The sequence below is a fragment of the Hemicordylus capensis genome, chromosome 3 (genome assembly GCF_027244095.1).
Source record: "Hemicordylus capensis ecotype Gifberg chromosome 3, rHemCap1.1.pri, whole genome shotgun sequence".
Lineage (NCBI taxonomy): Eukaryota > Metazoa > Chordata > Lepidosauria > Squamata > Cordylidae > Hemicordylus > Hemicordylus capensis.
The window spans coordinates 223,163,019-223,235,107 of record NC_069659.1 but is presented as its reverse complement, the minus strand read 5'-3'; the positions used below and the strand labels follow the sequence as shown (position 1 = coordinate 223,235,107).

General features: G+C 44.9%; 1 long non-coding RNA gene across 1 annotated transcript; it reads right to left on the bottom strand.

The window, feature by feature from the left end:
• Window positions 1–25,873: 25,873 nt before the first annotated feature.
• LOC128352526 (uncharacterized) lies at window positions 25,874–48,407 on the bottom strand. Its single transcript, XR_008320468.1, has 3 exons — window positions 48,163–48,407; window positions 27,072–27,177; window positions 25,874–26,044 (listed from the first exon to the last, which is right to left on the bottom strand). It is a non-coding gene; the product is annotated as an uncharacterized LOC128352526 (long non-coding RNA).
• Between the last annotated feature and the right edge of the window lie 23,682 nt (window positions 48,408–72,089).

Sequence of the window (72,089 nt, the reverse complement as noted above, 5' to 3'; positions counted from 1 at the left end):
CTAGTTACAGGGGAGCAACAGCAAGAGACAGGGCATGCCATTACCTCTTGATTGTAGGCTTCTCAGAGGCATTATCCTGGACTAGATAGACCTTGGGCCTGATCCAGCAGGGCTGTTCTTATGTTCTTCTCATGTATATGAATGGTTGCAGTTTACTGGCTTACCATCAGGTGTCGCTCTTTATCCTCTTAGAGGATTTTTACTTTGCAATCAAAACATCATAGAAATATATGCAAGAAATCACATTGCCAGACTCCCTGTCCTGTGGATTCTGGACACTAAGAGATTAACCCATATCACCTAGATTATGGATGCTACAAGTAAAAAGGAGGTGAGGCCCCAAAATATTCTACTGTTGGTTTCAGTACAAAAAAAAAGTTCAATTCTAAAAAATCTCCTTATATATCTAAATGAGCTGGAAATGTTCCAGCTCTACAGAGGAATGTCACTGACAGCTTCCTAAAGTTATGTTAACAATAATGGGGTGCTTAAAATCCCATTGAGTTGGGAGATGTGTGGCAGTCAGGAGCGGGGCCTTTTCAGCAATAGCCCCAAGCAGGTTCTGGCGGATGTGTGTCAATACACCTCTTTGCCAGTATTCAGAAAACAGTGTAAGGCATACTGTTTGTTTGTTTTAAAGGAAAGCATTTGTTATTTGATATCATATATATCTGTTAGTGTAGTTTGCTTTCGATTTGGTGTTGTTTTCCTGGGATTTATTTTCTCAAATGCTTCAACTGTTCTTTAAGTGTTGCATTTTGTTATGTTTTTCAATTATATTGCAAATTGCCTTGAATGGTGGGAGAGACACCATTGAAACGTTTCAAATATCATGCATAATGAAACTAGCCTCATTATTTGAAGCACAGAGGACTACATCTATTGCCAAATGAGCATACCTATGAATATATGAAGGTGCTTTATATTAAATGCCTTATACTAAATCAAACCACTGATCCATCTTATCCAGTTTTGTCTGCTCTGATTAGTAATGGCTCTTCAAGGTCTTAGGCAGAGGGCTGGGAAATACTTCTGCCCATTGATAAACTGAAAAGGGGAGGGATACCTGTCAGATTTTGATTAAAATCTTAGGCCCTCTGCCTAAGACCTTGAAGAGCCATTGCCAATCAGAGCAGACAAAACTGGATACGATGGTTGGTGTCAGTACCTGGACACCATTTCAAAATGTGTTGCTTGATTGTTTATTTCACTTGAACTTCTGGGAAATGTCACCTAGATCTGATCTGCCTGACTTGGAATGAGTTGGTTTCTTGCATATGGTTGTAAGACATAAACATGGGAAGCTGCCTTATGTTGAGTCAGACCACTGGTCCATCTAGCTTAGTACCATCTGCACTGTCTGGCAGTGACTCTCCAGGGTTTCAGGCAGGAGTTGCCTGATGGAGATCTGGACCAAGTTGTCACATGAAGTGGCCAAAGCCACTTAACTCAGAGAAGACTTCATATCTGGGTATTAGCCATTTGAATTAGCTAAATGATTAGGGCCATCAACTTCATTGCTCGCTATTTAGTCACTTCCTCTACAATAGAGACACTTTTATAATGAAGATTACATGGTAGGTGATATGCACAGAATTATTGGTTATGATTGGAATTGCCAGCAAACTCCAGTTAAGCCATGTTTTAAATGCTGCATTTGAGGGGCCTGAGGTTTTCAGATTCATTTCAGACATCACATAAGCATCTAAGCCACTGTCTACTTCTGAGGATGTCACTCAAGAAATGAGTCGCCTCTGGTCACCTTCATACATAACAGCAAACCACCGGTCCAGCAGACATGAGGTGTGCACAACACGTTTGCCCGGTTCAGTTCAAGTCTGGACCACACTCAAACTGAAGCAGGGATGTTTGGTCCCCCCCTACACACACCCCCGGCCGAACATACCCTGGATTGGCTTGAATTTGAGCCAGTTCTGGTGCTCTATTTTTTTTTTTTAAAGTTTTAACCAGATTTTCCACAGGGTCTAGGTTGGCAGCAATGGCGGCTGTGGGGGGGGGAGTGTATCTGCCATTTTGGGGCCATTCTGGCCCTTGCTCCGTTGGCGGTGGCCATTTTGGAGGCTGCCATACATGCCCAATGAGCCTCTGCATGGCCTGGGTCATGGCCCAGTCATGCAGAGGCCCATTGGGCATGAGCAGAGGCCTCCAAAATAGCTGTCCTCACCAGAGAAAGGGCTGGAACAGCCCCAAATGGGCCAAACCAGCCCTTTTTAGAGCGGGACGAGGCTGGCAGGGGAGGGGGAGATGGCAGAGACCCCCCATACAGCAGCTGCCACTGACCTGGACCCAGTGGCGAGTCTGGTTAAAAATTTTCCCTGGTACTTAGAACCCCCAAACCAGCTCTGAGATGGCTTGTGGGGGTTTGGCTCAAGGCCAAGCCAAACCAAGCCAGCCTGGTTTGATGGCAAACCGGCTCAACCTTGAGCCAGTTCACACATCCCTACAACAGACCCACCATTTGCCTCCATCCCCTCACCGCACACTCCCAGATGATCCAATATGCAGTCTGGGAGACTGCAAAGGGGGAATCATTGGCTGCACATGTGGCATGAAGGACAGCCACAGCAGCCAATTCATGAGGAGACAGGGAGAAGTTTTGTGCCCTCAACCCCAGTTAGGACATGACAGCAGAATGCAGACAACACGAAGCTGCATCCAAACCTGGGGTCTCAGTGGTGAAACTCATTATCGACCAGGGCACTGGCGGGGAGGTGTGGGCACCGCCGTGGGTGTGTGTGAGAGAGGCACCTTTAAGCACAAATTAATAGCTGCTTAGGAGCAGCAGGGAAATGACTTGACTAGCAAGCCAAAGCCTGCCAGTTCAAATCCCCGTTGGTATGTTTCCCAGGGCTTGAGATTGAACCTTGGGGGATCAAAAAGGCCCACTCCAAACAAATGGTGAATTCCCAAAGCACCCAAGGCTCTTTTCTGAGCTCAAAAGAATCCACCCCACTTGCCCTCCTGCCCAGCTCTTCAAACCTGCCCCCCACCTGAAATTTAGAACTGAATGTAAGTGCCAACTTTTATTCAGGTATATTTCTATTTTTAAAAATTGTATCACACCTATCAGACTCATGGTCTCACCAGGGGATATGGCTATCTTGAAGAGAGGTATCATGTAATAATATATTACCATTATTCTTCTCTTGTTAAAATGAAAATAATTTGAATTGGCACTTTAACTTGAAACATAGAATTGTGTTGGGACAATTCACCAAACTTCATTTTGGTATCTTGATGTTCAAGGGAGATGTTATACAACAAAAAACAGAATGTAAAAAATGTGAATTAAATCTCACAACCAGGTTTATATATTGCTTTCATGAACCTGAGGTTTATGTATGTCTGTATTTTATGGAAGTTTATGCCTCCTTCAACAAAATATCCAGGGTGGTTTTCAAAATGCTTGCAAGGAAAGTCCTATGGAAATTTGTTCTCCAAATGCAAAGAAAGATGCCAGGTGTTTCTCCTACACAGCTAACCAGTGTGGGAGCTTTATTTCATCTTGTTTTTAAATCAGCCTTTTGATAATATTTGACTTTATTGCGTGATCTATCATTAATTTTTACAAGGCCATGATGAGAATTCCATCCTTATATTAAAGTGTTTTGAGATTTGACCTGAGAAAAAATAGATACACCCTATTCCAAAGAAACATCTGCTGTTTATGAAGGATTATATATTTTATTTCTTAACATCTGCCTAAGTAGGTTATGTTATGAAAAATGCAACCAGCTTTGTTTACATTTTGAATGCAAACTAGTTGCTTCCGCACTATTCCCTGCAGTTTGAAAATGTCTAATTTACTAATCAGCATATGTTACATACTGTTGTGTAAACTGAGGGGTTAAATTAGTATACATAATATGTGTACTATAAACACAGTAATCAAAATGTGCAAATTAGGATGCCTACATATCATATTTAATTAGGACAGTACTGATCACCCAGTATGATAGTCAGAAAATGTGTAGCTGTCACAAGCCAGGTAGGTTGAGATTGGTTGCTCCTGTATCTTGTGGGAATGAGTTCCTTGGGGATCAGGCTGGCATCTGTCAATCATAAATTAAGGGGGAGACCTGGAAAGGTATAGCAAAAGTAATCAGAGAGCCAGTAGTGGTCAGCCTGAGAGGTAAGGCTGGAACAAGCACAGAAGCAGCAAAGGTGAAGGTCTGGATGGGAACAAGGTTTGGTAGGAAAGAAACACGGTGCTGAAAGGAAGTCTGAAAGGAAGGTTTTGTTGTTGTGTATTGCACACACAGAGGATGTAGGCATGAAGAGGGGCTAGAGAAGAGCACATGCTTTGCATGCAGAAGGCCCCGTGTCTACTCCCTGGCATCTCCAGACAGGGCTTGGAAAGATCCCTGTCAGAAATGACTGTCATCATTTGCAAGAAAAACAGGTGGAGCAAGAGAACAGGCTTCGGGGGCTATTTGAGCCAACAAAGCTCTGGTGGCAGCTGTGAGCAGGGCTTATGTTAATCTCAGGAGGACCCAGATTTTAGGCAGGATCATATCTGTCTAATGGCAGTGTAAATTTCTGAGGTGCTTAAACAGGTATTGCAGCAACAGTGGCCCCATCCGTATCATGCAAATTGTGCCATATGTTTGCAAGGCCTTCACTTTGCCGGGAAAAATGACTAGTATGAGGAGGTCAGAGTTACTTCACAGGATTCTTCACTATTTGGCAAACCTGCCATGCCTGCAGGTCACGTAATCTCCTAGTAGGCAGATCTAATGCTTGGAGAACTACGCATGTTTAAACTGCACACCTAATATATCTTGTTTATTCCAGCCCTTTTATTCACTATTTTTATGTAAATGTGCCAGACATGTGCATCAGTCAGGTACACTATTCAAGGAGCTGTGACTGACTGTTCTAATCTCTGTTCAATGTATACTTCCTGACAAACCTAAGCAGGAGAATGCATAATGTGTAAAATGGCCCTTAGACCTTATATATCTAAACATACTGGCTGACATCTTAACTAACGACATGCCTGTGCTCTATAAGATGCAGTGGTGCTGTGAACAAATTTCAGGGTGTGTGTTTGGTGGTGGGATTTTGATGACCTTCCTTTACCTTTGCCATCTGCAAATATGTCCCTGAGTGCTGTGCGACCCGAAGGGACATAGTTTTCAGGCAGAGGCGTAACTATAGGGGGGGCAGGGGGGGCACGTGCCCCGGGCGCCATCTTTTCTGGTCACGTGGGGGGCGCCGCCATGACCAAATTTTTTTTAATTTTTTAAAATGTTTTGTTAATACAAATGTTTCCTGCTCAGTGCAGCAGCGCTGCAGCAGTCAAGGGAGCACGTCGGTGCCCCCTTCCCCACGAGCAGTCCCTTCCGTGCTGCCCGCGCCCCCCCCCATTGCTTTGCTGGTGCCTGGCGGCCAGTCAGTGGCCTGGCTTGGTGGCGGCGGCGGGCGCTTGTGAGGAAAAACCTAAGTATAATGTAGTATGTTGGGGGGGCAGCGGGGGGGGGGGCGGCGGGGGGGGCGCCATTTCATTGCTTGCCCCGGGCGCCGTTTTCCCTAGTTACGCCTCTGTTTTCAGGTGACACAGAGGGTTTCTGGGGGCAGGGGAGATTGCTGGAACTCTCTCCTCCTGTGTGAGCGTTGGTGCTGAATTAATCAATCCTGTCCGCAGAACCAGTGCTTTGTTAGTTAGGATGTTGGCCACAGAAGTGAGAGTGCTATGTACTAAATTCCGGGCTGCCTCCACATTGAACGTCTGGGCAAGATGCCCTTCACTCATGCCATCACTAGATGTGCTGCTACTGCCTCCAGTGGCAGGATAACTACTCTCCCTCTCATCTGTACAAAGGCAGTAGGGAGGCGGCAGCAGATCTGCTTGCCACCATCAGTCACTTGCCCACCAATGGCTGCTTGAAGTCGCATCCCCTGCTACCCACAGGCAGAGGGCAGCAGTTGCTAATGGTCACCATCACCCCTGAGCAAGCAAGAGAGTGGTGCAAGTAACCAGCAATCTGTCAGCTCTCTCTGAGTGGCGGTGGCTAAAGCTCTAGTACCTGATTGCCTGCCTGCTTGGGTGGGTGAGCAATCATGGACAAACAGCAGCAGCCATATCTGTGACTGCTGCCCAGAATGAGAGGACAATAGCCATCCACTTGTCCAGGCAAAGATAATGGCCCCCAGTCTGCTCACTGCCCACAGAAAGAGGGCAGACAGTGATAGCAGCAACTGGTGCTGTGATAGGCAGGGCCGCAGGGCCAGGTTAAGCTAGTGTGGGGCCTGTAGCATATGTTATAAAGGGGCCCTAAATAAAAAAAAATGCACATAAAGATTAAAACATAAATTATTTACTTGCATAGTAAAGTAATTCAATTTTTTCATTTGCTATATTTTGGAGGATGGGAGACCAAGCCACAAACTCACACTTACTACAACAACAGTGAACATTTATATACCGTTTTCCAATCAAAATTCTCAAAGTGGTTTACATAGAAAAATAAAGAGTGGATAGATGATTCTCTGTCTCCAGAGGGCTCACACTCTAAAAAGAAAAATGTGGTAGGTACCAGCAACAGCCCCTGGACAAAAGGCACATTTAGCAGAAAAGGGTTATTTTATCTAACATGGACCAAATAAAACAGGTAAAGTTTTAACTTTAATTCCCAGTTGGAAGCCGGGTGTGTGGAGCCCTCGAAAACATGGGGCCCATAGCAAATGCTACATTTGCTACTACGTTAATCCACCATAGGGCAGGGGTCAGCAGTATGACCTCCCAAAGTGCTGGGGTCTCAACAGTTGCCCAAGGATGATGACATCTGATGTCATCAATTGAATTTGTAATGTATTACCACTCTGACCATAGAGACAGAGTAGCCATCCCTCACCTGACTGTGTTTCCTGGGACAGACAACCACATCTGAGATCTTTGCTGGTAGGCGTACTGAATAATGACATTTTGAAAGATTGATTCCTTTAATGCTTGAGATGCTGTGTGGCGATGAAGAAAATGTGTGCCAGTATGGCAATTAAATGTGTTTCTGGGAAACATGCATTGGGAAGTTAATAGCTCCACAGCTCTTTGAGGGGGACTTGTCACCAGGCCCCAGAGAACAAGCTTGCTCAGTCGACATCTTTTGCCATCATATTATGAATCTCTATCTCTTTGTGCAGATTTGTACACCTATTTTCCACTTGGTAGATATGTCTTAGATACAGCCTTTGCCAACATTACTATGAAGGGCTAAGAAGATGCATTCTTTGGGTGCATTCTTTGGGGTGGTAATCAAAGCTTAGGGGACTAATTTTAACACAGTCACAATTTCTATTGATCTTAAGTTTTCACTCCATTTGCTTGCTAGAAAAATAGTGCGAAGCCAAATAATTGGTTTATATCAGTATATTTTTCCTTGACTAGCTTTAAAAGTCAAAGCGATACAAAAAAAGTGTCTTTAAAAAAAAAACAATAGCAGGGAACTCTTTTCCGGAGATTCTAGGGCTGGTTTTGATAATGAGAGCCTCAGATTAGACTTTCTCCAGCTCCTTATTTCAGCTGGGAAGTAAGAACAGCAGCAGGTAGCAAAACTGCAAACATATCTGAAGGACGATGTACTAAAAGCGCAGTTTTCTCACTGCAAGCATTCACACATGCAAGTGTAGTGCTTTCACAAGACCTGGGTGACTGTGAAGCAGGGTGAGACTCATCTCTCTCTGCTACTCATGCTTAGATCCAAAAGTTGATCCCCTGGCTCAGAGGGAAAATGAGAATGGAGTTCAAAGCACTTTTTTTTAGGTGATTGAATTTGACAAGTAGATGAGCCCCCTCTATTTTCTTTTAGTGGAACTTATGGACCCATTACACTAGACAGGGGACCGGGTCTCACGATCAGTGAGACCCAGTTTAGGGCGCTGAGCGGGCAGGAAGCCCTGGGTGGCCGGATCGGCCGCCCACACAATGGCCGGCTCCGAACTGGAGCTGGCGGGGGCTGGGGAGTTCAGGGGCCGTGCGGCCCCCAGAAGCCCCAGCATGCCCTGCGCGAGTGCACAGGGCATACTGGGGAGACCCCCGAGCCGGGAGGCTGCTTTTAAGCCTCCCAGCCGGGGGTCTACTTATGAGTAGCCGTGCTGCGGAGCTGCACCGCGGCTACTCACGAGCAGATAGCCTGGGTTTGCAGAGCGCTCGCTCCGCATACCCGGGCGAAGGGGTGGGCTACAGGAGCGGGTTAGCCGCTCCAGAACCACCGGGCTTGGCTGCGAGCCCGGTAGTTCTTACGATCACAAAAATCGGGCTAGGATTTTCCTAGCCCGATTTTTGTGATTGTAAGAATAGCCCCAGGGTGTTATTTTTGTAATCATCTTGATAATCATGTAAATAATATATAAGGGGGGGAAGTAATGGTTTGACTTGCAATGATAGTATTACTACAGTTATTAAAAGATAAATGCAACAAATACCTTCAAACGATATGCTGTTTGTGCCATTGAATCATGAATAGATCCAAGAGTGGGCCTTTAAAACTGCCTAACAATCATGCTTCCTCCATTATTTCTCCTCTCCTGAATTGACAAACATGATGAAGTTGGGAGAGTGATAGCAGAGAAAGGGTAAACGATAGAGGAAAGCTTTGCATGAGGGATTCTGGGCACAACCCCTAGAAACTGGAAAGAACAGCAGCAAGAATCTAATAGGTTCTTGCAAAACACTCCTACGCAGCCTATTACTTGCAGCCCAAATAGTGCTGGCAGCTAAGCAGAAATAAGCTCAAGCTCCTACATACAGGAACTGGAAGGATCAAATCTGGGAGTTAATCATTATGTCCGAAGCATGAGTTGTGGTGAATCGGATAGCATTTATGAGCTATGTTTTCCACTGCTTAAGCACTTAGAATCTCCTGAAGGGAAAGAATTAAAGCCCAAACCAGTAAATGGTGAAGCTTTATTTATTTTTGTTCACTTATATGTTGTTTTCCTTAGTGTAAGGAAAAATGATGAATGATACTTTATCATTTATACTCTGATACTTTTACATGACTGACATGCGCTATGCAATGTTACATTTGGAACAGTAAACAAAAAAAAGTGGAGAGTGAAGAATACTGGCAAGAAAAATGGGGAAGAATAGCGGCAGGGAATGGGGCTCAGGGAAAGTCATATGGAAGTGAGCACAGATCTCAGGAAACACAGGAAAGAGAACAGGAGGTCATTCACACAATCAAAAACTGTTCTACCGGGTTTGGGAGCTATGTGTGCTCCCAATTTTTCAGTTGTGTGGAAGCAAGGTAAGAGGAAAACCTAGGTAGAAGTGATTGTGTGGAAGCAAGGTCGGACGAAAACCTGGGTAGCTTTTCCTCCTACCTTGCTTACACATAATCACTTCTACCCAGTTTTCCCTCCTAACTTGCTTCCACACAACTGAAAATTGGGAGCACACACAGCTCCCAAACCCAGGTAGAACAGTTTTTGATTGTGTGAATGACCTCCAAGTCATGCAGCTCAATGCCATAGGAGTGGAGGTGGAGAAAAGTGGCGGGGCCAAAGGAATCATAGCAAAGAAAACACAGTGGGGAGAAATGACCTATGTAAGTATTAGAGACATGAGATCATGGCCATTTCTATAATTAGAAGAGACAAAGAGAGGAGGAACCCTCGATAGATCGTACGAAAGATGAAGTAATGATATTTTAGAATGAGATCCAAATTAGTAACAAGATACCTGTTTATGCATTCTTTCTTTAGGGCTGTGCTAAGGTGGCTGAATACATAATGCATGGGTTCTCACACTTGGTTCCTCAGATATTATTGGACTACAACTCCCATAATTCTCACCACAATGGCCTTTGTAGTCCAAGAACACCTGGAGATCCAAATTTGAGAACCCCTGCTGAAATGAGTTTGTAGTCATGATGCTGGCTGGCCTTCTCTTTCATTAAGCAGATCACTGGCAAATGATTTAGAAAGTTGTTTCTTAAAGTAAGCAGATGGTTGAACCTTCACCCCAGAGGAGGAAACCATAATAGTCTTCTATTCTATTAATAGCAAGGATCTTGAACCTGGTGGGAGGGGCTGGTGTGAGAGTATAAGGTAACTCACCCTCCCCACTACTCCCAGTCGGGTATGTGTTTCAAGGAACATAACATCTGTGTGTGAGAGAAACAGACTATGTTTTGGAGAGTTTTGAATGGAGAAGCTGGGCAGAGAGCTGAAGCAGGCTGGGGTGCAAGGTTTGCCTTCTGGAAATGGATGTAACCTGTTGGCTGACCTGAAGGAATGCTCTGTTATTTCAACTCCATCTAATGTTCTGCTAGTAGACTTGTAAATAAACCAAAAATTTCAAAGACACCATAAGCCTCCAGTGATGACTCCTCCAGAGGAAGCCAGAATCCAAGTTATGCCACACCCCTGGAACTTCTCATTGCTTGGAGAAGTGGGGTGCATAACAATATTCTAGAAAGTGAAGTACAAGAGAGGTAGCCATCAGGAGATCTGATCTTGTGGTAGCAAGCAGGCATTGTCTGCATTGCTAAGTAGGGTCTGCCCTGGTTTGCATTTGAATAGGAGATGAAAGGTGTAAGCACTGTAAGATTTTCCCCTTAGGGAATACGGCTGCTCTGGGAAGAGCAGCTGCATGCTTGTATTCAGAAGGTTCTAAGTTCCCTCCCTGGCATCTCCCAATATAGCTGAGAAAGACTCCTGCCTGTAATCTTGGAGAATCCACTGCCAGTCTGTGTTGACAATACTGGCCTAGATGGACCAATGGTCTGACTCAGTATATGGCAGCTTCCTACGTACCATGATAAAGTGGGTGGATCTTGGGCAAGAAGAATTCAGTTCAAATACCTGATCAGCTATGAAGCCTATCAAGTAGCCTTGATTAAGATATGAGCACTCAGCCTACAGGTTTGTTCTAAGGATAAAACTAGGGTTAGCACTGAATTTATCCTAAAGGAAAATATACAGTTTTCATATGGCATTGTATAGTTATACCCAGTTTAGTGAGATTATTGAACTACTTCTAGAAAGGCAAATATTTATTTATTTATTTATTTATTTTATGCACTTATATACCACGCTATATAAAATCTCAGGGTGGTTTACAACTTTAACAAACAGCAGCTAAAACCTACAAATCATATAAAACAGATTTAAATTGCCATAAATAAAACTTTAAAACCCTAAAACATTATAAACTAAATGCCTGGTGAAACAGGTGTGTGTGTCTTCCAAAGTCATTTAAAAACAACCAGAGACGGGGAGATTCTAACTTCACCTGAGAGTGTGTTCCAGAACCTCGGGGCGACTCTAGGGAAGGCCTGGTTTTGGGTCACCACCAAGAGAGCCAGTGGCAACAGCAACCGGCACTCCAGCTATGAACTGAATAGGTGGCAGTGTTCGTGAAGAATACATGTTGTCTGGAAATAAGGATTCACTGTTGAGGCTCCTTGCCTACCTTTTAAAAAGTTTTTTTTAAAGTTTCCAAAATAGCATTGAATTATGTGGAACTCAGAATTGCTGTTGTCTGAGGAAGGCACAGGAAATGCCACTGGTACATTAAATTTAGCCATTTGGCAAATGCCCTGTTCCTCTGTTAAAGCAAATCACCACCCCACTCTTCAGGTTAGCTGAGTTCTCAGCTTCCGTTTGATCATTCCTGTTTACCTTGTTTCTCCCCCGCTCCTCCCTCTCTCTCTCTCTCTGCTTGCTCAGCTGCCACTGCCTGCGGCAACAATAAGAATAGCAGGTGTTCTTGGAATGCTCACAGCTGAGCCCCTCACGTTGCCAAGCATAGATACTAGGACATATTCCATACTGCTCCTAGTGGCATCTGGAGGAAACACTCTTTTTAAATTATCATATACGTTTTCAGTTTCCCTTTATAACACTTCATAGTGTTATAAAGCATACAAGTACAATTTCAAGTAACAGCAAAAATGTTCAGAACAAAAAGATAAAACAGCCCATTACAATATTTTAAATTACTCTGCAATATCCTTAATCTGGACTCTTCCAGTCTCATAGCTCTATGCTAGCAATTTAGAATTAGGTGTGATTGTTCAGCCTTTGCTGAGCTTGGCATCAGGCCACAGTTGTGGCTCCAGTTCCAGCATGGCCAAATGAGCCTCATAGGAGCTGGAGGCAGAAGATCTGTTCAAGGTTATCAGTGCTGGATTAGGCGGTGGAGGCTCGACGATGTGGTTGATAGGACCAAAGATGTGGTTGAGGCTGATAGGGATGTGCAGAAGCTGGTTCAGTATCTCCTCTGGGAAGCAATGAACCCGCCCGGATACCAGCGTTCAAGCCGGCTCAACCTTGGCAGGGAGCGGCTCCCTTAAGGAGCCAGTTAGGAGCTCCTTACCTGCTCCTCTCAGCTCCTCCGCTGTTCCAGGCATGGCCCCTGGCCCCAAATCGGCTGTCCGGGGCAGCGGTGCTGTTCCTGCAGCCTCTGCAGGGTGTTGGCACATGTGCGTGCCTATAGCAATAGCACTTACATTTATATACCGCTCTATAGCTGGAAGCATTCTGGGTACTCATTTTACCGACCTCGGAAGGATGGAAGGCTGAGTCAACCTTGAGCCCCTGGTCAGGATCGAACTTGTAACCTTCTGGTTACAGGGCGGCAGTTTTACCACTGCGCCACCACTACAGCCCCGGGCAGCTGGTTGGGGACCAGGAAAGGGGTAGGGTGGGGAGGAGCAGGTAAGGAGCTCCTTACCGGCTCCTTAAGGGAACCACTCCCCATCCTACCAGCCCATGCACGGTAGGATGGGATGTTCATGCACATCTCCACAGGCTGATGATCAAGTACTGTGTTAGGCCAGGCCAGGCTGTGTTGCTACTTGGTCAGACAAATTGCTCAGACTGAAGCATCAAACCTGGAGAAATTGCTATATAAAATTGGTCTCCTCAGGTTACCTGGTGTGAAGATCTGCAATAACAGCTCCAGCCATTATGGGGGGGGGGCGCTACATCATGGCATAGATCAAATTGATAATGCCCTTTGCTTGGGAGCTGCTGTGGTGGCACACAAGGGCGGAGCCAGCATTGGGTGAACGGGTTCTAAGAACCCAGGCTGCCACCAATCAGGGGCCACAAGTGCGGCTCCATACATGCCCCCCGCGTCTGACGTCAGACGTGGGGGCGTTATTTCGGTCCCACACGGGGCCACGGGGTCCCATTTGGAGCCAGGATCAGCCCGTGCTGTGTTGGCAGCATGGCCAGAGTGATTCGTTCTGCCTTAAAGGCAGGGAGAGCCGCTCTTGGTCTCACTTCCAACGCAGTGGGGCCGATCGATCTCCCTCCCAAACAGGGCCACACAGTCCTGTTTAGGAGAGAGATTGGACCACGCTGCATTGGCAGTGCGGCCAGAATGGCTCTCCCTGCCTCTAAGGCAGGTCGCTCCAGCCCACGCTGCCCAATGCAGCGCAGGCTGATCTCCCTTCTAAACGGGACCCCGCAGACCTGTTTGGGAGGGAGAGCACATCTGTGTCTGATGTCAGATGCGGGGGCGTGGCTAGCTAGGGGCAGGCCAGGGGGGCCGCCACCAGCCTCTCTATGCTCCTAGTGGCATAGGAAAGGGCATCAGAGTCTTGGCTCAAATCCCCTGGAGCCGTTGAGAGATGTGATAAGCATCTTTAGTGCAGATTAAGAACGACAGCTCAAGACATAAACAGAGAGGCAAAATGATGGGTCTTATTGCTAAGTGTCTTATTAGCTTCGGTTGGAACTTGAAAAGGAGTCTACATTAGAATGTAACCTTGCTAACCTGGAGATTAGCAGGGCTCACTGTTTTGTTCCCTCAGTGTGGGAGCTTCTCCGTTTCAAGGAGCTTCCACACATGGTACAAACATTGATAGACTGATCGAATTTTACTAGACTTACCCTCACCCTGCAAACTCCATTTTTTGCTGCCGAGAGAAGGAGGCTCTTCTCATGCACACGCTAACCCAGGCTGGGCAACCGCTGAGATTGGGCCTGATCCTGGAGGGGCAGTGCCACCAAGCCCCACTTTTAAACCCAGCTCTTAGTTGGGGTTAAGGGCTCAAGTGAACCTTTAACCTGGGCTCCAGGATTGTGTGTTCACTGGGGCTATGTTCAGAGTGCCCATCTCCTGGAGGAATCACCCAATGCACTGTGCATGTCACACATTACTTTGTGGAATATCTGGAGGCCAGGAAGTGTCATCCTGCCCTCTGGACTTCTGCACTGCAGCATGCAGTGCTGATAATCTGGGAGTGTGGTCCATGCTCCCACAACAGAGCAGTGTTCGTCTGGGGGAAGGTGAGTTTAACTAGCCTACAGCCACACCTCTCCGCCACCCTGCCTGTTCGATCATGTGAATGATAATAAATCCATATGTTTAAAGCATATTATGGCCATTGACTGAACTGAGTACACTTTGCCATATTTCAGATTGGATAGTGATGATGATCAGTGTTGTTTCTTAAAAATCTGCTCTAAGTTGGATGGAGACATTTCAGGGAGGGGAGGTACAACATGGTAGTCGGTCTAGGTCATAGCAGAGTTGGAGTGGGCCCTGGGACAAAAAGTGAAGATGGGCCTCTGCCCCCCACAATGACATCGTCTTCACAGAAGTGCACTGTGGGAGGGGGCAGAGGGGAGCAAAGAGCAAGCTGTCACCAGCTCTCTCCCTCAAGGGCCCAGGGACATTTGTTCTCCCACTTGTTCAGTTGTAGCTGGTCCTAGTCAGGTAGGTTGAGGAAGTCAGGTTGCTGCTGTCTCATCTACCCAGATGAACATGTAATTTAGTTTCATTGTACACTAGATATGTATATAGTCGACCCAAGACTGTGTGATTCGCTTGAAATGTTTCATTCAGAGCCATAGAATAAGGGGGGAAAGAATCCTATAAATTGTCCAGATTTCATTAATCAGTTTACTCTAATTGACAGGTAGTGGTATAATGGTTAATAAATCTTGCAGCAGAGGAGAGAGGGAATAATGATTGAGCCAAATGGAATAAATTAGCTGCCACAGGAGTTGCTCTTCTAGCAGCAGGTTTTGGTTACATGATCACATACTTATTATCTAGGTTATGCTTCTCACAGCTGCAAACACTACAGGATAGAATGATAAAGACCTTCCAATTATGTTCTTGGCTTACAGTGCAAGGATTCTGTTCCGAATTGGCTTTTTTTTTTTTTTGCATGTTTGTTGGGCAAAATGCATTATAGGACAATAGTTATAATTTTGCTAATGGCAGGGAAGTTATCAAAGAGAAATGGCACCAAGACAGAAGCAGCATCTGGAATGAAAATTGTCCTAATCGTGCACACATTTTAAAGATACCCCTTGCTGTTTTCTCTGTTCATATTTGAACAACCTTTCAGGAGAGGAGTTGAGAAAACTGTTTTTTTGTTTGCTTTTTTTTTAGAACTGATGCTGAATTTCTCATCCTTAGTGTTCAAAGGACTGTTGCATATGATGGACTCTGAAGCTATACGTGTATAGCACTACTAACTGTGAGCATCAGCTTGTATGAGATCTGTGAAATATTTGGCTGGTGGGGGGGGAGTGATTTAATATCATGCATGGCAGTTTCAAGAGCTTTAGCCAGGACTGTACAACTATGGCCTTCCAACTGTTGTTGGACTACAATTTCCATCATCCCTAGCCACAGTGGCCAATAGCCAGGGATGATAGGAGTCTTAGTCCAACATCTGCAGGAAGACCGAAGTTGTGCAGCCCTGGCCTTGGTAAGTCTTCTCAATTAATCCTCCAGCCTGCCCCAAACAATTTTTTACAAGTCCCAAACAATTTTTTACAATTTTTTACTTTTAAGTAAAGTTGTGCCATCGAGTTGGTGTCAGCTCCTGGTGACCACAAAGCCATATGGTTTTCTTTGGTAGAATACAGGAGGGGTTTACCATTGCCTCCTCCTGCGCAGTAGGAGATACCTTTCAGCATCTCCCTGTATTGCTGCTGCCCGATATAGGTGTTTCCCATAACATACCAGCGGGGATTCAAACCAGCAACCTCTTGCTCCCTAGGCAAGTTACTTCCCCACTGCACCATTAGGTGGCTTTTTTTTTTTTAACAACGAAGAAGCAAATTAAGTAAGCAGTTGAATGTATAAGGCTCTAGGACCCAGCAGGCAGCTCATCCTCCCTGGGAAGAAAATTGAAGTTGGATATGCCTCACCTGCCCCTTCAAGGTACTGACTGCCACTGCCTAGAAGTTAAGTGTTAAACAGGTTTAGCTTACATGTGCTTGGGGAGTGAAAGTATACCTGGTTTTTCTGCACCTGTGTTCTTCCATGGTTTGGCAACAGTGATAAGAGAGGGTCTCTGGCATCCCAAACCACAACTCACCTGTCACCAAGGCTGACTATCCTCATAAGGAAATAAGTGGAAAATTAAACAACTATGCAGAAAGTTTGTTAATCCCTTTTGCAATCCAATCTTTTCTTACTTTTTTCTTTAAATTGGCAGTACAAACTCATGGCAAGTGCTGAACCTTTCCCTCTTCATAATAGAAAGGATACCACTTATTTGCTCAGCAAATGTAACCCCAAATACAGCGAATACTATCATAGCTCTGTTGGAGCCTAGTGGGATGCCAGGAGAACTTCCTTTGGAAACTCCACTCATTCCCTATATGCCTTATCTGCATAGCTCCGCCTCTCTAGCTCAATAGCTTCGGGTATCTTGGGGACATTTTTTGGGGGGTGGGGTTCCCTCTGCTGTTCCAACATCCCCACAGTGGTGCCAAAAGTTACAGAGGGGAGAATAGAGGCAGCAGGAAGTGTGATTGTTCACCAGTATTGGCAGGAGGATTGCATTTTTGACTGACTGTTTCTCTAATATAACTATTTGATGTTTTCCAACAAAGAAACAACATTGAAAGAGTCAGGGTACTTTATTTAAAGCAAGCAACACAAGGATGCCAGCTGATTCTGTTTGGTGTTCCAGAAGACACAGCAAGCATCCTGCCTGCTACAGATTGATTTGCTGTCCAGTGAAAAGACAGGTGACCTGGCTATAGCTATCAAGGGGGAAAGAGTGCTAGAGAAAACGATCAACCAAGATTAAAAGAGGAATAAATGCATGCCAAAAAAAAAAAACATGCCTCACTTCTGTTTCCTCACCTTGCTCTTCCCATAGCTCAGATAATAGGCCAAGAGACTTTTTCTTGCATCTTCCCTTCCCTTCTACATTGCCTCCCACTTATCGCCTGCTCTTTCATCGCCCCAAAGGATTGCCCTCTGCAGAATTGTGGAGTTTCTCTGAATCTAACAGTTGCCATTCATCTGTGCTTGGTTGGTCCTGTAAATTGCTACAATGGAGGTATTCAATCCAAAACAAGTGAGTGGCTTCAGTGATGCTGTTCCAGATTCTGCTCCATTCCCTATAATTTACATGTCATGCCAGGACAGTGTACTCAGTGGGGTTTTGCAGAGCAGACAGATTTGTAAGGAAAATGCTGTCTGTCTATAGCTATAGTTAAACATGGCCTACAGCAGGCCGACTTTCCCCAAACATCATGTTGATTGGCTGCCCTGCCTGCCATAATAATTCCCCACTGGATTCTGCGGTGTTCTGGAATAAGAAGTTACCAAGTGGTGAAAACCAAAGGGCACGCACTGTTTCTACTATGAAATACATGGGTTTTCTTCACTCTGTAATACATGCTCATCACAGGGAATGCTGGGTCTGTTCTGATCTACTGCTGGATCTACTGCTGTAGATTTAGACAAGAACAAAAGGTTGCATGGATACTGAATGGCAGAGCATTTGCTTTGCATGCAGAAGGTCCTGGGTTCAAACCCTGGCATCTCCAGGTGGGATTGGGAGATGGACTAAGGGTCTGCCTCAGTATAATAGCAATAGCAATAGCAATAGCAATAGCACTTACATTTATATACCGCTTTATAGCCAGAGCTCTCTAAGCCGTTTACAATGATTTAGCATATTGCCCCCAACATTCTGGGTACTCATTTTACCAACCTCGGAAGGATGGAAGGCTGAGTCAACCTTGAGCCCCTGGTCAGGATCAAACTTGTAACCTTCTGGTTACAGGGTGGCAGTTTTACCACTGCGCCACCAGGGAGCCACTACGGCCACCAGGCAGTTTTACCACTGCGCCACCACCATAAGGCAGTTTCCTATGTTTTAATCCTGCCTTTTCCACAGTAACAGATGTTGCCTGCATGCAGGAAACTAGCTTGCTGAATGTGCCAGTGGGGGTTGAGCTCATCATGATATTTGAGAGAGAGAGAAGGGTGGGAGGAGGAGAAGCTGGGCAGGATAATATCCTTCCTCCCTCCCTGCTCTCCTACATACCAATCTGCTGCCTCTTCTTTGCATATGATCCACAGTTGGGTCCTCATCATTCTGGAACCATTGTCGTAAACTTTGGAACCCAGTAATTCCACATCACCCAATTGAGACATAGTGCTGCGCAGTCACCAAACCATGGCTAGGCAAGTGGGTGGGGTGGGTGTGTATCATACACTTGTGTGCTCCTGCCCGTCCCTTCCCTGCTGCTTAAAGGTAAAGTGTGCCTTCGAGCTGGTGTCAACTCCTGGTGACCACAGAGCCCTGTGGTTGTCTTTGGTAGAATACAGGCGGGGTTTACCATTGCCATCTCCCGTGCAGTATGAGATGATGCCTTTCAGCATCTTCCTTTATCGCTGCTGCTCGATATAGGTGTTTCCCATAGTCTGGGAAACATACCAGCAGGAAGGCAGCATTACAGCTGTACTGGCAAAACAGATATAACCTTGTGAATGTAGCCTCCTGTTGGAGCACAAGGACAGATGGGAGTTTTTTGGACCTTTGGGGCTACCATAGTGTGGATCTGAGGAGAGAGTTATTCTGAGGGCAGTGCTGGACTGAGGAAGGAACAGGGAAAGAAAAGAAAGCAGTCAAATCCTGGACTGAGAGGATCAGAGTGAGAGAGACAAGACAAGCAGGAAGACAACATCAGTTCTCTTCTGGAGGAGAGTGGAACTATGGACAGGTCTGATCCCAACTAAATCACTGAGGGCTGTCCACTGTGTGTTTCATTGAGGGATTTATTGTAAACTATATACATGCTGGAAACATTTTTTTCATTTCTTCCCCACCCACCCACACCCCTGCTTTTATTAAAAAAATAAACCTTTTTATATACATATTTTAAAAGGCTCTAACTAGATTCCTACACTTACCCCGATAGAGTTACAGTGGGACTAAACCACATGAACCTGGGGGGTTGCTGTATTATTCCTCACCCCTCCATACCTAATCAAGCTCGGGCCCTACCATCTCATTAACAGCTGGAGAGGGGCTGAGTGGGAAGGGAAGGGTTACACAGGCCACATTCGTACATAACATGGAACCTCAGTTTAATGGGCCAGAGGGCAAGCGTTATGCCTGAATGAGTGGAAATGAGGATTGGCGCAGCGATGAAATTGAGGTTCTGGTTTTGTAACTCCAGTCAGAACCCTTGGGTTGTAGTGAGTTTTGTTGCTGCAACCTGAGGTTGGATGCAGCCTGTGTTGCGTCTTAATGTGGAATTGCAGGCTGCGTCCCCTTCAACTGAAGCGGAGGGAAGAAGCAATTCCCTCAACTCTGGCCATGAGTGGCTGTGTGGGCTGTCCTTCAGTCAAGAAAGAATCCTGAACAACCAGCTCCCCCTCCACTCTGTAGTTTCCCTGACTGCAGAGAGGCAGCTCTCTGTTATGTCTGAATTCAGACGGGAGAGCGGGAGGAGGGGGGAGCGGTATCTCAGGTCCTTTGGACCCGTGGTTATGTGTTACATGCAAATGCGGTCACAGAGTTAGCTTTTAAGCCAGAGATTGGAATGGGGTTAGAAGCTGGTTTCAAAAGCTGATTTAAAAGCAAACTATGTTAGTGGTAACTATGGTTACATCAGAGCAGATGTAACATTAAATCATATTCACGCTAAGCAGGGAAGAAAATGGGAAATGCATCAGAGAGAGTGGAGGGGGAGGAGCACCTGAGCAATCAGGTTGGTTAATGAGCTGGGTCTCACAATGAGTGAGACCCAGTTCGGAAAGGTAAGCTAAGCCTGCTCTCCCCGCAGACGATCAGGGCGGGAGCCCTGGGCAGCCGGATCGTCCGCCCACACGACCGCCGGCTCCATGATGTAGCTGGCGGGGGCTGGGGAGTTTGGGGGCCGCGCGGCCCCTGCAAGCTCCAGTATGCCCTGCGTGAGCACGCAGGGCATACTGGGGAGACCCCCAAGCTGGGAGGCTGCTTTTCAGCCTCCCGCCGGGGTTCTACTCATGAGTAGCTGCGGTGCGGAGCTGCACCACGGCTACTCACGATTTTTAAAACTGGGTTTGCGGAGCGCTCGCTCCGCAAACCTGGTTTAAGGGGAGGGTTACTTTGGCGGGTTAACTGCCTGGAGGCCACCAGGCTCGCTTGCAAGCCCAGTGGTTCCCACGGTCAGGAGAAATCAGGCTAGGTTCCCCTAGCCCGATTTCCCCAGATCGTGGGAATAGCCTCAATGTCTGTCCAAAGCTGTAACCACTTCACTAAAAAATAGTTGAGATAGACACCATGGGGCTATTCTCATGATCAGCCAAAATTGGGCTAGGAGAGCCTAGCCTGATTTTGGCTGATCATGTAAACCACCAGGCTCGCAGGCAAGCCCGGTGGCTTACAAGCAGCTAGCCCGCTTTTTTAGCACTCTCCTTAGCGCTCCACAAACCCGGAGTGAGCGCTCTGCAAGCCCCGTCTTTCCGATCGTGAGTAGCCATGGCGCAGCTCTGGCCATGGCTACTCATGAGTAGATCCCCGGAGGGGAAGCGAAAAGCCACCTCCCAGCTCTGGTGGTCTCCCCAGTATGCAGCCCCTGAGCTCCCCAGCCCCTGCTGGCTCCATCATGGAGCCGGCAATCGTGTGGGCGGCCGATTTGGCCGCCCAGAGCTCCCGCCGAGATCATCTGCGGGGAGAGGACTTAGCCTGCTCTCCCCACAAAAGCGGCAAAAGTGAGTCTCACTGATCAAGAGACCCGCCTCATTGACTTATTTCTTTTCTAACACTGACATTAAGAGAGATTCATCAGGACTCATATCCTCATACTGCTTAGTCTTTTTCTCCCCCTCCCCACCTTTGACTTATGGTTCACCCAATCCTAATGATATTGCACAGGTACCAATGTGTTTTTCATTCTATCCTGTCTCTGACCACCAAGAGTCATTTTAAATAACGATGGCTCACATGGCTCCGGTAAGACACCGTAGCTCAGTCTAGGGTGAATCTCCATGGGGAAAGAAGCCCAAAGATGAGGGGCAGCCACTAGCCCTCTTCAGCCATTCTCCCTGCTCCATGCATTCAGTGAAAACATGAGTGGGGGAAAGGAGTGTGTTGGTCAGTCACACCATAAGAACATAGGAAGCTGCCTTATACCGAGTCAGACCATTGGCCCATCTAGCTTCCCTCAGCCCTATCTTTGAGATATCAGGGAGGGAACTAGGGATCTTCTGCATGCAAGCATGCAGATGCTCTTCCCAGAGTGGCCCCATCCCCTAGTGCTCACATACATTCTCCCATTCAAATACAAACCAGGGTAGACCCTGCTTAGCAAATGGGGCAATTAATGCTTGCTACTATATGACCAACTCTCCTTCCCAAGACCAGTTCTCCTCCTCATCCCCTTATTGATGTGCCAGCTAGAAACAATCCCTGGGAATCTGTGGATTTTTGCTGAGTTTGCATACAAGTGCTGAACGCATGGATGCCCAAGGGTGAACAAGGCTAGCCCAAATGATACTGTATGCCCCCCTGCATGCATCCCAGGAACATAGGAAGCTACCTGCCTTATACTGAGTCAGACCCTTGGTCCATCTAGCTCAGTATAGTGTATAGTGGCTTGCTTCCCCAAAGTTTCAGGCAGGAGTTTTTCCCAGCCCTGCCTGGAGATGCCAGGGATTGAACCTGGGACCTTCTGCATGCATCACAGATGCTCTACCACTGAGCTAGGGCCCCAGGCATTATACCAGAATAGTACTACAAAATGCAGTCCTGATGTAGTGCCTAGATTTCCCCCTACCATGTCAGTAGACTTTATTGTACCCTGTAAGCAGGGTTTGTGCTTTGTACAGCAGCTAGTAACTTTAAGAGCCTTTTAAATAGAAGTCGATAATAATGATGCTGACAGTGGTAGATACCTGGAAGGAGAAATTATCCTCTAACAAGTCCTGGAAATTGAATCTGTTTCCATACCCTTTGTTTAACCGGCTCACATGGTCAGTAGCATTGGTTGATGCCAGATCTATGTAACCTTTCTTCAGCAGAGAGAGAAGCAGCTTCTGGTGTGTGTATGTAAATTTGATTGGTTAAACAGCTCACAGGAAAGGATTTACCCCTCCTCCGATATAGCTCTCCAACTAAATTTGGAGCCACCTACAGATCTGTTGAAGTAAAAGCAAAACCTGCCAAAGCTAGAAAATATCCTCACTTTACTCTCAGGCTCAGATCCCAACACATAAATGGGACTTGCATTTTGCCAACATACTTAGTGATGCTCAAAGAATTAGCCCTAAAGAAACAAAGCGTAAGATTTCTAGAATTAGAAAGCACCCTTGTTTTGGCATTCGGCAATAGAAATGATATTCTAGAAGGGATAGGTTGTGAGAATGTGAGTTCCTGAAGATATTCAAGCTTTCCACAGGTGGATCATATCTTAAAAGCAATGATTCACATTGTTTGCCCCAACTAATAAGGGTCAATTGTTCAGAGAAGAGCCAGTTTTCTAGGGTCATACATAACTTTGTTCAATATGTGATTAACATCTCATGTATCCTAGCTTTAAAAGAAGAACATTCAACTTGGTTCACAGTGCTGCAGCTGATGGGCCATGGGGAGGCACAAGTCAGCTCTTAGGGATGTATTTTGTATTATTACCAAGGGAGTTCAAATCAATCAGCCTCCAAAATTCAGCTCTGTATATGATTTGGGTAGTAACTAACCTAATAAATATGATTGACAGGTTACCAAATTACCTCCTCTACCATCAGGTGTTTGTTTGTTTTTTAACTGCTTAGATTCTTTAAAAGGTGATTATACTAAGAGCTCTCATATGCCAGTTCCAAGAAAGGCATTGGTTAAACAGGAAGTCTAGATATTTAAAATGGCTCACCTGTGCAACATTTAGGCTGCCCATGATCCATTTGTTTGTTTTTTTAATTTAATGTTTTTAAACATTTTATAACAATTTATATTTTGCAACAACATGCCCAAATTGCCCCCCACCCCCATACCCCACCCGCAAGAAAGAAGAGGAAGGGGAAAGAAAGAAGGAAAAAAACAGAAGAGGAAAAAAGGAAGAGAAGAAGGGAGAATCACCATTGCACTAGAAGATGTGGATAGGTCAGAAAGATTCTTATTCTAAGAAAAGATTAAGAAAGTTATCCCAAATTTCAGACCATTTCTCCAATATGTTTCTACTAGGTCTCTTATGGAACAATATCACCTTAACTTTACTGTAATTAATAACAAGGTGTTCATTCTGGCAAAGTTTCAGACTCATCCAAAAAACATTGCAGCCTTACCTGGGTAGCTGACAGGAGTACCTTAACATTGACATTCAGGCCAGGTTCAGACATGAGACAGAACCTGAGGCTCCACCAGCCCAAGGTATGGAGGGAGCCTAAAGATGGGGCTGCAGACAATGAGGCGAGTCTCACGACCCGCCTCAAGAGGGTTAGCGAGGAAAGTGGGCTTAGCCTCCAGATTAGCCTCCATCACAGAGGCTCCATCACAGAGCTAGCAGGGGTTGCAGGGATCGGGGGCCGCGTGACCCCCAGAAGACCCCCAGAAGTGTGCGGGGCATGCTGGAGAGACCCCCCCCAGCCTGGGAGGCTGCTTTTAGCCTCCCGACAGGGGTGTCCTTGTATGTTGCTGCGGCACAGAGCTGCTCCACAGCAACACACAATCATAGAGCCCAGGTTAGAGGAGTGCTCACTCCTCTAACCTGGGCTTAGGGGAGGGCTCCGTAAGCGTGTTACCCGCTTGAGAGCAACCGGGCTCACCTGTGAGCCCAGTGGTTCCCACGGTCTCCAGAAAGCGGGCTAGGCTCCCTTAGCCCTCTTTTTGGCGATTGTGAGAATTACCTCAATTTCATATTTTGGTTTGTTGGAAGTAGCCAGAGGTATACCCATTGGTCCGGCCCCGCAGTGAGGCCTTGGATGAGATCATAGCCTGCCTTCCGCTGCCCTTCGATTAGCAAGCCTTCCTAATGTCATTCACTTCATAGCCAAAGATCCAGATCACAAAGGGTGTGGTCTTAACAAACCAGAGGTTCATGAAGAGCATAGGTTCACGAATAGCACACGCCTCGGGGTGAACAGCACTTGGGTTGGCAAGGCAACTTCAAATCTTGGTTACACATCTCGGTTTGAGGTCCTGAATGAACTTTAGGTTGCTTCCTTGACATTGCTTCAGTCACAGACAACTCAGTTACCATCTTTGCAAGTAGGTTCCACATTAAGTGTGAATGTGGAAAACAAAGACCTGGCTTTTAAATTGTTCTACAAAATTATTTATGTAATACTTTAAATTACCCTTGACCCAAGAGCCTTTTTCCAATGAGTATGCAATTAATGAAAGCCATATAGATCTAATCTATGTCTCCCTTTTTAATCTAGGAAAAAAATCACTGCAAAATGCTGGTTTAAAGTTAGCAGTCATGGGATAACGGAACAAGTTCATGTGTGGATTGGTAACTGGTTGAAGGACAGGAAACAGAGGGTAGGAATAAATTGACTAGTGGTGTGCACAAAACTAGAAAACCCTGTTTGGTTTGAGTAGAACCACACTCGAACTGAACTGGGTCTGGTCTGGTTCTGTGCACACTAGGGCTGGGCTCTGTCCAGCTCGAATCCGAACCAATTCAGGCCCGGCTCAGGGGGGAGGGGGAATGTTTAAAAAAATAATGAAAAAAAATGGACTAACCCTATTGCGGGGTTTTGGGGATGCTGCCATGGCTGTGGGGGCTCTTGGGATCCCCCCTCCCTCCACCAGCCTCCCCTTGATCTAAACAGCCTGTTTCGGGCTTCTGTGCACTGGTGGTGGCCATTTTGGAGGCCACTGTGCATGCACACTAGCCATTTGTGATAGGGAATGGGGAGGCCAGTGGGGATGGGGGAACCTCAGGAGACCTCCCCCCTTGCAGGCACAGAAGCACTCCCAACACCCTGCAGTGGTGGTAAGTCCTCCATTTAAAAAAAATTAACCCTGAACCAGCCCCGGCCTGCCCTGGCATATTCAAGCCAAGCCAATTCAAGTGCGAGTTGGCTCGACCTCGAGCCAACTTGCACATCCCTAAAATTGATAATGGAGAAACAGGATGCTGGACTAGATGGGCTTTGGGCCTGATCCAGCAGGGCTGTTCTTATGTTCTAAGCCTGAGGGGTGTGTGTGTGAGAGGGTACCTTACCTGCCATGGCTGTGGTGGTGGCACCTTCCAAGTGGTGGTGGGGATGACTTCATGGCAGCAGCTGCCCCTCTTATCCCTGCCAGCACTGCCCGCCGCATCTCAGGCCAGCGGGCGGACTGGTTCCAGCCTCCACGAACCAAACCACCACTGATTCAAACCGATCAGTTTGAATTGCCACCAGTTCGAATTGGTTTGAACCGAACTACTGCCGGTTCTAATGAACCAGTTTGTGGACTGGGTAGTTCAGTTTGAATTCGAACCAAACCACCACTGCTGGTTCCATGCACTCCCCTACTCCTCTAGCTCATATGCTACCATGCCCCAGAACTCTGTTTCATTTCTTTCTGTATTGGGCAGTTCTCAACTGGATCACAAGTCTTCATAACTTGAGTTGAAATTTGATTTATTTTCTTGTTGTTTGTAAGCTCTACAGTCTTCAGTAAGATTCTCATTAGTTTTGGGAGTATTGTGGTCTCTCGTAAATCTTAAAACATGTTCAGCCTTATCTTGACCTATGATCTGCTTCAGACCACATAATTGGTGAGCATGTTGTGATGGATTGCTCACAGGTCATACCTTGCCACAGGAAGTTACTCTTCCCCACAATATGCCAACATCTTCAGGATTTTTATGACTCCAACAATTGGTTCTATAAATAAACATTCAGTTAACACACAGAGACCATTGCATAACATAAGACTTATTCACATATTAGGTTCAACACTCATACATCAGCGTACAGTGTACACTGGTACAGCTCTGAACACAGGTACAATTATTCCCATGTTACATTGAATAAAGATACAGCAGTACACACCTTATCTGTACCCAGGTTCACAAAATGCACAAAGGCATAGCCATTCATACAAAAACTTTTAAGTGTATACAAATATCTGAATATACAGTATATACAGAGTATACAGACATCTGTATACAGGAGCTATTCACATGACTGGATGGTTGAGGGAGTGGGCGGGCAGGGGGAAGTCTGCACAGTCCTTACCTTCCTCCCAGATGAGTGAGCAATCCCTGCTGGGTGTGCTGACCACCCTCCCACATGTCCCGCTCTCCAGAGGCTGAAATGAAGCATCCCAGCCTCCGGGTATCCCATAATCCACCATGCACCAAGTGTGGTGCATTGGGGGATTCCCACACGAGATGGGCACTCTAGGTGTTCATCTCTGTGTCTCCTTGGGCTGAATGTAGCTCAAGGAGACACAGAATCCCAGAGCCTGGGACAACGGTGTGCTGGTGTCTTTAACCCAGGCTAAAAGTTGGGCTAAAAAGCTGGGCTAGGCAGTGCTGCCCTGCCAGGATTGGGCCTTGTCCTAATGGTTTTCACACGCAGCTTAACCTAGGCTGGGTTTTCCTAGCCTGGATTAGGCTGAGCATGAGAACAACCTCATAATGTAAGTCAAGTGACTCAGCTCTATATGTAAACACTGTACACAGATAGTATGCATGCCAAACATTTTCATGTGAATAGGGCTGCAGAAATACAGTATTCTATGTGGATGGGTAGCTTGGGTTCACAGAATCATTTACAATATTTAATTAATTTGATTCCCGCAACACACATTAAATAGTCACATGACATAGTTTTGAATTACTGCCTTTGGAGTATAAAAGTCAATTCAATGATCTGGTTAGGATCCTGCCTGAGAACAGACACATACCATCACAGGAAATTAAGTTGCTCAGATGATTTTCCCCCACAGGGACCTAGAAAATGCCTCTCATTTTTCTAATAATGCTTGAGAATGGAATGATGAATGAATACTCCTGAAAAAGAAAGGGTAGACTCAACACGGCACAGCAATGCATACTTTTGGAGCAATTTGAAAATGAAGATTAAAGGTCAAGCTTTCTAGCAGGAAAATTGGATTCAAAGTGGAATATTCAGACCTGCAGACGACTGTGAATTCATTAAGCCTTTAAGAATTTAACAAAAACTTTCAGAATAAATGCTGTTAAGGAACTCTAGAAACACAACATACACAATAATTCAGAGAGAGGGAGGGAGGGAGAGAGAGAGAGAGAGGCTGCATTAGAAAATAACATCTTGTGGTTAATTTTTCAAGTCATGAATTGCATTGCAGATGTCCGTCCAACCATGCTCTGGCAACCTCTTCTTTTCAGGGCAGGGGATCTCCTCCCTCTTCCTGGTCTGTGAAGCCACATCCCAGCAAGCTCTGTAGCACTTGCATTGCCAGACTGTGTGCAAGACGTCAGCACGTCTCCAGAGTGGCAGCCATTAGCCACAATCTTCAAGGGATCATGCCAAGCATGAGCATACCTTTCCGGAATGGTCCACCTGCCCTCAGCAGGGAAAGGGCATTTAAATCCCTCTAAATGCCATGCTGTTCAGGCCCTTCTTCTGACAGAGATTGCACCACCACCCTTGTAAAAGCCCTGAAACACAACAGTCTCACACAAGAACAATTCCTGGTGGGGGGTGGATCTTGGGTTGGGGACACTATTTTCCTGTAGCTTTTCCTGTTACTTAGGAAAGGAAGGGAACACGATGACTTCCTAGAAGGGGATGTGTATGGGGGGGAAGGATCCTGGGGTCTGGCCTGCTGTGATGAAGGATGCTCTTGCGATGGCTTACCCCAGTCTATGCACTCTCATGAGAGGGCAAGTCTTTTGGGAAGGACCTTAGGCTCAACAACCTTCAGTCTTCCATTGGACTACATGCTCATGAATTAAGCTAATGCAAAAAAGGCCCATCCTCTCCAGTTAATGAGGCCATTCACACAATTGTAAACTGTATTCTACCCAGGTTTGGGAGCTGTGTGTACTCCCAATTTTTGATTGTGTGGAAGCAAGGTTAGAGGGAAACCTGGGTAGAAGTGATTGTGTGGAAGCAAGGTAGGAGAAAAAGCTACCCAGGTTTTCCTCTAACCTTGCTGACACACAATAACTTCTACCTAGGTTTCCCTCTAAACTTGCTTCCACACAATCAAAAATTGGGAGTACACACAGCCCCCAAACCTGGGTAGAATACAGTTTTTGATTGTGTGAATGGCCTCCTTGATAGAACCTTTGCACCCCCCCCCCCTCCAGGGAAGCCTTTCATGCACCCAAAGAAGATTTTGATGCTTCATGTGTAGCAGGGTGGGCAGACAGGGGAAACACCAGGACTGGGAAACACCAGGATCTTTACTCTCATTCAAATTTCTCAGGTTCAGACCAGAGTTGTAGCGTATGCAGATCTGCCGCCTCAGGGAATTCCAGGAGAGGGGAACTCTGATTTCTGCGACCCCAGGAGAGTGGGGTTACCATTCTGGGCAAAACCAAAGATGTTCAAATGGGCAGATGGACAGGCAGGGGGTGCTTTGACAGCTTCTTCACGGCAGTCACCAAGACAGGAAGAGCTGTTGCTGGGGTACCCATCCACATGGCTTGCTTGTGTAGAGCAACAAGACCAGGTGGCATATGCAATTCAGACATGTCTCCATGGTAGGGATGTGTAAACAGGTTCAATATCGAATGTGTTCGACATCAAACCGGTTCATTTTGACTGTTCACCTCCTCTTCGGTCAGACCCTGGGCCGAACCCCCCCTCCCCTGCGGGGGTTTCATGTTTAAAATTGTTTATTTTTATTTTTAACACTTACCCCCTCTGGGGCAGCTGTCCAAGGCAGCAGTGTGTGGGGGGGTCCACAGGGGTTTCTACTCCCCCCACCAGCCTCTCTTTAAGAAATTGCTCTTCAGCCACTCTTTGGCCTTTCCCCCGGGTATGGCTGCCATTTTGGAGGCTGTTGCGCCTGCACAATGGGCCTCTGCATGGTCTGATTTCTTACATAGGGGTGAGTGGCAGGGGGAGTGGGAACCTCCACAGACACCACTTCACCACCACCTTGGACAAATCCAGAGGGGTAAGTGTAAAAGTAAATTTAAATTAAAAAATACTCACAACCCCCACTCCACCCTGAACTGAACCGGGTGGGGTTCGAGGGGGTGCACAGTCTGGTTCAGGTCCAGTGCGGACTCAAACTTGACCAGACCAGCCAGTTTCATGCGCACTCCTGCTCCATGGTCTGACCCTCTCATGAGACAGTGGTCTGTGGGAGAAGGGATTTATTATTTATTTATTTAACATATTTTTATACTGCCCCAAACTTATGTCTCTGGGAGGTTTACAACAAGATTAAAAAGTAAAACATTAATTAAAAACAAAAACAAAAGTATTTAAAAGCAAGAAATTTAAAACACAATCAATTAAAAGCCTGGGATGTTGTCACACATTATTAGTGATTGTAATATTAATATTAGTGATTCTGCCAAACATCCCCTCCCCACAGATGATTTTTCTCATGTGAAGGCATAACCCCATGGCCTTACACTCTCATTAGTGAGTATTCCACTCAAGACAAGCACCAGTCATCATCACATCTGTTGAATCGCTCCTTTCACTTGGGCAATGCTGATCCTGTTGCCCGGCCCTTCTCATGAGTAAGCCTAGGGACTGCACATGTTCCCCCTTCCACAACATCTTTGTACAAAAAATAGACCTTAGATATTCAAGAATTCATAGTTGAGGCTGGCTTTTAAACCCAACTCTGGGTATCACCACCCTGCCATATGTTTCCATCCCAGTGCTCTAATGGGGTTGCCCTGCTTATGTTGCCACCTTGAGCACATGTGCTTGTGAACATACATCTTTATCACTTCATTTTCAAAGAGCAAAACACGTATTGCCCATCTTGCCATCCTATCCCCTTTCTCTCCTGATTGCTAGTGGGGTGGGGGAGCAAGGGACCAGGTGGGAAGAGGGCATCCCCCTGTGTGACTTTGATTTTTGACAGATTGATGGGACGTGGCAGTGTCCCTTTTGCTCAGCAACTGTTCTGTTGGATCGAAGACAGCAGGGGGAGGGAATGCTGAAGTGCTTGGAGAGGCAGCCAGTGAGAAGCGTCGCAGGCATGGAGTGGGCACAATCCTGGATGGGTCTTCACTGCTGTCTCTATGATTATGTTTCCTGAAAGTAAACGAAACCATGGTTATGGCGCTGTCCATGTTTGGACATAACGCTGCCACTGAAAGACGCCAGGTTACGGCAGCGAAACTCAAACTGGAGTTTGGAGGGGGAAACCTCAGGTCACTTTTGCCATGAAATTGCCATTGCATGCATTCCAATATAATGGAGTTCCAACCTCTGCCCTGTTTAACTGTGGTTTTGCATTATGTGTGAATGCGACTGATGTATGTTTTCATATTCTAACAAATTCCGGCATAACAGTTATTAGATTTCCTGAGACATGATACTTTAAAAAAAAAAATCAGAATCATTAACAGTATTCAATATATCTACATTTGATATTTTTCAATTTGTGATTAGTAGTTTAATATGAGAACTCTTTCCATTGAAAACCTTATTTGTGGGGTGTTACAAAATGTTTGTCTCTGGTATAATATCTATGATAGCCCACTCACCCATGCAAGTTGTCACTTCATGTTGCAGTCATGGGTGAGTGGGCTATCATAGATATTGGAGGAAAAGTAAACATGGTATAGGACAGCTTCACAATTTCATATGATATATCTACATTCGCCGAAAGGCTTCATCAGAGGCAATTTTCCATAAATAAAGACGAGTGAAAAACCCATGGCTGTGCAAACGGATTCATCAAGGCATGTTAAAGCCTGAAAATACACCGGTGGCTGATAAGAACATAAGAACATAACAACAGCCCTGCTGGATCAGGCCCAAGGCCCATCTAGTCCAGCATCCTGTTTCACACAGTGGCCGACCAGATGCCGCTGGAAGCCACAGACAGGAGTTGAGGGCGTGCCCTCTCTCCTGCCATTACTCCCCTGCAACTGGTTCTCAGAGGCATCCTGCCTTTGAGGCTGGAGGTTGCCCACAGTCCTCCGACTAGTAGCCATTGATAGACCTCTCCTCCATGAAGTCATCCAAACCCCTCTTAAAGCCATCCAGGTTGTTGGCTGTCACCACATCCTGTGGCAGAGAGTTCCACAAGTGGATCACGCATTGTGTGAAAAAGTACTTCCGTTTGTTGGTCCTAGACCACCTGGCAATCAATTTCATGGAGTGACCCCTGGTTCTAGTGTTGTGTGAGGGAAAAGAATTTCTCTCTCTCCACTTTCTCCACACCATGCATGATTTTATAGACCTCTATCATGTCTCCCCACAGTCGTCTTTTTTCTAAACTAAAAAGCCCCAGGTGTTGTAGCCTTGCCTCATAAGAAAGGTGCTCTAGGCCCCTGATGATCTTGGTTGCCCTCTTCTGTACCTTCTCCAGTTCAACAATGTCCTTTTTGAGATGTGGTGACCAGAATTGTACGCAGTGCTCCAAGTGTGGTCGCACCACAGTTTTGTATAAGGGCATTATAATGTTAGCCGTTTTATTTTCAATCCCCTTTCTAATGATCCCCAGCATTGAATTTGCCTTTTTCACAGCTGCCGCACATTGAGTAGACACTTTCAACGAGCTGTCCACCACAACCCCAAGATCCCTCTCCTGGTCCGTCACCGACAGCTCGGATCCCATCAGCATATACTTGAATTTGGGGTTTTTCGTCCCAATGTGCATCACTTTACACTTGCTAACATTGAACCGCATTTGCCATTTTGTCACCCACTCCCCCAGTTTGGAGAGATCCTTTTGGAGCTCCTCACAATCCGTTTTGGATTTCACTACCTGGAAGAGTTTGGTATCATCTGCAAATTTGGCCACATCGCTGCTTACCCCTGCTTCTAGATCATTTATGAATAAATTAAAAAGCATCGGTCCCAGTACAGATCCCTGGGGGACCCCACTTCTTACTTCCCTCCATTCTGAAAACTCTCCATTTATACCTACCCTCTGTTTCCTGTCTTTCAACTAGTTAACAATCCAGACATGTACTTGTCCCCTTATCCCATGACCGCTAAGTTTCCTCAGGAGTCTTTGATGAGGAACTTTATCAAAAGCTTTTTGGAAGTCCAGGTATACTATGTCAACTGGATCACCTTGATCCACACACTCGTTGACACTCTCAAAGAAGTCCAAAAGGTTGGTGAGGCAAGATTTACCTTTGCGGAAGCCATGCTGGCTCACTCCCAGCAGGGCATGTTCTTCTAGGTGCTTTACAATTTTATCCTTGAGGATGCTTTCCATCAATTTGCCTGGAACGGATATTAGGCCATTGAAGCACTACTCAGCTCCTATCGTTTGTTGATAGCTGGTTTTTCATTTTTTCATAATACATTTATATATTATTCCTTACTGCATTCATTATTTCTTTTGTCCACGGGTTTCTTGCCATTGTTTCTGCAATGGCTTAAGAATGGCAACTTGAAGAAAGAAACTGAGGGTTTAATACTGGCTGCACAAGAACAGGCGCTAAGAACAAATGCAATAAGAGCAAAAGTAAAAAAATCCACAACAAACAGCAAGTGCCGCCTTTGTAAAGAAGCAGATGAAACAGTGGAACACCTAATCAGCTGTTGTAAAAAGATCGCACAGACTGACTACAAACAAAGGCATGACAAGGTAGCAGGGATGCTACACTGGAACATCTGCAAAAAATACAAGCTACTTGTAGCCAAAAATTGGTGGCACAATAAAATAGAAAAAAAGTTGTTGAAAATAAAGATGAAAAATCTTATGGGACTTCTGACTACAAACAGACAAACATCTGCCACACAATTCACCAGACATAATTCTAGTCGAGAAGAAAGAAAAACAAGTTAAAATAATTGACATAACAATACCAGGGGATAGCAGAGTAGAAGAAAAAGAAACAGAAAAAAAATCACAAAATACAAAGATCTACAAATTGAAATTGAAAGGCTGTGGCAGAAAAAGACCAAAATAATCCCAGTGGTCATTGGCGCCCTGGGTGCAGTTCCAAAAGACCTTGAAGAGCACCTCAACACCATAGGGGCCACAGAAATCACCATCAGGCAATTACAAAAAGCAGCTTTACTGGGAACAGCCTATATTCTGTGACGATATCTATAATAATAGCAACAACATTGATAATAAAATTCAGCCATCCCAGGTCCTTGGGAAGGACTCGATGTCTGGATAAAAGAAACCAGTCAATAACACCTGTCTGACTGTGTAAATAAATAATAATAAATAATAAAATAAATGTGTTAATCAAGCTTGTGTCTCACTGAACTCAATGGGATTTTTTTAAACTAAGATGCTCAGTTTCTTAGAATTCAAAGGATTATATATGCACAACCTAATTTTCTGGGCAACACTCCTTTATCTAAGTTGTTATGTGCTGATGTGAGAAATCAAAGGCATGGCTGTGCAAATTCCTACTGCATAAAACAGATGTAGAAACTCAGATTAGTAAATAGAGGACAGTAAGCATGATATGGTACAGCAAGAGCATCTACTGAGCATTTCAAGCATATCAAAAAACAGGTGACTCCAACTACAATACACATGCACATTACATTATTGACAAGAACTCAAGGTGCTCACAAGTATAATGCTGTAAAAAATAAAATGCTAATAGTCCCCACATATGTGGGTCGGGATTTGATGGTTTTTAGTTATTTAGATGGTCCGAGAGAAATCACCTGGATCATGCAAATCCTGATGCAATCAACAGATGGCTCTAAAAGTGTAATGAAGGCTGTCAAAGAATAGGATGAAAATTTCTCATAATCATGCAAGTTCTGACTGACTCAGTAATTTACAACTGAAAGCTAAATGGCTGCTTTTTCAAAAAGTGTGTGTGGGGGGGAAGGCCCTCCAGTATAGTTGGAAAAATAAGACATACACTTCTCAGAAAGAAAGAAAGGAAAAATCTATAGATTCTGGCAACAATGCCCATTTCAAGTTTTTCACTATAATTGTGAGGATAAAGTTCACATGGAAGCCAAATCTGAATACTTTAATATGATATTGGATTGAGGTTTGTGATGTGATATTATTTCATTATCAGAGCTGATTTCCATGGAATTCTAGGTTAACCAGATGTGGACCACTACATCAGTTTTCAGTAGGCCATCCAGTCCCCGCCATGTAGCCTTCATGAGCAGGATCCAGTGGGCAGTTCTCCCGCATGAGGTCCAATGGAATGAATGGACACTCTTCTAGAGCACAGGCCCAGTTCCTTAATAAAACCTAGCATTTACTCGCTTAGTTTACAAAAGAATAACACGGCAATCATACAAACACATATTATTTTGTAAAGGCCTTAATACTGCTGTTGCATGCTGCCAGTCACATAATACACCTTTAACCATCCAATTTCTGGAGTAAGGGCAGAAATAAGCCACACGGCAGAAGCATGAAGTTATCATCTGTGATGTCTACAACATCCTGAGGCCAATCCTGTAAGATCCACCTATGAATCATGCATTCATTTTCCAGATGTTCCAGCTTGCAAAGCCGATGGGGGCATTGCCTCAAGGCACTCAGTGGTCTGTCTGGTGAATCGAGGTTTAATTTCTTGCCAGAAGCTCCTTTATGATCCTTCAGGATATTTGTGCAGCATGCTTCTATAGAGGAGACTGAGAAATAAATAACTCCACCTTCCTAGCTTATATCTTACTTCCTGTTGTTTAAATGTGGGTGCCTTGAATTGGATTTCTGTGCACAATTTAGAACTGTTTTGAAGATAGTGGTAAATTAAATTCCAGGTATAATATTTTTGTTCATATCAGGAACCAGTAGGAGTAATGACAGAATGACTTTAAAGCTACTGTGTTTATTGCAAGGAATACAACAACATTAACAACATTTCTCAGTCAGGCACAGAGTGCACGGAGCTCTAGCCACTTTCTAGTGATGTGACACGTCATTTGCAAGACCTTCGGGAGTTGGCCTTAAAGCAACAGTGTCAATATCAAGCAATAAATAAAGTAAATAATGTCTGAGGCATATTATTTCCCCCTCCATTTAGTTTTAGAGACAATAATTGTTTTGAGGCTTGGCTACACATATTACCAAATGGCAGAAAGTTCCAGGGGCAGCCTTTATAGGGCCTTTGTGAGGAGGCAGCACTGAAAAGACTCATGGTATTTTGTAATTTCTGTTTCTTTACCAATATGCAAGAAGTATATGTATGATTTTGGGACTAATTCATAACATAATACTGCAGTATATAGAAGAGGTGGTGACCTAGGCATCAAAGTGGCTACCAGGAGGAGGAAAGAAAGTCCAGTGTGTGAGCTGCTACCTGAGGTGAAAGAAAGGACTAAGCAATTCTTGATGAAAAGTGTATAGTACATCCCCCCATAGATAATAATGTTAAGGATATTGCCCCCTTCCTAAGTACTAGCAGTGTGGAAGCTGAGACACTGCAACCGTGCCAGGGAAAAGAGTTGAGTGAATAGAACTTAATAGGGTGTTCCAGTACATAATTATTAATTGGCAAACCTTAACATAATACCAGCACCAATTAACCCAATATGTGAAACAAAATATACTAGCTGACCCAGCACAGAGCATCTGTGTGCTCTTTGGGGCCGGTGGCTACCTCTCCCCCCCTTCTGCCCCAGTCTCTGCTTCCAGGCCCAGCCACCTCTCCTCCCCACTGCCACTTCTGTCCCCCCTTCTTCCCCCACTCCTGGGCCTTGCCTCTGTGGCCGGGCTGGGCCCGCCACCTCTGGCCTCCACGGCTGGGCCACAGCGGCGGCAACCAATCCTCCTGGGTGCGCCTCAGCCAGTCAGGCACGTCCGCTGCCCAGCCAATCAGCTGGGCTCTGGGATGCACATTCCAAGGCACACCCAGGATAATTAATATAATAGATAGCAACAAACCATAAGAAGATGGTGGCGGGGGGACGGGACAAAAACAAATCTGTTTGCACTCCCAAGTCTAGCATGGTAAACCTGGCTTACAGTGCACGCCAGTTGATCCCCTGTGAAAAATAATTAAAGACAGGATAAAGACTGCAAAACAGGATTTAATCCAGGGGCTCTTTTCCCTGGCATATATTTATCTTTTTCAATGAGCCAGTTCAGGTTCTTTGCTTCTGCTGCTTTGGCTCTTTGCTGTGACGTTTTTAGTAATTATGGTATTTTCTATGGTTATCTGAATGTCCATGGATTGTGTCAGCCTTCTATTTATGAGCCAACCTAACAGGCACAGCTTGGAAACCAGTCAAGTCAAAATACTCAAGTAGCTGCACCTCTTTTTATAGTCCTTAATTATACCATCTCCCCCCCCCCCCCGTTTGCTGCTGGCTGTTTATTTTGTTTTTTTAAACGTTGGTGACTGCTAGTAGTATTGAAAGGAGAGATCTTCAGCATAAATTCACTGTCAGCTCTGTGATCTATATGGCTTAATTTTTCAAAACTGATAAAATAAATGTTGCATAGAATTGCAGCTGGGGTTGATAGAAACCAATGATATGTATTTTTTAATCCAGATTTTTTAAATTTAAATTAGATTTTAATTTTTTCTTAAACCAATTTATTTCTTTTAAATAACATAGGTCAAAGATATCATGATCATGTGTGTTAAACATAACTCCTAATTACATTCTGTGAACCTGTTGTTACATTCAGACACTATGTTCAACAATGGTACAATGAGTGTACACACAAGTACAAATCTGTGCACAGTTCCAGTCATTCAAATGTTAAACAGGTACAGCATTATACTTCCTATCTGAACTGTGCATTTGAAAGGCCTATATCCCGGTTTGAATTTTAAAATGAACCCAGGTACAGTAATTCACGGCAACATGTGTACACTTCCACAGAATAGTGTCTGAATTGGGATAAAGAAGGCCAAGGAATGACTAGAGGATTTAGGAAGGATGGAATAGATCTAGATAAGGAACAGGAACATGGAGGAAATCTTTTCTAAGTGTATCCCCCATTTAGAAGGGAAACACCTATCATGGCTGCACTCTTAAAAGAGACCTCACTTGGAAATGTTTTAATGAAGTTTCTGTACATGTGGGTAAGTCAGGCATGTGTGCAAAAAAATGCAAAACAGTGCAACAAAGAAATGCAAGGCCTGGTTGCCCAAATGAAACAGCATTATGCATTCTGAAATATATATTACATCTCTGAATACATATTAAGGTTATATTAGGCAACAAGAATTTACTTTTACTAGAAAATGCTGATTAAATAGAATCTTCTGGACTAGTGATTTTAATTGTGATTTAAATCGTTAAAATTGAGTTCTGTGAAGTGATTTAAATCGTGATTTAAATCATAGCAGCCCTGATTGCAACTATTCTATAGTTTCCAAGTCAAAGCCTTAATGAACTTGTGGGGGCTTACTCCCAGGTAACTGTTGTGTGCATAGGCTTGCAACCTAAGGATATATCCCATAAAATGTTTATATTGTGAGACAGAGAGAAAAAAGTCTTGCTTTTTAAAAAAAAAGTGTGCGTGTGCGTATTTGTGAGAAGAAAAGAAATTAGTAGGCTTTGGTGGAAACTTTTCGTCATCAGAACTTGTGCTAATAGAATATTTCTCTTGGGCTAAGTTTTACAACTGCCAGTGTTACAAGCTGGCTCCAATGATCTCTTTGGGGACCCCATGATCACACAAACAGTGAGTCTGCAAAAACAAGATGGCTCAGAGAGACACGAGCTATTCACCTGCCCCTTGCATTTATTTTGCCAAAGTTTGTGTTGCTTTCTCGTCTCTTCATTTGGGCAGGCCTTCCCATTTCTGAAGGAAGTCTTCTTCCCTTCTAAAGCTTCTTTGACTTTACTTGTTAACTATGCTAGCAAAGTGGTGGGGGCTTGTTCATGGTGGTGAGTTTTGGGTGGTGAGTTTTGTTCGTAGCAGGGACACTTGACCCTGTTTTGGCCAATAAAGTTACACAAAATGGTCACCCGCCCATTATCATGCCTGTGGGGTCTGAAACCTGTTCCTATTGATCTAGGATGGCTAGGCATGTTCATAGAGGGGTCACATGCCCACCTTCGGGGCATGCCCGGGCATATTCTGGGCTAGGTGTGGTGAGTGAGTGGCCAAACTTCTAGGGGTAAGGGCGTACCCCTAGTTCTGAGCCATTCCAGTCATGTAGGAGTCTCCTCTGCCCATTTCCTGTGACATAGGCACAATTTGACAGCTCCCATGACATCATCACCCACATGGGTGCCATGACGTCATTCCCCTGTCATGTGCTTCTGTTTGTAAACAAAAGCACATGGAGTTTGACAGCTGGTGGGTACTTATATGACTCACAGTCCAAGTGTGCTGTGAAACTGGCCAGATAATTGCTAGAGGCCCTATCCACCCCCAGCAGAGTACCTTCAGTGACTGTTGCTGGTGTTTATCTTATATTTCTTTTTAGATTGTGAGCCCTTTGGGGACAGGGATCCATCTTATTTATTTATTATTTCTCTGTGTTAACTGCCCTGAGCCATTTTTGGAAGGGTGGTATAGAAATCGAATTATTATTATTCCTTGTTTACACAGTCAGACAGGTGTTATTGACTGGTTTGTTTTATCCAGACATCGAGTCCTTCCCAAGGACCTGGGATGCCAGAATTTTATTGTCAATTGCTATAGATATCGTCGCAGAATATAGGCTGTTCCCAGTAAAGCTGCTTTTTGTAATTGGCTGATGGTGATTTCTGTGGCCCCTATGGTGCTGAGGTGCTCTTCAAGGTCTTTTGGGACTGCACCCAGGGCGCCAATAACCACTGGGATTATTTTGGTCTTTTTCTGCCACAGCCTTTCAATTTCAATTTGTAGATCTTTGTATTTGGTGATTTTTTTCTATTTCTTTTTCTTCTATTCTGCTATCCCCTGGTATTGCTATGTCGATTATTTTCACTTGTTTTTCTTTCTTCTCAACTACAGTTATATCTGGTGTATTGTGTGGCAGATGTTTGTCCGTTTGTAGTCGGAAGTCCCATAAGATTTTTGCATCTTCATTTTCTACAACTTTTTCAATTTTATGGTCCCACCAATCTTTGGCTACAGGTAAGCTTGTATATTTTGCAGATGTTCCAGTGTATCATCCCTGCTACCTTGTCATGCCTTTGTTTGTAGTCAGTCCGTGCGATCTTCTTACAACAGCTGATCAGGTGGTCCACGGTTTCATCTGCTTCTTTACAAAGGCGGCACTTGCTGATTGTTGTGGATTTTTTTACTTTTGCTCTTATTGCATTTGTTCTTAGTGCCTGTTCTTGTGCAGCCAGTATTAAACCCTCTGTTTCTTTCTTCAAGTTGCCATTCTTAAGCCATTGCCAGGTCTTGGTGATGTCTGATTTTCCACTTATATTGTGCAAATATTGACCATGCAGGGGCTTATTTCTCCATCTTTCTGCTCGGTTCTTGACTTGTTCTTTCTTGTAGGCCTGCTTTGTTTCATTGGTGTTGAATAGTTTCTCGTTCTTGACCATTTGAAGTGCATCTTCTTCACTGTCCTTGATATATTCTTCAAGGCCTCTTTTCTCCTTCTCTACTGTTTGATGGACTTGCAGCATTCCTCTTCCACTTGAGTTGCGAGGGAGATAGACCCTATCTACATCACTGCGGGGGTGCAGAGCATGACTAATGGTCATGATTTTCCTGGTCTTACGATCTAGCGTCTCTAGCTCTGCCTGGGTCCAGTCTATTATTCCTGCAGTGTATCTGATAACAGGTATAGCCCAGGTGTTTATGGCTTGTATGGTGTTCCCGCCATTGAGTTTGGACTTGAGGATTTTTCTAACTCTCCTGAGTATTCAATTCCCATTTTTCTTTTAACTTCAGTGTGTGCGATGTTCTCAGCCTGGAGAATGCCCAAGTATTTGTAACGTTCTTTCTCTTCCAGGTTCTTGATCTTGCTTCCATTGGGCAGTTCTATTCCTTCTGTTTTTCTTATTTTTCCTCTTTTCATTATTAATGCAGCACACTTGTCTAGTCCAAACTCCATTGCTATATCGCTACTGAATATACGGACAGTGTTTAGCAGTGATTCGATTTCTGACTGGGACTTTCCATACAACTTCAGATCGTCCATGTACAGCAGATGGTTGATTTTACTTGATGTTTTAGATGTTTGGTATCTGAGGCCTGTTTTGTTTAGTATTTGTGAAAGTGGAGTCATGGCGATTACAAACAATAGAGGGGATAGTGAGTCCCCTTGGAAAATGCCTCTTCTAATGCTAACCTGTCCAAGTGCCTCGCTATTGATTGTTAACTGTGTACTCCACATGCTCATTGCTTTTTAAATAAATATCTGAATGTTTTTGCTGACACCAGTTGTTTCTAAACATTTTAGTATCCATGTGTGAGGCAATGAATCGAAGGCTTTCTTGTAGTCAATCCATGCAACACTTAGATTTGTTTTAATTCTCTTGCAGTTTTCTAAAACCATTTTGTCAGTCAGCAGCTGGTCTTTTGTGCCTCTGGTGTTCGGGCAATTTCCTTTCTGTTCAACTGGAAGCTGTTTGTTAGTTAATAAGTGTTGCATCACTTCATCTGCTATTATTCCAGTTAATAATTTGAACATGGTTGGCAGGTAGGTTATCGGTCTATAATTACTTGGAAGTGCACCTTTTGCTGGATCTTTCATGATGAGATGAGTTTTCCCAGTTGTTAGCCATTGTTCAATATCACCACCTTTCATAATGTGATTGAACTGTTTTGATAGTTGTTTATGAAGGCTTGTTAGGTGTTTAAACCAAAAGCCATGCAGTTCATCGTCGCCTGGAGCAGTCCAATTTTTAAGTTTCTTTGCTCTTTCACTTATTAATTCTGGTGTTATTATTAGATCTTGCATTTGTTGGTTACATTTTTTGACCTCTTTCATCCAGCCTGCTTTTTTATTCTAATCTATTGGATTGTCCCATAATTTCCCCCAGAATTGCACTGTTTCTTCTTTATTTGGTGTTTCTATGTTTCTTGCAGTTTCTCCTTCTATGCTTTGGTAGAAACGTCTCTGATTCGACTGGAATTGGAGATTCTGCCTGTGTTGTGTGATTCTGGCTTCATATCTGCTAATCTTCTTTGACACTGCTGTTATTTGCTGCTTTATTATTTCCAGGACTTCTCTAATTTTCCTTGAATCTAGGTGGTATTTTTGGATCAGATACTGTTTGGTGTTTTCATTCTTCAGCTTCTTGTCTTTCATATCTTTCAATTTACTAGCATCTGATCTAAGTATGGAGATTTTATTTTCTAATCTAATCTTCCATTTAGGTGATGTACTGCTTTGTTTTTTTACAGGTCCACTGATCTTATATCTGAGCTCTTGTGTTTTTATTGTTGCTGCACTGTACATTAGTTGGTTTGTTTCTTGCAAATTATTGGTTGTTATTTCTGCAAGTGCAGCATTGACATCTTTTAATGCCTGAGCAAGTTGTTTTTTGGCAACTGTTTTTAGAGCTGGAAGTCAAACCCTGGTGGTTGTTTGGTTCATGTGCTCAGTTATTTTTTGCTTTAGTTCTTGTTGCTTTTCTGTTAAACGGCATTCGGGTTTTTGAGGTGAAGGCAAAGGGGAAGTTGCCTGGTTTTGATTTTGAAACAGTTCAGCAACAGTGGCATCCTCGATTTCCAACACCTCCTCCACCTGCGCCTGAGCAACTTCTTCAATTGGTGATAATTCTTCTTCCATATCTTGAGCCTGTGTTGCTCTTTGCAGTTCTTCCAGCTCAACTCCTGTGAATACTTTATTTCTTATTATGAATCTTCTCTGGTCTGCTAGCCTTTGTTCTGTTATTTCTGTGTCTGGATGCTTCTCTTTCCAAATTTGGTACATTCTTTTTAAATAACCTCTTCTAGTTGGACTAGACTTGTAATAGCAGATCATTATTTCCTTGTTGGCATTTTTTGTATATATTTTTTTCGGTTAGGCGACATTTCTTCCAGTAATTTTGCTGTCTCCAGCCCTGGTTGCTTAACTGAAGATCCTGAGTCCTGTTGCCCAGTTGCCACCAGATGTCGAGGGACTATAGCATCTGGCACGGTCCTTGTTGACCCGGGTGACGACCGATCCGGTATAGATTTATTAAAGTTACATCTCACCATATTGTTGATGGGAGAGGCACTCTTTGTCTGGCTCCTCTGGTGAGACCTGTCCAGTATGGTTGGACCTCTGGCATAGCTCTCACCTTCATCAGAGCACACAAGCCCCGCAACCACACCAAGGTAGTGCCTCACTGGGGGTGAGGTTGTTGTTGTTGTTGTTGTTGTTGTTATTATTATTATTATTATTATTATTAGAGGAAGCTCCATATATGGGTGCTGCTTTTTGGCCTGTGGGAAAAGACTCCCAGATGTGGCTGAGATAAAGCATTGGGGAATATCTGTACCATTCAATATTGTGTTTATTATTATTACTCTATTTCCCTTTCATACACTTTTGCTTCCTACCTTTGATGCCTATTTGCTTTTGATCTCTCTTTGAACCACTTTTTTCAATTTTTAATGCATAAAAATTTAGAAATATTTAGAACAAAGTGCAAGATTCTGTAGATTGCACAATATAAGTGGAAAATACTAATGGTGCAAATAAACTAATATGAAGCTGCTAGTGCCAGTTTGCTGAAAGTCCATCCTCCAACATATAGTGGCACCAGCAGCTTCATATTAGTTTATTTGCACCATTAGTATTCCTATCATTGTTGTTTAGGATTACATTCCTGCATTTGTGGAGTTTGTAACAGCCCACATTGTTGTAATTATTTGCTGTTGTCATTTGGATGCCTATAGTTTGTGATTATACGTGGAGTATTTCTTCACTTTCAATTGTGCCTCTGCATTTTTTTGCCTTGCCCATTCCACACGGGTTTTGTTCATTTTTCTTGTTCTTGTACCCGTGTTCCCTTCTGGTTTCTTTCTAGGCATCTGCAACAGGCATCTCCCCCCGCCCCGCAAAGCCGCAAAGCCTTTCAAGCTGGTAATATCCCAGCAGTCTAGAGGAAGCCAGAGCTCCCTGAGCTGTGAAGTGTTTCAAGCCAGAGCTCCCTGAGCTGTGAAGCATCTCATGGGCAGGGGATTGACCTGGCCTCTTCTTTACACCAAACCATGCCTTAAGGTGCTCACCAGACCATACACTGTTATTGTAATCCACACTGTACCTGCTATTATGACCAGGGGACAGCCTAACAAACTAAGAGTATAGCAAGAGGTAGGTGAAAAAAGCCCCTGTCAAAAGCCAATCAGGCAAGGGGCCCCCCAAAATTCATACCCGGCCCCTAATAGGATGACCAGCAGAGCCCACACTATATTCAGGGATGGGCGGTAGGGGGTTGCTTCCTGGCTCAGACTACTGGTAGGAAGGCGGGAACTGCAACACTCACCTAAGCTCTGCCTCTCCCAGTCCTGGCAGTAAGTCAAGCCCTATGCCTCCTTCTCCATTAGAGGAAACTGGGGCAAACAAGCTGCACCACAGACAGGCCACAGTGAGCAGCTAGATTATTATGGCCTATGACCAGCCACGTGTTATACAAACACAATCCTGTTGGAAATAATGGGCTTACTCTTGTGTAACACAAGCTATGCAATTTTGCATGTGTGCAATTGGCACAATCTACATAAGTCGTGCCAGTTGCACAAATGCAACATTTGCACAAATTGTGTCACACAAGAGGAACTCCGTTATTTACTTTACGAGGCTGACTTACTCTTGCATGGTATGTCAGCCACTGCTCTTTCCATTTACCATAAGTTTCCCTCTGTTTGCTTTTTCAAAGTCAGAACTCCAAATATAAATTTAACAGTGGGCACACACACTCAATTATGCCTGATTTATTTTCTCTTGAATAATTATCCGAAGGATGCCAATAACATTTTTCCACCTCAAGGTTACTTTATTTGTAAGGTGTACCAAGTCAAGAATGCATTCTTTTGAAGATAAATAACATGTAAGTTAAGACTAGGTCATGCCTCTGAATGTTGTACTTGATTACAATATGGGGAAATGATCCAAAGACAACTATCCACTTTTAAAGAATATATGCAAGCAGTTCCTTCTTTTATGAATATTTTGATCTCATTAAGCTCAATAAAAAGGAACTCAAGGTTAGTGAAGACATTCATTTCATCATTTACCTTATTAAATGAGGTTTACATTCTCAAATGTTAAGAAACCATGAGCTACGTACATCCATAATAATCTGTGGTGCATCATCCCAAATTTGCTCCTATGATTACACTTGCCTCCTCATTTACCACCAAGGAGCCACCGTATTTTCCTGAATCCAAGCCTAGGTTTCCCCCCACAAATTCTTTGATGTTAGAAATTGTGTGGTTGTCTTAAATTCATAGCCCTCTTCTTCGGGACCTGTAGTTCACCTCTTCCTTCCTTCCTTCCTTCCTTCCTTCCTTCCTTCCTTCCTTCCTTCCTCTGTGTAAACCACCCTGAGCCATTTTTGGAAGGGTGGTATAGAAATCGAATAAATAACAACAAACAACAACAACAACAACAAACATCTGCCACACAATACACCAGATATCACTGTAGTCGAGAAGAAAGAAAAACAAGGCAAAATAATCGACATAGCAATACCAGGGGATAGCAGCATAGAAGAAAAAGAAATAGAAAAAAATAACAAAATACAAAGATCTACAAATTGAAATTGAAAGGCTGTGGCAGAAAAAGACCAAAATAATCCCAGTGGTCATTGCTGCCCTGGGTGCAGTTCCAAAAGACCTTGAAGAGCACCTCAGCACCATAGGGGCCACAGAAATCACCATCAGCCAAGTACAAAAAGCAACTTTACTGGGAACAGCCTATATTCTGCGACGATATCTATAATAACAGCAACAACATTTACAATAAAATTCAGCCATCCCAGGTCCTTGGGAAGGACTCAATGTCTGGATAAAACAAACCAGTCAATAACACCTGACTGTGTAAATAAATAAATAAATAAATAAATAAATAATAATAATAATAATATTTTGAGGAGAGTCATCTTAAATTCAGAGTCATCTTCTATTCAGATAAAGAAGGTAGAAAGTGAAAGGAGAGAGGTATTCATGGGGCTTTGAGCGGACAACACCCTCAGCTCCCTTTGAAAATAATCTTTCCTTACAACCTAGGAAAGGGGTCTCCTTATCATTGTCTGCTTCTCATCTGTTATTTTTTATATACTTTCTTAACTCAGCTCCTCCCAGCCTTCCCAGTTGGTACCTTCTTTGGCTGTCACTTTTGAGGCAGGGAAGCTGGGAGCATGATTTGTTGCTGGTGAGAGAAGGAAGACATGTAGTGCTGCCTGCTCATTTTTGGCTGTGGTTGAATGTCTCCAGCAATGTACAGACCTATCTCAAATGCAGGATGTCTCCAGTAATGTCTCCAGAGATGCTCTTACCCCTGGACTTCAGGGTTGAAGTCCAGGGCCTCTACAGCCCTTGCGGCCTCCCAAATCCTCTTTAGTCTGTCCTGGATGGTGTGGTCTCCCAACCGAGCATGATGATGCTTAATTTGCAAGGTGTGTGTTCCAAAGGCCTTTAGGTCCAGGCTCCAAAATTACCTAGGTGCATTTCTGAATGTCTCTGTTGGCTTTATCCATGTCTTCCTCTACAAGTTGCATATTAAACACCTATATTGGACAGCAGCAATCTAGGAAGATGCTGAAAGGCATAATCTCATACTGCGTGGGAGATGGCAATGGTAAACCCCTCCTGTATTCTACCAAAAGAAAACCACAGGGCTCTGTGGTCACCAGGTGTCGACACCGACTCAATGGGACACTTTACCTTTACTATCACATAAACACAAGTTGTTTCCATTTCCATAAGCACTGAGCACCTTTCCCTCTGCCCCTACAACATTTTAATTACCACACATCAGTACTCACTTTCGGTATTTCATATGGCACTTTATCCACCCATCCCACCATGTCCAATAAGGCTATATATGTGCTGTGAGTGCTCATGTCCTTCCCTTTCTCAACATACAGGGGCATCGCTCCCTAATTGCATGGTTGTGTGTGAATGAGGGAAAGTGCCCCTTCTTGCCTGGAGGGGAAAGGACTTGCACACTCATGGCATGTCCATGTCCTTATCACATGTGGTGGGCCGTGAAGACATAAGGATTGTTTGATCCGGCCCTTTAAGGCCATATTTCCTTTCCCAAGCCCATTTAATATCAGTTTTGCAACTGACCTGCTCAAGGCTCTTCAGTCTTCAGCATCAGCATCAGTAGGTTGGTATCCTAGTCTGTAAACCAGACCTTTCACAGGCTTTCCAGTTCATTTGTGGAAGACCACTCAGCTGAGGTATCTCAGCTTCCATCCCTATTTTCTGTTGAGTATAATAGTGCATTTCTACCTCCTGGTAATTTGGGGTGGATAAAATTCATACGGACTTACAAACTGACTAATGTCCAAACCAATGAAGGACTTACACAAACAGATCATAAGAACATAAGAATTAAAATGAATTGAATTAAAATTTTACTTTTGAAGTTCTGGTAGGCCAGGATTAATTAAAATTAAAATGAATTGAATTAAAATTCATTCTAATAAAATACATGAATACATTTCTTAGAAAAACAGCAGAAGCGCCATGGATTCAGACCCCTTCTTGATAATTCACAAATGTGAAAATAGTGTACTTGTAAAGAAAAATAATACAAGCCCTCATGGTTTTGCACAGTTATTCGCACGAATAATCCCACTTAACATGGAACACCTGTAAGGAAAAAATTAAGAGAAGATTTTCTCTGAATTTTTGAATAAATTGTACTTTGATCCTTCACCACACAATTTTTGATCCTTCACAATAAACCTCACCAATGTGGACGAGAGAGGGGGGTAGGAGGGTGGCAGCCGCAGGCTTGGCTTGGTGAGAGAGGGGGTGAGGGGATGGCAGCAGAGGCGTAACTAGGGAAAACGGCACCCGGGGCAAGCACTGAAATGGCGCCCCCCCCCGCGCCCCCTCAACATACTACATTATACTTAGGTTTTTCCTCACAAGTGCCCGCCACCGCCGCCATGCCAGGCCACTGACTGGCCGCCAGGCGCCAGCAAAGCAATGGGGGGGCCCGGGCAGCGCGGAAGGGACCACTCGTGGGGGAGGGGGTGCTGACGTGCTCCCTTGACTGCTGCAGCGCTGCTGCACTGAGCAGGAAACATTTGTATTAACAGAATTTTTTAAAAAAAATTTGTCATGGCGGCGCCCCCCACGTGACCAGAAAAGATGGCGCCCGGGGCACGTGCCCCCCCACCCCCCTATAGTTACGCCTCTGGATGGCGGGCTTGGCGAGAGACAGGGAGCGAGGGGATGGCGGGTGCAGGCTTTAAGAGACAGGGAGATGGGGTGAGAGGGGAAAAGAAAGAGGGATGACAGATGCAGGCTGGGCTTGGTAAGAGATGGTGGGCACAGGCTTTATGGGATTGGGAGATAGAGAAAGAAAGTATGAAAGTGGTAAAGGGGCTGGGGCAGGCTTGATGAGGGGGTGGGAAAGGGCTGTGGGGTGGGGTCTTGAAGAGAGCACAACTAACTGGGTTTCAGCCAGAAACAGCGCAAATCTGCTGGTCCCTCACCACCCACGCCCGCAGCTGCTGCAACCCAACTCCCACAAGCTGGGCTGGCAGGGAAACAGCCCAGGAGGGGAGGTGTTGGGGAAGAGGCAGCAAGCATGTACTCTGCGGGACTCACTGCTCTCCACGGGGCTCACTTTCTCCCTGCTTACCTCGCCCCACCCTCCACTCTGTACATGAAGGGGAGGGTATGGGTAAAAATGTGGCTCAGCAGGCTCTCTCCTAAGCTTATCCCACCTCCCAAAGAGCCTCTTAAAGCCCCTGGAACTGCATGTTAAGAGGTCCAGCTGCGAGCTTCCTTTCGCTCATTCAGAGCACCAGTGGCGTATCGGGGGGAAAAGGCGCCCAGGGCAAGTTCTGGTCCTGAAATGGCACCCCCGGCCCCCACATACCTGTGAGGGTGCGGCGGCGCCCCCCAGGCAGCAGATCACCGGCGGAGGCGGCAATTTGGCGGTGGCGGGTCGCCCGCCGAGTGCGGCGGCCCGAGGGCGTGCGGCGGTGATTTGGCGGTGGCGGGTGGCGGTGATCCCCCCTGGATCGCTCGCCGAGTGTGGTGGTGGGCGTGCGGCGGCGATTTGGTGGTGGCGGGTGGCAGCGGGTTGCCCGCTGAGTGCGGCAGTGGCTGGTGGCGAGCTGTAGCGCGGCCCGAGCGGCGGATCGCCCACTGAGGAGTGCAGGCAGAGCGACGCCAAGCCTGCCTTCCAGCCCGGCGTCGCTTCCCAACTGCGCAGGCATGCCTGCGCAGTTCACAGAATGAACTGTGCAGGTGCGCCTGTGCAGTTGGGAAGCAACGCCGGGCCAGAAGGCAGGCTCGGCGTCGCTCTGCCTGCACTCCTCAGCAGGCGATCCGCCACCGCTTGGGCCACACTACAGCCCATCACCGCCAGCCACCAGCCACCGCCGCACTCGGCGGGTGACCCGCTGCCACCCGCCACCGCCAAATCGCCGCCACACGCCCGCCGCCACACTCGGCGGGCGATCCGGGGTGGGTGGGGGGGAAGACACTTTTTGGCGCCCCCCCCACGTGACCCGCCGGGGTGGCGCCCAGGGTACGTGCCCTGCCTGCCCCCCCTATGGTTACGCCCCTGCAGAGCAAACATGCACCATCTTATCTCCTACAAGGCACACACACACCTTCATTTCCGAGAAGCTCCTGGGTGACAGCAGCCAAGGGGCTCGGGACAAGCAAGCAGGCAGCAAGTGAGCCCCATGGAGGGCTCAGGAGGGAGGCAAGTGGCGGGAATGGCCCTGCGGGCCAAGAAAAGAGGCCACATGGGCTGTATGCGGCCTGCGGGCTGTATGTTGTGCAGGCCTGGCCTATCTAGTCCAGCATCCTTTTTCACACAGCCGCCCACCAGATGCCTCTGAGAAACCCACAGGCAAGAGGTGTGTGCATGCCCTCTCTTGCTGTTGATCCCCTGCAACTGGTATTGAGAGGCGTCATCCCTTTGAGGCTGGAGGTGGCCTTTAGCCACCAGAATAATAGCCATTGATCGACCTGTCCTCCATGAATTTGTCTAAGCCCCTTTTAAAGCCACCCAAGCTGGTGGCTATCACCACATTCCATGGCAAAGAATTCTATAGATTAATTATGCACTGTGCAAAAAAGAGCATTTCCTGTCAATCAGGCAAGATTTTCGGAGTATCTTCATATTAGTCAAAAATATCCCATGTATATCTTATTCCAAACTGTCACACCTCCCTTGGTTTTAATTTCCCTTCCAGTGGAGGGTAATAATTAATACCCCTTAGCTTCATATCATGTTCTTTTGGAGTGTAAATGCTAATGATGCTATCTGCTGACATGTTCTCTGTTAGATTGTACTGTATAACTGCAACTTGGAAATTGTTTGAACTTTCAAATGTACTTTATGCCATTACTTTTTATTCTGTGAATCATTTGCCTTTCTAATTGAGTGTTGTCCTTCCATTTTCTTCATCAGGTTTACAATTATGAAACAGCAAAAGATTAGACAATAAAAAGCTATGGTAAACTATTAACATTAAGAAAGGAAAGGACTTTGAAAATATGCTGGCTAAATTAATACTTATGGGCCAGCTCAGTTATTACACGTGTCTTGCACATGCAGGTAGATGTCATGTCTGCATTCAGATAGCAGTGCAAAGTGTGTAAAGGTAAAGTTAAAGTGTGTCATCGAATCAGTGTCGACTCCTGGCGACCACAGTGCCCTGTGGTTGTCGTTGGTAGAATACAGGAGGGGTTTACCATTGCCATCTCCCGCACAGTATGAGCTGATGTTTTTCAGCATCTTCCTATATCGCTACTGCCCAATATAGGTGTTTCCTAGAGTCTGGGGAACATACCAGTGGGGATTTGAACCAGCAACCTCTGGCTTGCTAGTCAAGTCATTTCCCTACTGTGCTCTATAATTTGGTGTCAAGACTGGTTGTCTGGCAAAAAGCTAGGCAATTAGCCATACTGGGAAGCAGAGAAGCCCTCAAAAGGGTGAACCATCAAGCCAGTCAACAGGGAGCAACAATGTCTAATGTGAAAGTAATTCTGTCTACACACCAGCAACGACTTGATCAGGCAGAAGCTGAGTCAAAATGTTTGTAGGACAAAATGGAACCATAGCCACCCCTTAAACCACCTTTCTCCCATTGAACTGGTAGCTGCAGGTCTACCCTCTGGCTGTCTATAGCAATGATATTGAAATAGAGCATAGACCAAGCCAGTACCTCACTCTTCTGGCAAGCCATCATGCACAGAGAGGAAGATTCCAGGGTCTCTAGTTTGAGAGCCTCCTTGCCTTACACTTGAGGTCTTCAAGGCTTACACTGCCCCCAGGAAGAGCCAAAATAATGGGTAAAAATTACATTTCCTGGTTGCTTCGGGGAGTATAGTTTTAATATGTATTCTCTCTTCTTTCTGGGGGCAGTGCCAGAAGGAGCCTCCTAGGAATCAGATTGGTTGGAGCAGCTTTTGTAACAGCTGTTCCAGCCAGTAAGACCAGAAGAGGAAGTTTCAGGCACCGAGGAAGGGCTGGAGGGAACTTCCTGCTCTGGAGGATTCCCTGGCTGCTGGTAAGTCTGATATTTTACTAGCTTGTTTGTTTGGTGGGAGGGGGGATGCAATCCCTGCTTTCTCCCTTCTGTCTCTCTTTCTGCCTTTCCCCCTTCCCTTCCTGCTTCCTGCTTTTCTCCCTGCTTTTTGCCCTGGTTGTTCTGCTTCTGCCTTCTCCCCCCGCCCCCTCCCGCCCTACTCTACAAAACATTTCTGTTTTGTACTTTTGCCCCTGCTTTTATTAACTTAATGAATGAATGAATGAATGAATACCCAATATATAATATACAAAATAAATACCCACTGGTGTGGAGGAAAGGGGAAGGTAGGCTCCGGCCTCAGTGACCAGTTTCTCCTCTGCCCCCCACCTGTCCCAATACTCACCAGCTGCTACTGCCTGTAGCTTACCTAAAAGGAATAGGTGTGTTGCCCTTGATTCAGCCTTTGATTATACCAATAGGGGTGGGCATGAACTGTTCAACACCAAACTGGTTTGCTTCGAACTGGGTTGGTTTGGTGGCTCGATTGTGAACTGAACTGGGGGCAGTTTGGTCTAGGATCAAACCTAGTCCAGTTCGGGCAGACCAGTTACGCATTAAATAGGCAGCCAAAGGGGGGCAGCGAGAGAGGTATTTTACTTGGCTGGGGCAGCTGCCGTTGCTACCACTCCTGACGGTGCCACCGCTCACTCTCCCGGTGCAGCCTATATCCCAGGTGCACACCGTGATGCCCCTTTTAGTATGCCGTCCATGCAGTGGTGGCATGGTTCCAGAGGGTTTTGGTCCTGCCTAATGTGCTCTGCCTTAGATTCTTCTGGATTCCAAAATAAAGATCTGGTCACCAATCCAGGTTTGCTTGATTAAAGGCTGCACAAAGTCAGAGCAATAGTGTGTAGGGATGTGCACGAATTGAATTTTGCTATTCAATTTGAGTTCAAATCAAATCAGCCTGATTAGATTCAAGCTCAGATCTACTGCCTCAAATCTGGGGTTGATTTGTTTTGAATTTGGGCTAATTTTTAAGGGTGAAGGGGGCACCAAAGTGGGTTGGGTGGTAGGGCCCCATGGGTGCCCACTGTCACCCAATCCCCAAAGGAACTGGGGAAAGAGGTTAATTTTTAGGAATTTTTTATGTGTCGTGGATTCTCAGTTCTGATAACCTTCATAGGTGAAGATATGAAGATATCTATGAAGATAACCTTCATAGGTTATCTCTATGAAGGAGAATCCACACCAAGAAGCAATGGAGATTGCCAGCCAATCATGAGATAGTGCAAAGAAACCGACAAGAGTGGCAGAGAAGCCCCGAGGGCTGGCATTGTGGAGACAAAATGACAACTCAATTCACCTAATAGATTGGAGCTTGAATCTAGGGTGCTTGGAGCTTGAATCTAGGGAATCTAGGGTGATTCAACCTCAAATTTGGTCAGTGCCCCCAAGGGTGATTCGATTCAAGGTTGAATCACACAAATAAACCAGATTTGACCACAAATCAATTTGCACATCCCTAATAGTGTGCCCTTGTGTCTGCTGTTGCTGATGTATTTGACCTGGATTTGTGGGTGTCTTTTGTCAAGAACTGTGCAACTGTGCAACAAGTTCCTTTTGAGACAGAGAGGACTTAAATAAATTTCTGATACAGTTTGGGGCAGTGAACTACTAAATCGTCAAAAATCCCATTAGATCAGTTCCTTGTGTGAACCTAAGCAACTCTTGGGATATCAGCCCTTATTTATTTGTTTGTTCTCTAGAGTAATAGCTATCAGAGCAGTCATAAAAATCACAATACAGTTGAAAAAACCATCAGTCATCAACCTTACAGTAAATAAAATACATCAGCAACACAGAGGAATAAAACCAATAGCTGATATTTTAAATATTTTGTCTGGAAACTGTTTTGGACATCTGATGAAAAGGGGAGTAAAAAAATAAATAAAAATGAAGTGCAAAGTGCCAGCAGCCACAAAATCGCAGAGTCAAGATATTAAAAATGCAAGGTGCCAGTAGGAAGAATCAGAAACACGACCCTCCCACCTCGCTGACCTCCCAAATGACAGGCCAGGCTGGGCTGGCTACAGTCCAGTTCAGGCCTCTGCACATGCATGGAGGCCATTAGAGTGTCCTCTGCATGTGCGCAGAGGACATTTGTGTCACCATATGATTTCTCTGGTGATGCAAATGGCCTCTGTGCATGTGTAGAGGCCTGAACCAGCAGCCCGCCTGGCCTGTCATTTGGGAAGACAGCGGCGGCGGGGGGGGGGGGGGGAGTTGGAAGAGCCCCTGCTGCCACCTCCACTTTCCCTGTCTTCCATGCCAGTGGGAAACTAATGGTAAAGTTCCCTTTCCCCCACCCTCCCCCTCATTAGGCTATGGAATCCCCCTTTACTTGTAAAGGAGAATCCTAGCCGGATTCCCCTTTACAAGTATTACCCCTGAGCCAGCCCACAAGCTGGTTTTGCCAGCTCGATGGCCGAACCAGACCAGACCTGGTTCATCCGAGCCCAAACTGGGCCTGATTGGTTCGAATCTGGTCCATATTCAAATTGACCCGGCCAAACGGCTGACTCGCATACCCAAATCTCTGGACAATGTTTTCTGGATATTGTGGCTCTTGCCATGACCTTTCCAGTGTTTCAAGTGCATTGTGTTTTCTGCCATGAGATTTTCAGGCAACAAGGAAACACAACTACATATGCTTCAGTGTTTACCATCTTCTTAATTAGTAAAAGGAAGGATTAAAAAAAACCCTTAACTCAGCTTCATTTTTCATTAAGGATGAATATTTAGCACAATGCTGCTGTAGTGCGCAGGTGGTGGATGAGTCTATCCCAGATGTGCTTTTTATACAACAGACCGGAACATATTGGATGCAGCAATCAAATCTGAAACTTATTTTAGAACACATATTTTAAAGAAAATGATGTTATATTTATAAATATATGACAAAAATCCATTATCTTGGGAGTTGGTTGTTAACGGAGATCAGATCTATTCCCCCATGTCTTCCGGTCGAAAGATTCCATGCCTATAACTTACTGCAGTGGATTTGATTTTTCACATTTTCTACTTTGAGGGAACTCTTTCCATGGCAACCTATTTGCTAAGAAACCCTCATACACTTACCATGAGGATCTTGTGTGGTGCAGAGGATTCTGGGCAAATTTTGGAATGTATACTCTGTTCACTAGTGTGTAAAAGGCGTGTGCCTCTAGAGCTCAACCAATTTTCACTTTTGGTTACATATTGCATGCAAAGATTAGAAATCTTTTAAAATTATTTTTAATAATTTTTAACAGTTTTAACATTGTGTTAATTTTTTTTAAGTTTTAATGTTTTAATTCTGTTTTAATTTGTACTGTTTATATTGTGAACCATCCAGAGACATTAGTTTTGGGTGGTATAAAGTTGAGTTAAGTTGTGCCGTCGAGTTGGTGTCAACTCCTGGCAACCAAGGAGCCATGTGGTTTTCTTTGGTAGAATACAGGAGGGGTTTATAGAAATATGTTTGAATGAATGAATGGTGATAGGCAGGCTGTCTTTTAGGGTAGTTTGTCTATTATTACTGAACTTCTGCTTGAGAAAACACAGGATTCCCTGAAACATAAGCCTAATTCACACAATCATTAAATCTAGGTTTAATGTGGTTTACCAACATTAGCATAATTGTGTGAGCCTATACCAAGGTGGTTTATGGCCTGAGATCAATCTGGGATTCCTGCCTTGGCATGGGTTCACGCAGTCATGCTAATGTTAGTAACTGACATTAAACCTAAATTTGAATGATTGTGAGAATGTGACCATCATGTAAAAGACACTTGCTGACATGATGCACAGTGTACTGTGGCCAGTTCTGCACTTTGTACACTGCTGCAGGCATCTAAAACAATGCTGTTGCAGTTGCACAAGAATGCTGTTGTGCTAATACAGCAAACTGAGCAATCACACTTGAGCAACATTGCAACCATGGGGAATAATGGCTGTAGCATTACACAAGCATGATTGTGCAATTTTAAGTGTTAGTGCAAGAGAACTCTTGTGAAACAGCAACAGCATTGTTTTGAACACCCGCAGCAGTTCAGGCAGTGCAGAACCACCCACGGTATACTGCACATCATGTCAACCATTATTATTTTTATATTCCATCTTTTCTCCAAGCAGGTCAGGGTGGCATACTTGGGATTACTTCTTTGAAGTAATTAGACTGTGAGATGACTTAGTGGTACTTAGGACTACGCAGTGAGCTTAAGGCTGTGAAAGAATTTAAACATTTTTCTCTTGGGATTTCCCACATCTGAAAATGGACACCTAGACTGGAAAATGGGAGCCACCAGAGTAACTGAGCCTATAGGACTGCTCAGGATACTTGATGATACTGATTGGCACTGGCCTAAGGATGGACAAAAATAACTATACACATAATACAACATTAACTTATGGATTGTGCTATCACAGGTGATGGCCACTATCTTAGTGAGCTTTTTATAAAGACTTGGACAAGTTCATGGATGATAGTTCTTTCAATAGATATTGGGCATGACCATTAAATGTAATGTCCATGTACCGAGGCTGGGTATTCAGTGGTTTGCTGGGGACAAATAACAGTTGGTGACCATCACCTAAATGTTCTGTGAGCTTCCAGCTGACTTTGGTTCAAAATGGAATCCAGAACTAAATAGACCTTGGTCTAATCCAGCAAAGCAAATTCTTATGTTCTTAAGGCTGTTTCAGTGACGTAGGTGACTATTTTCACTACTACACAACATAGTTTCCCCCCATTAAGGATCATCCCTGATTACCAAAACATTTCTCAGCATGCATTCTGGTCTGCAGCAAAAGTGGGGATTTAAAAAGGGGGGGAAATAAACCTCTCTCAGTCGTGTTAAATCCATTTCAAATAGCACTTCATGCTTGGAAAGTGGCGGTGTTGATGTAAAAGGTCACCAGCATTAATAGCCCACCAAACAAGTTCATTGGAGGGAATTATTCACAGCTGCCAAAACAGAACCAAGAAAAAGAGAAAAGCAAGTCAGGAGAGAAAAGAAAACAGATTTGAGACAACAACTTTCCATTGTTATTGTAGCTAGATGTTCAAACAGGTCCTGTTCACAAGCAGTTTGATTTGAAGCTGTCTGCTGTTTCCAGTAGCAGGAGAATAAATATAGAATATATACCCCCTTTTCTTTGCTACTTATATTTCTATTTATCCAGAAGGGTTTGCATATTGAACATTCAGGTGCAGCAAATGCATATGAGAGGAGAAACTTTGGATTGAGAGAATAGACAGGTAGCATCCCTGGGTTTTGAAGGAAATTTGGCCACTTCCTGGGTCAGGCAATGGTTAAAATATGGGGAAAGTTGGGAACATGTATTAATTCCACAAATGATTTGTGCAGCCGCGGGTGGGGCAGGGGTCAGTTTCTTTAAAAAGCAGGTAAGCAGGACCTTACCGGCTCCTCCGCCGCCCCACCGCTTTTCTGGGCATGGAACTTGCTGTTCAAAAGGCCATGCATGGCTGCAGAACTGCTCCCAGCAGCCTGTGTGTGGTGCCAGCACGCACATGCACAGTTCAGGCATATCCTTAATATGACATGTAGATGACCTCAGGGTCAAAACTATCGTGAGGCAGGGTGCAGTGAGCTGCTAAGTTATGGGCCAGGTCTCCAGGGGATGATGGCAAGACCCCACCCAGAACACCTTGCATTAATGGCCTGTAGGTGAAAGAAAGAGTAATAGTACCACACTGCTTTTACTCTGCCCTTCCTCATAAAAAATGAAGGAAGGGGAAGATATTTGAAAGAAAGAAGTGATTGGGGGTGCAAGGGTTGCCATTTGGAGCTCCGTTGCCAGTGCTAGGCCAAAGGCCAAGCAGACAAACCAGAAACCAAGATCAGGTCAGGAGACAAGCCATGAGTCAGAGTTGGAGCCAAGGGTCAAAATCAGCCACCCAGGCAAACTAAAACCAGAAGCAAAAGTCAAGCTGAAAGTCAGATCCAAAACCAGGAGTCAAGCTGAGCTGAAGCCAGGGTTGAGAACTGAAACACATCAGGACCAAAGAGATCCTAAAACTGAAACAAAGGTTGAGCAGGAAGCCTTATATATTTTATGTCCTGGAAGGAGCAAGTGGACTGCTTGGCTGAGTGGGGTCAGTCCTGTTGGAGGTAGGACACTGGCAGCGTCAGCTCTCAGCTGCAATGTCTCATAGAGACCACTGGGGTCAGGGTCATGGATAAAAGTGCTGGACTCCTCCCCTCTTTGTTCTTCCAGTGTTAGTCTCCATTTTGTCTCTCCAGAGATGGCTGTTTGTTTGATCCCTCTCTTCAGCCAGGAGCTACAGCTGAAATTAAGCTGCACATTCATTTGTAACCTTTTCTTTAAGTAAATCCTTGTAGTTCTTCAATACTAAAGAACTCTCTCAAGACCTCTTGCTTTGCTGCTTTCTTAACAAACAAGTTTTGCTTTGCTACTTGGGGACTGAACTGCCATTCTGCCTCTGCAAGTCCACACTGAGAACTTCATACCTGGCAAGGCTGCTGTAATTCAACTGACTGCCACATGGGCAGCACTATGCAGATTCTCCAATTCCCAGCCTTAAATACAGTCAAGTAGTTCTTGACAGCTGTTTCAGGTAGTAAAATATCATGGGCCAGCACTAGGCCTCCTGTGTCCCCGCTTTATAGGGGAAGGGCAAGCACCTACTTAATAAACATGTGGTTGGTCCTTTTATCTAGTTTAGCCCTAAGCCCCACTATGTTCAATTGTGCTTACTTTGAATTGTGTGCATCAGATTACAAATCAAATGTGGTTTTTTAAAACAACAATAAGCAATTCAATAATGCATTTCTCTAAAACCACAAACTTGCTTCATTATCGTTCCTCAGAATACCATCTGGAATTTGCCCTGTCTCAAAGGAAATGTAGATCCCCTTTCATAATCTCTCATCTTCTTGTCTTGCATCATCTTGCAGTATCTATGAAGTGCCTTCATTCTTGAGGTTATCATCTGCCATTGGGCCACCTATATTCTGCACTATATATTCTGTGAAGTAGATATGGTAATAAGCAGGGAGCTTCAGAATAAAGATCTCAGGGATCAGTACTGGGACCAGAGCTCTTTAACTTGTTTATAAACGATCTAGAAGTTGGGGTGACCAGTGAAGTGGCCAAATTTGCAGAGAACACTAAACAATTTAGGGTAGTGAAATTCACAACAAATTGTGACGAACTCCAAAAAGATCTCTCCAAACTGAGGGACTGGGCAACAAAATGGCAAATGTGGTTCAGTGTAAGCAAGTGTAAAGTGATGCACATTGGGGTAAAAAACACCAACTTCACATATACTCTGATGGGATCTGAGCTGTCGGTGACTGACCAGGAGAGAGATCTTGGGGTCATGGTAGACAGTTCATTGAAAGTGTCATCTCAGTGCGCGGCAGCTATGAAAGAGGCTAATTCCATGCTAGGAATCATTAGGAAGGGGATTGAAAATAAAAATGCTAATATTATAATGCCCTTATACAAATCTATGGTGCAGCCACATTTGGAGTACTGTGTACAGCTTTGGCCCCTGTATCTTAAGAAGGATATTGTAGAACTAGAAAAGGTGCAGAAGAGGGCAACCAAGGTGATCAGGGGCCTGGAGCACCTTCCTTATGAGGCTAGGCCACAGCATCTGGGGCTCTTTACCTTGGAAAAGAGGTGACTGAGACATGATCGAAATGTATAAAATTATGCATGGAGTGGAGAGGGTAGTCAGAAATAAATTTTTCTCCCTCTCTCACAACACTAGAACCAGAGGTCACCCCATGAAACTGAAGACTGGGAAATTTAGGACTAACAAGAGGAAATACTTTTTCCACAGCGCATAATTAATCTATGGAATTCCTTGCCATGGGATGTGGTGATGGCCACCAGCTTGGATGGCTTTTAAAGGGGCTTAGACAGATTCATGGAGGACAGGTTGATCAATGGCTACTAGTCTGATGGCTGTGGGCCATTTCCAGCCTCAGAGGCACAATGCCTCTCAATACCAGTTGCAGGGGAGCAACAGCAGGAGAGAGGGCATGCCCTTAGATCCTGCCAGTGGGTTTCTCAGAGGCATCTGGTGGACAACTGCGTGAAACAAGATGCTGGACTGGATGGGCCTTGTGCCTGATCCTTCAGGGCTGTTCTTATGTTCTAACTATGCAGGAAAAGTTGAGCCATAGTCAACAACTGGGCAAATATGAACATAATATATTGGTTAAAGATTTGTGTCATCCCTCAACATAAAGTTCATCATAGTGACCCAGGACCATTAATCCGCTCCTGACCAAATTAATTCCAAGCAGGAGTGCCACAAGAATGACTTCCTAAGGCTTTAAAAATGTTCAATTGTTTCTTGGCAACAGCGTGATTTCAGGTAGCCTTTTGTTAAGTAACATCCTCATCCACATATCCTGCTGTGTTTTGTGGTGCCAACTGAATCACAGATCAATCATTTCCTCCTTTATCAATGACAGGCCTGATATAAACCTTTAGCAAGTGACGAATTAGGCACATTAGAAGCCAAGTCTATTATCCTGGCTAATAAATCGCTCATTCTTTTGATTTGCTGAGGGGGGCAGGAGCACATAATTTCTCTCTCAAGCAGGAAGCAAGGAGTACAGGTTTATTTTTAACATTTTTGTGCCCTCTACAATTCGGATCAATAGTTCTGTTCTTTCCTAAGTCCTAGGTGAAACTCCATCCCTCTGCCTATGCACATCAAGTAACTAGAGACATCCTTGTCTCTAAGGCCCTTATCTTCTTTACCACTCCTCTAGACATAGCTGTTAGGCTTCTGTCCATATCCCCTTTCTACAATTTCTGTGAGTATTGGCAAATACTAAATCTCACAAATAAGGCAATACACATGGATAAACTTGCAGTTTAGGTGAATTACAAAGTTCACCACATTCCTCAGCTTTTAGGAAGTAGCACTTGCAGACTGAAACTTAAGATCTCTTGAAATATATCATTGCAGGCTTGCCATGGACATCCAAATTGTTGACAAACACAAAGGTACGTTGACAATCCCTCTCTTAGCCATCTGGGGAATGTCTAAAGATGCAGACAGAATAGCGAATGTGAATAATGGCCACACCTTTTGGCCATCTTTAGCATTCATTAGAAGAATTCTGTAATTTTGGACATTTATGCATGGGGGCTCATTCACATTTCTAGATCTAGGCAGTCACCTAGGGTGTCAGTTGGTGGCGGGGGGGGGGGCATTACAAGATCCCCCTTTCCTCTCCAAGCAACCACTGACATATCTGATTTGCTGGTAGGGATGTGCACGAATCATGGTTCGTGGACTGATTCAAAAGGTGAGGTGGGGAACCTTTAAGAGTGAGGTGAACAGTTCTGTACCTGCTCCTCTTCCGCTCGCCACAGCTTCCTGCTGTGTTACTGTGCTCCCTAGCACTCAGGGGCGGATTAAGCCTTTTGCCGCCCGTAGCTGGCCAAGGATTTTCTGCCCCTGTTGCCCCAGTGAGGAGGGTAGGGGTGGTGAGGATGAAGTCCCCCCTTTTTACCTCTAAATGCTACCCCAGCAGTGGGATAGAGAGCAGCCAGTGAAGGCCACACAGCGGCTGCTGTGGGGAGCGTGCACTCATTTGGGAGGGAAGAGAGGAGCTGGAAGGAACACTCTCATGCTGTTCCTCCATGCAGAAGAAGCTGCTTTAAGGTAAAATGGGGGAAGTTCCTCCCCCAGCACAACCCTCTCAGTCCCCGCTGCAGCCTCCCCATTCTGCCGCGCAGGCAACAACATTTTAATGTAAAAGGGGGGACTTGCCTCTCATCCCCTGCTCCCCACAGCAGCCGCTGTGTGGCCTTCACTGGCTGACCCCTATCCCACCACTAAACACAGTGTTTAGAAGTAAAAGGGGAGGGCTCGTGCTCGCCACCCCTACACTCTTTGCTGGTGGGATGGCAAGAAGCTTAATCTCTTGCCGCCACCACCAGCAGCAGCAGTTTTAAAAGTTTTTTTTTTAAAAAGCAAAAGCTTCCCCCCCCCCCGCCCCAAGATCTGCTCCTCCCCCAGGATTGGCAGCTGTAGGCAATTGCCTCTATTGCCTCTGCAGTAATCCACCCTATGCCAGCACCCCTCGCACGGCAGCAGTGCAGCAGCAGCTGTGCATGTGTGGAGGCCACGCACTCTGTAAAATGTTTACAGTGATTTTATAAATACAGCTGGAACCATATTACAATGAAAGGGTTTTTCTTTTAAGAAAAGGAAGCAAGATTCCCCCACAGATCCATCGCACCACTCTAAAGAACATTTAAAGAACATTGTCATGACTGAGAATACCAGGGGGCAAGAAACTGTTGATAATTTATTTAGTTTTTATTATTTTATTTTTTACATTTATATCCCGCTCTTCCTCCAAGGAGCCCAGAGCAGTGTACTACATACTTAAGTTTCCCCTCACAACAACCCTGCGAAGTAGGTTAGGCTGAGAGAGAAGGGACTGGCCCAGAGTCACCCAGCTAGTTTCATGGCTGTATGGGAATTTGAACTCGGGTCTCCCTGGTCCTAGTCCAGCACTCCAACCTCTACACCATGCTGGTGTATTGCTTCCTCATATTATCAACAAGCAAAACAAACCATGCTAGTAACCTCAGCTGTACTGCTATATGTGAACAGTTAAGAGTAGTAATCTGTATAACTGGAAAAGTGCACAATATGCCATTTCTGAAGACTGACTGATTTAAGACTATTTATTGAGTCATGCAATGCATATATACTCCCATACTTCATTTGGCTGTCCAGGTTGAAGACCAGGTTGAAGACCTCGGTCCACGTTGAAGACTTTGAGCCCTTTCTCATGATCTGTGAGAAGGGCTCAAAGCTGTGAGAGGAGGAAGCCTCGATGAGCTCATGTCCCCCGCAGACGATCCTTTCTTGTTGCCGGGTAGCTGGATTGGCCACCCAGATGATTAGCTCGGAGGGTCAGAGTGCCAGGATGCATCACCCTCTGGAACTCCCTTAATGCACGGTGTGAGTACACAGTACATTTTTGGGATCCCCCTCCCCTCCCCAAAGCCAACCGGGAGCCCTGCAGTCTGCAATCAGTGAAACGGGGTTAGGAGAACACCTGCTATCCTAACTCTATTTAAGAGGGTGGCTCTGAAGGTGGGAGTGCTGCTGAGGCGTCACCAGGATTGGGCCCGATCTGGGATTGGGCCCAGTCCCTGAGCCTTTCCTCAGCCCGGTTTGTTTGTTTATTCGATTTCTATACTGCCCTTCCAAAAATGGCTCAGGGCGGTTTACACAGAGAAATAATAAATAAATAAGGTGGCTCCCTGTCCCCAAAGAGCTCACAATCTGAAAAGAAACATAAGATAGACACCAGCAATAGTCACTGGAGGTACTGTGCTGGGGGAGGATTTGGCCAGTTACTCTCCCCCTGCTAAATAAAAGAGAATCACCAAGTTAAAAGGTGCCTCTTTGCCAAGTTAGCAAGGGTAACTTGCCTGAGCATGTGAATAGGGTTTTGCATGAGCATGTGAATAGCTTCTCTCTGATGAATATGCTGATTGTTTATAATTCTCTTTTAGCCTATATTCTTCCTCCTGTGTTCTCCTACCACATCCTGGGATGTCCTGGTGGCCATGTTACAGAGTATTGGGAATGCTGGTGGACACTGTCATAGACAGAGAATAGCGGAGACCTTCTGGGAAGAGGGGCAGCATACTGTAAGAGATGAGATAGTCAGCCTTGAATTTCAGAGTCACATATATATTTTCCTGCAAAGACTAGAAACCGCTGGTAATTATGAACTGCTATCTAATGTCTACAGACTGATTCAGACATACATACTTTATGCATCTCATGAGTAAGGTAAGGTAAAGTGTGCTGTCAAGTCGATTTCGACTCCTGGTGCCCACAGAGACCTGTGGTTCTCTTTGGTAGAATACAGGAGGGGTTTACCATTGCCTCCTCCCTCGCAGTATGAGATGATGCCTTTCAGCATCTTCCTATATCGTTGCTGCCCGATATAATACCAGTTGGGATTCAAACCGGCAACCTTCTGCATTTCAAGCATTTCCCCACTGCACCACTTGGAAGGCAAAACCTCTTCCATATCTGGTTCTTCCATAGTAAGGTATTTTGCAGGGAGATTTCCATTGCTGATACCTGGTCTGTGAATTAAAGGTGGAATTCAGCCTGTCAGTCTGTCAATATGCTCTAAAATTCACTTTAAAAGATGAAAGATTATGTATTTTTATAGATGACTTTCTGATGTGAATGAAGCAACAACAACAGTTTGAAGCTAAAAAACCTCTACAGAGGGAGACAAGTCAATACAACTTTCCATTATAGCCTCACCATTGTCTGAATGCAGAACAGATAACAATCTTTGCCAGGGGTGAAAGGTTATGCATACTCCTCTTTTTCCGCTGCTGGTCTCTTCCTCTCTATCTCGCCCTCTTTTCTGAAGCACTTATGGTTTTCACCTGTTTCAGAAAGGGATGGGTGTGAGCAGTACGGCTGTGACTTCTCACAGATGCCTGATTATAATAGCTAGAAGCTGGTTAACAAACAGGAAAGCAAGAAGTAAATAGAGATAATCCTTGGGTTTGAATTCTTTCTATTTGCTTCAAATTGCATGAGAATAACACCGAATCCAATTTATGTTATATAAACATTTTCAGCTTCAGTATATTGATATATATTGTATAAAGTCATGCTTGCCTTTGATGGTTTTAACATTTTAAATTTTAAATTGTTGTAATGTTTTAACCTTTTTACTAGTTCTTATTGGTTTTTTGTAAATTGCCCAGAGACTTGCATTTGGGGCAGTATAAAAATATGTTACATACATACATACATAAAAGGGATGACCTCAGTACATCTGCTTGTCACCTCCAGACTTGATTACTGCAGTGCGCTCTGTGTGGGGATGCTTTTGTACATAGTCCAGAAACTGCAGTTGGTCCAGGATGCGGCAGCCAGGTTGGTCTTTGGGTCATCTCGGAGACACCATTTCACTTCTATCTTAAAAGATCTACACTGGTTGCCGATAAGTTTCCAGGCAAAATACAAGGTCTTGGTTATAACGTATAAAGCCCCAAACAGCTTGGGCCCTGGATATTTAAGAGAACATCTTCTTCGCAATGAACCCCACCACCCATTGAGATCATCAGGAGAGGTCTGCAGTTGCCACTGGCTCGTTTGTTGGCTACTCGGGGGCGGACCTTCTCCCTTGCTGCCCTGAGGCTTTGGAACACACTCCCTCCTGAAATAAGAGCCTCCTCATCTCTGAAAATATTTAAGAAGGCAATCAAGACACATTTGTTCACCCATGCTTTTAATTAGATACTGTTTTAATAGTTTGATGGTTTTTAATAGTTTTAATGTTGTTTTAAATCTTAAATTATTGTTATGTTTTAACCTTTTTATTTGTTGTTGTTGTATTGTTTTGTTGTAAACCACCCAGGTTTACCAGGTTAAATAAATAAATAAATGACTCTTTCTTCCAGATCTGGTTGTTGTGTCTTTGAGCATAGGCTCCTTGAGGTCAAGGCTCAAGGAGAGCAAGTCAAAGATTGCTTTCAGACAGTTCAGATCAGCAAGTGAGCCTGAGTGAGAAGCTTTTATAGGTGTCAGAAACACTCCACTGATCTGCTCTAGCCTATCAGATTGGAGGCTTCTTTGACTGGCATGGCTTGTCCAGTTAAGTTGCCCCTTCACTAAGGCCTAATGGTGCTACATATGCTAAAGCAGGACTAGAGTTTGGCATCCACTTTGGCTAGGGTCCAAAAGGGCTACCAGATGGACATAGGTCAATGCTTACATTAAGATAGTGATTTCTTCCTCCCTCCTCCCCCAAAAGGGATGTGCCATCTGCCCTGGAATTCCTGCTCCTTGATCTTAAATGTCTGCAACAGCCTATAGTTTGTTCAGTCTACGCAGTGGGATAGATTTAGTAGAGGTGTCCACTAAATGGGGGGTGCCTACAGGTGACAACAAATCACTAAAGACTGGATCTATCTTTTTTTTTAAAAACCTATTCTTCTGTAGATTTTTTTTTTAAAAAAAATCAGAGCCCCAGTTAAGTTTTTGCATAATCTCAGTCCCTTGGGGATCTAATGCAAAATTGTTGGGGCACCTGGAAATGACTGGTTCTATATCATACCTAATTTAGCTGCTGCTAAAAAGCTTATTATGATTAGTTAATGGGAAAGGAAAATGTTTGGAGAACATTAATGGGCAAAAGGGACACCAGAGCACCTTCCATTAAAAGTGTAATCCACCATAATGCAGCCTTCCACCAGCCTGTATAGCAGTTCCTCTGAAACGCATTAAAGTAAAGCTAAAGTGTGCCACCAAGTTGGTGTCTACTCCTGGCGACCATAGAGCCCTGTGGTTGTCTTTGGTAGAATTCAGAAAGGGTTTACCATTGTCATCTCCTGTGCAGTCTGAGATTATGCCGTTCATCATCTTCCTCTGTCACTGCTGCCCGATAGTGGTGTTTCCCGTAGTCTAGGAAACATACCAGCGGGGATTCGAACCAGCAACCTCTGACTTGCTAGTCAAGTCATTTAAAGGCATTAGAAAATTTAAAAGAAATGGGGGTTCAGCTCTTCCAAATCCTGCTCCCAAACTTCTAAGAAACATCTCTGTTCTCATGAACAAAAATAATAAGAGTGTTCTTGTGATAACAGTGTCCCAGAGGCTGGAAATCAAGGAGCATCTTCACATGTGCCCCGTGGAAGTTTTGATAAAGAGTACAGGGGTTGGACCCTTTCCACCTTGAGAGTTTTCTCCTGCATAGGGACCACAGCAGCTCTTCTCTACAACCTGAACCCCTGCTGGAACAGTTAGAAGCAGCCTACATTCCACAAGAGTGTAGGAATGGGAGCCTTTTTCTTTGAGGTGTTTCATCAGTGCCAGCTATTTCCCCTATTCGTTTGCTGGAACCTTTATATAGCAGAACCCTGTGAATATTTTCCCTCTATGAACAGGCAATGCCTCCATCCCATATAGCCTGCTTCTGAAACTTCCCTCCATTTCAAAAGAAATATTCTCTGTGACAGGAGGTTGAGTTCTGCTCAAGCAACACAAGCCCAAAGCTCCCATGGGTGTGCAGAACTGGTAGCATGGTTTTTGGATTCAGGCCAAGTACCTTCCACACTCTCCTACACACCGTAAGAGAGTATGAGGTATCTGTTTCCAGTATGAAGTGCAAATGGAGAATATTTAAAGCAGCGTGTTGAAGATGGAACAGAGACAATGTAGTTACAAGAGGAGAAGACTCCAATCTAATTACTTCGGAGGCCAGGCAGGCTAAAGGTGAGCACGATCACATTCTCTGTTTCCCCGTGGCCATCAATCCAATGCCACTTTTGAAATAATGAAATGCCAAAGCTCCCTTTCCTCGCATGCAAACTCTCAAGATAAATCAGAATGATTTATAAGAGTTCGGTCTGTGCCGTTGGTGTAGTAACATGCAAGAGTGTCGCAACTTCTCTAGCTCTCTTGCTTTGTGAGAAGTTCACAGCATAAAAGGTAGCCCTGAACAGCATGAATTCACTCAAACCGTTGGCATGCCACACACGGAAACAGCAAATGTCCGTTCCCTGGAATGAAAAAAAGAAAGCAAGAGAGAAAGGGGATGAAGAGAAATCTGTGTTCTTCTTATCTCACTCCCTCTGGCCGAGACCTTGCCTCTCTCATCCCTTGCCTTCTTGTTATCAGATTGCAATCAAGAACACTTGAGGATTGAGAGATAGGCTTGATCAGGCATCAGAGGATACAGCTCAGACAGCTATGGAAATGGTTTTTTGTACAGGCTGTATGTGAAAGCAGGATAGCAAGCAAAATGTGGAATCTCGCATAATCAGCAGTCAGTTGTCTTTCTTTCAGTGATTGCCAAATTGTGGCCTAGGAGCCGGTGTGGTGGGTGCGCTGTCTTTTTTGCTTATGTTACTCTGTTTAAAATGTTGTGGAACACATTTGGCTGGAAAGTGGATGGAAATACAAATTATTGTTATGATTATGATAGCCAAACAACAGTGACAATAAGGTGCCATATAAGGGGGTGTAGCAAGGCTGAAGGGAGCCCTGGGGTGAGATTTGAGACCATGGCTTGCCCCCACCTGCCTTCACAGCTTCCAACTCTTCCCCACCCCCTGCCACCTGTGGCCAGTGCTGGGTGAGCAGTGAACTTTTTGGGGGGGGGGTGTTAGGAAGGGCTGGCAGGCAGCTCTTGGAGAGCCATGGCCCAGGGCTTTTATTCTACCTAGTCGAATGGTGGCTATATCACAGGTCATATGCACTGATGGCGATATGTAAGTACTACTATTCCCAATATTAATATTAATAGTAAAAATAATAACTCTGGGGGAAATGTCCTCCATCCTGCTTCCTAAGACAGGATAGCCTTTGTCATTAAACTTGAAACTGTTGAGTAATCCACTGATTTGCCCTAAGCTTGGAAGTTCCTTAGATGACATCAGCCAGCCTAAACTCTCATGGCTCCTCTGCCTACCATTGTGTCAGCTGCTCTCATGTCACAGAGGGGCTTATATGCCCGAGCATTAGCAGCTGATTGCTTAGGAATGATGGGGAAATTTCAGAATGCGGAAGCCAAGAAACAACTTCTGGTGAATTACTTCAAATATGCAATGGACTTTCAAGTGGCTCCTTTTGATGTCAGTCCTTACACACTTTTTCATTGGAAATATGTGGCTGGCTATAGACCCCCCCCCCCCCCGCTTGGACTGGAGCTTTTTCCAGATGTTGAAGCTGGTATGAAAGAAGAATTGCTGTTCATATTGTATACATGAATGCTACTTCTGCCTCTGGTAAACCATTTCTTTTGCTTTTCCTCATATGCACTGATGAGAATAGACAAAGTTGTCCACATGACCAGCCCTACCCAGTTTTTCACAGCCTACCTGGGTAGGCCTGGTTCTGTGGGGTGCTGGGATCGGTCCCAATCCCGACGCTCTGGGATTTTTACTCGGGGTAATGGTGAGGTAGGAGGGCATAAGTGTGCCCTTCTGCCCCTTTCCCCAGTTGTGTGCATGCGTGGGCTGCCCACAGCTGGGCAGCAAGAGAGCCTGGCAGTGGGGAAATCTCCCAATGCACTGCGCTCCTGGGATGGTGCATTGTGGGATGCTGGAGTATTTCCACCTCTAGCTCTTGGCTCTGCCACTAATGATAGCACTGCCCGTTTGCTGCGCAAGCAGCAGAGCTTTCAGGGAAGGGCGATTGTATGCGGGGAGGCAGGTAGGAGCCTGCTTCCTCATCAACCCTCCGCAGCGTGGCTGTGTGGGTGATCTTAATATTTCCCCCCATAATCCAACCTGAGTTAAGAGTGTGGTTCACATGTTTTTCTGGAACACTATAATATTTTGCCTGTACTCCATGGTGTGATCAGCAAACAAATTCTGAGGCTGTTCTCACGCACAGGGGAAACTGGTCTAAGGACGCCCAGCCTGGTTTCCCCTGAACGTGAGAACTGCCGGGAGCCACTCAGCTCAAGTTTGCCTCTGGAGCCCACCTCCAAAATGAGGCTAAGGGAGCAAGCACTCCCTTAGCCTCATTTTAAGGATCATCTGCCAGCCCCGGCTGCTTGCAACTGGGGCCCAGAGACTGCAGGGCTCCCAGCCGGCATTGAGGGGATTCCCATAATGCACAGCACACTCATGTGGTGCATAACGGGAGTTCGGGGGGGGGATGAGGTGATGTGCCCTGGCTCTCAACCCTTCACTCTGCCCGAGGGGGCAGCTGCACATCTGGGCGCACAATCTCCACATTCAGACCAGCTGCCCGGATCCTCTGTGGGGAGGTAAGCATTTCATGGCTTCCTCCCCACTCACTCTGTAGCCCTTTCTCACCGATCGTGAGAACGGGCTCTTTGTGTAGTAAAATGTGGGGTAATATATAACTCCAACCCACCCAACCTCCTTCTCCAAATTCTAAGAAGGTTTAATAGGGCATCATACATTCCTTTCAACACTTGAGACCTTAATTTTCTAATTTGAAAACTGACGTTTGAAAGGCTCCCTTAGAGTTCACAGTACTCAAGGAAGGGGAAGCAAGCCACTCTTAGAAAAAGCATCTTGAAACAGCACCATCATCCATTTCACACAGACAGCCTGTGACTCAATTGTCACATATTTAGTTGCCTTTGGGTGTCTGTAGCAGCAGCTCTTGGGTCCATTAGCTACAGACACCCACAGAGAGTTGCCTTCCAGAGCTGCCAATCTCCTCTGCTCCCTCATTTACCCTCCAGCAGCACTTGGCTTCTAACAGTAGAGAGAATGAAGAAAGTCACTTCAACTTTTTTGTTTCTGTCTACAACTAGAAATGAAGCACTGTTGGAGGATGAGTGATTTAGTGAACTTCTTTGAGAGGGCTCGCAAAAGACCTTGCTTAGCCCAGTTTTGTGCCATTGCATTCAAGATTCATCAGGTGATGGCGAAGGCTCCCCCATCTGTTAGGTAAGGATGTGCTCCCAGTTTGGGTAAACTTATTTTATCTAAATGTAACCATAACAACTGACAGACAGACTGTACCAACTATTGACTGTAAATATTGTACTGTAATGCTGAAATCTGTACAAGTACTGCAATGAAGATATTCTGTTCTATTCTTCTAGGGAAGGCTCTTCCCATGGGTGGATTGTCTTGTGATAGCGAGTGTGATTGTCCCCTTTGCTAAGCAGGTGTATTTGGATGGGTGACTACACATGAGCGCTGTCTGTTGTAAGTGATTCCCCTTAGGAGACGGCGCTGTAGTCAGCAACAGAACATCTGCTTTGAATGCAGAAGGTCCCAGGTTCAATCCCTGACATATCCAGGTAGGGCTGGGAAAGACTCCTGTCTCAAACCTTGGAGAACTGCTGCCATTCAGTGTAGACAATACTAAGCTGGATGGACCAAGGGTCTGACTCTGTATAAGGCAGCTTCTTATGTGCTATTCCTTTTGTCAGCTCTTGCTACTGTCACCCAGAGGCTTCTGGACACCTAGCTGATGTTTTTCAGGATTCTCTATGAACAACCAGATCTATAAATAAAGAACACTTTCCCCCAAATAATTTCCTCTGCTGAGAGGAAACTGAGGCTGAATTCAGATAAGACAGAGGTATGTATTGTGCAGGGTTAGAACTCAAGAGATGATTTTGATCTGCCTGTTCTGGATAGGGTCACCCTGGATGGGGTCATACTTCCCCAGAAGGAATAGGTGCGCAGTATGGGGGTGCTTCTGGATCCAACCCTCTCTCTGGTGGTGGCCAGAGGTGCTTTTTATCAGCTTCAGCTGATATGCCAGCTGCTTCCATTTCTTGAGATAAATGAACTCAGAACAGTGGTACATATGTTGGTAACCTCAAGACTTGACTATTGCAATGCATTCTATGTGGGGCTGCCTTGGTATGTGGTCCGGAAACTGCAGTTTGTACAGAATGCAGCAGCCAGGTTGGTCTCTGGGTCAGTTCGGAGACACCACATTACTCCTGTATTGAAAGATCTACACTGGCTGCCAATAAGTTTCTGGGCAAAATACAAAGTGCTGGTTATAACTTATAAAACCCTAAACAGCTTAGGCCCTGGGTATTTAAGAGAACACCTTCTTTGCCTTGATCTCCACAGCCCATTAATTTCATCAGGAGAGGTTCATGTACAGTTGCCACCAGCCCATCTGGTGGCTACTCAGGGATGGGCCTTCTTCTTTGCTGCCCTGAGATTTTGGAGTGTACCCCCTGTTGAAATAAGAGCCTCCCCATCTCCGACAACTTTTTAAAGGTTAGTTAAGACATATCTGTTCACCCAGGCTTTTAATTAGATTTACCATTTTAATAGTTAACACTTTAAACATGTTCTAATTTTAGATCGTTTTAAGGTTTTAATTTTGTTTTCATGATATTTTTATTGTAAAACTCTCCGAGACGTGAGTTTGGGGCAGTATTTTTTAAAAAGCACTTATGCTTGTGCTGAAATTTTAGTATTCTGATGCCCAGAGAGTGACATGCACATGAAACAAACTGCATATGTGTCATTAGAATTATGCAAAGCCCAACACAAGCACAGATGTATCCACGCAAATGGCAGAATGTGGAAAATGCGACTTGCAGAAGAGAAAATACATGCATCTCCAGTAGTTCTGATCTGGCTGTCACACAGGCTATTTTTATGATTGCACTCCATTTCCCCCTGTCATGATGTCAGTAATAATCTTGTAATATGGGCATCGTGACTGCTCTAGGCCCCCAAGTTAGGAACCAACCCCTTCTTTCCCCACAAACAAATCTACTAGAGTTTAGTTTCCTATCACAGCGAGTGGCAACAGTGGCCTGAATGATTATCCAAGACATGAATGTACTGACTCCTGCTGAAGTCAGTGGGAAATGCAAGCACATGCCCCAAAGGGAGAATATGGTATTTGGCATTTAAACAAGAAAAGGCAGCATCAACTAGACAACCAGCCTGATTAAGACACCGCAGTTCATCTCGTCTGTTGCATTTTGCCTTATCTGCAGACCTCTAAGGGGATACTTGTTCTTGCATTGGTCACTTGCTCCTAAAGGCACAGGCATGTTGGAAGCAAATTTCAAATTGCCCATACCCTTTGGCCCTTTAGCGACTCCACAGTAATAATCTGGAACTCTAGGGGATAGTGACGCCACAAATCACATAGGTCTGGAGGGAAAATCTTCTGTCATGGGAGAAAGGCATGTTACTTGAAATTAGGAGGCTAGAGCACAGTATGATTTCAGTCACACTGAATTGTAGCTTCAGTGCAGAATCTATGACTTTTCGTGCATGAGGCTTAAAGTGATTCTTCCTTCCATAGGGTTTATAATATGAATGCAAAAAGTACATTAATCAGAATGTCCTTTTGTATTAAAAATGATTTTCTTGCTCATGATTCTCAGATGTTAACATAATAGTCAAAGAAAGCCAGGATGGTGTACTGGTTACAGTGTTGGACCTGGACTGGGGAGATCTGGGTTTATATCTTTACTCACTCATGAAACTTTAAGAGTGACTTTGGGCAAGTCGCTTTTAGACTAACCCATCTTCTATCTCTAAGGGGGTTAGTGCTGCTGAAAAGTAGGGACTCTACCATCCATCTTGCCAAGCCATTTCAGCACATTACCCCTTGGCTCTACTTACCCAAATCTCTACTCACCTGCTCCATTCCAGTTTTACTCTTGGCAGTCACTACTGTCTGGCCGCATTCACATGCAACAGGAAACTGCAGTCAAACGGGGCAGAGGTTGGAACTCCACTATACCAGAATGCATGCAACTGTTGTTTCATA